The sequence below is a fragment of the Acartia tonsa genome, chromosome 5 (genome assembly GCF_053477335.1).
Source record: "Acartia tonsa isolate MP-2025a chromosome 5, ASM5347733v1, whole genome shotgun sequence".
Lineage (NCBI taxonomy): Eukaryota > Metazoa > Arthropoda > Copepoda > Calanoida > Acartiidae > Acartia > Acartia tonsa.
Window position 1 is genome coordinate 7,250,528 of NC_137264.1, and position 72,089 is coordinate 7,322,616.

General features: G+C 31.7%; 1 protein-coding gene across 1 annotated transcript; it reads left to right on the forward strand.

The window, feature by feature from the left end:
• The first annotated feature begins 4,499 nt into the window (after window positions 1–4,499).
• LOC145318653 (sex peptide receptor-like) lies at window positions 4,500–60,480 on the forward strand. The gene is made up of 17 exons (XM_080160066.1): window positions 4,500–4,559; window positions 5,178–5,247; window positions 7,665–7,744; window positions 19,930–19,999; window positions 35,400–35,483; window positions 36,296–36,426; window positions 39,543–39,612; window positions 44,529–44,620; window positions 47,077–47,182; window positions 47,841–47,911; window positions 51,294–51,372; window positions 51,807–51,883; window positions 53,888–53,960; window positions 55,006–55,116; window positions 55,885–55,932; window positions 59,510–59,575; window positions 60,134–60,480. Exons 1-17 carry the CDS (start codon window positions 4,505–4,507, stop codon window positions 60,243–60,245), a joined length of 1,395 nt encoding a protein of 464 aa, XP_080016192.1. The 5' UTR covers window positions 4,500–4,504; the 3' UTR covers window positions 60,246–60,480.
• Window positions 60,481–72,089: the final 11,609 nt, after the last annotated feature.

Below are 72,089 nucleotides of genomic sequence, written 5' to 3' on the forward strand. Positions count from 1 at the left end.
TAGGGTCGGTCCGTCCGTCCGTAACGTATAGCTTTTTCGTTAATTTAGGCATGTTAGAATTGTCCTATCGATTTAAACTTTGCATGGTGATTCCTGTAGTAGTTAGGTACGATTTAGAAAGCGTAGCAACTCTATAATCATTACCAGAATGTCCGTACGTCCATTTTAAACATGATGATTTTTTTACTTTTTTAACAACAATTTTTTTTTGTGATCTAATAATCCAAATGATGTGATTTTTGGTATACAGATTCCTGAGACAACAAAGTACAATATTATAAGCGAAGCAACTCTATTATCAAGTCCTAAAAATGTAAGTAAATCCATAAACATTATTCTGTATCATGCTTTTTTTTCAACAAAATTACTTACAATTTTGCTTCTACTCTTATTCTGATTATTCAGTTCTGACGCTATACAAGTGTTTGTTTGTCCTACCGTTTCAGTGCTTCGCTTTCATGGATGTTGTCATCCTTGTTCTTTACGTAAGTAAATGCTTAAACAACTTAGATACATACACTTTTTCTACTAGTTAGCTAAGCAATATGTGTCATCAGTGTCGGAAGCTTGTAGGTTGTAGAAAAACAAATGTTATCATATTTAAAAGATCTTCTATATATTTGTTTTTAAAGAAACTTTTCTTTTTCCCATGACATAATATATATGTGGTCTCTTTAAATCCCTAGGATCAGGAGAAAAGTATGCACCCCAAAAATAAAAGGAGAAATAAATCAGTACCACTAATAAAGGTTGTTCTAAACGGACTATAGAATGGTTTAGAACAATGTTTCAATACAGAAAAAAAGTATTTTCTTGTCTTGTAGAAGCAAATAATAGCCATAAGAGCCTGGTCGTTTCAGATCAAATTGAGAAATACATTGGAGTTTAAATAAAAAAGGTTAAAGTTAACCTATATTATTCAAATAGTAAAAATCTATTTACTTTTCATTTTCTACATGGATACCTCTTAAAATCCTGATGGTGCTGCAATTTATATGGGGGACACACACACATGCATGAATTTTCTGTGTAAGAGCTTGTGTATGTATGTGTGTGTGTGTAAGTAGTGAAGAACTGATGCAAATGAGCACACAGGACAAATCTACAGGAAACATTACTGAGAAGAAAAGAGGGGAAGATGGCAAAAAGGCAACCAGTTTGTCAAAAAAGCAACCAGTTTGTCAAAAACCCAGTAAATAAGCAACCAGTTTGTCAAAAACCCAGTAAAATTTGTAGGCAATAATATACAAAAACCCAGTAAAATTTGTAGGAAATGATATATAAAAAAATAAAAAAAAAAATTAGAGAAATTTAAAAATTCATAAGCTGTTTATAGTGCCTATTAAAAATGATGTTTACAATACAAATGACTCCTGAGAGGCCGATACATATACAATATTACCAATGGCAGGCCAGTATACATTTAATTGGCCAATAGTAGGCCAGTAAGACGTCATTTTTTATAGGTACCCCATAAAAGCTTCAAATTACATCATGTTTTCTTTCAGAATAAGAATTCAAACCATTCAAAATTAGAACCAAGCCCTGTGGCCTTGCAGGAGCCTAGCAACTTTACAGGAATAACCTAAACTAATTTAGAAATGGCAGAATTAATTAAATCTTATAATACTATTTAATTTTTTAAAAGATTTAGTAAACCAAAAGAATTAATTATAGTATATATATATTCTGTTTTTAATTAAAAGCATATCTATAATTAGCTTCATCATTTAATAAATTTTAAGTTTTAATTAATATGCAAATTTAAACCTAATTATACTAGGAAAGTATCCTGTTTGTTTGATAAACAAGCTTGTCCTATAATCAAGTTCTGTAAGGAAAACCCAATATTCAAATTAGCTCATAGTATAAACAACAATGGAATTTGCGCATATTCATAAAATAATGAAATTTTGCAGGGATCTAAAGGGATGAGACAATGGCAGATAAATTGATGTACATCCCCAATAATGATACACAAAATTAATCATTTCTTTAGATTACAATTATTGGTTGAACATTCAGACACTCTACTAAACAAACCAACCAATTACAATTCAATGAAAGTTCTTAAGGTTATTAAGTCAACGAATAAGAAAACTTTATTATAAAACTTTAGGGACTAGTGTAATAAACAGCCCAATGTCCCCTCCCTCCCTGCATATTTATATAATAATGAAATTTAGTGTGAAAGTAAAAGCAAGAGAGACAATGAATGAAATAAATTACATAGCTCCCCATTAGCATTATCCTCCCACAACATTTACACACATTTTCACCCTCATTGTTTACTCACACATAATTTATTAAGACGGCTAAAATCTTATGGCCAATAAACAAGCAGTAAATTGACCTTCTTTGAAGCAGCTTATAGTGCCTATAAAATAAAAAAAACAAATTATCAATGATAGGCCAATATACAGATGTATTTACCAATGGTTGGCCAATATACATTTAATTGACCAATAATAGGCCAGTATGACTTCATTTTTGTATTATAAAAAGGTAAAAAGGTACTATAAAAGCTTCCCTTCTTTAATTTAGAAATGAAATTTAGAGGTTCATAAATGATTTTCTCAAGTGCTAAAGAATTTATACAATGGCAAAAACCCTGTGACAGATAAAACATTGGTTGGTTGTTCACTTGTCTGCAACCATGAATATAACAAAATATAGGTCAAGCTCACCGTATCACAACTATCAAAACTTGGCCGCTTAAAAAACTCTGGGAAACTCACGTTCATTATTGGCGGTATTTTGACTGATCAGTCAGACATGTGGTAATCATTGCTTTAATAGAGATTATGTTGCTAGAGGCATATTTAATATCTTATTTACATTTTGAAAGTTTCCTCATAATAAAATTTTCTGATAAAGAAGTAGATTGTCGTTTTTCTATTATTTGGGAAAAGAAAGAAAATAATCTAAAAACAGAGAAAATAAATTGTATTGACAAGGAAAAAATTGAAGTTTAATAAAATATTATATTTTACATCAAAATTTGAATTATTTTATTATTTTTGCAAACACAAAATGCATCTTCACCAAATTGAAGAATGAATAAGCAAATAACTTTCTTTGAAAAATACTTTTTTTCTTCAAATTTGTGAACAAAATTTTTTCTATATCATAATCAATCATAATATGTTAAGATTTTGTGTATCAAGTTTGAAACGAACACAAAATGAATGAATTTCAAAAGATAAATTTATTTTGTTGAAAATGCAAAATATATTGAGATTAATGTTTCAAGGTTCAAGAACTATTTTGTAAAACATCATCCTTTCATCCAATTTTACTTTACATTATGTTCATTTTCAAAAGAGAATTTTACATTAAATGTTTTAACTAATCTTTTATGAATTGGAAATTTAGAAATGGTTAATTTAAATTCTTCATCTTAACCCCAAAATGGGATTGTTAAAAAGTTAATTATAATATTAACAAGTTATATCACAATAGTTTTGTTTAGTTGGAACTTAGATAGGTTATATATATTTAATTAGAGATAAAAACTTAGGTCAAGAAAAAATTTGATTAACTTAATCAAAACTTTCTGACCAGGCCCCAGAAAATAGAACAAGTTTTTTTCTTTCTTTCTGCAAAACTAACTATGTAAGTGGTTGCAATCAAGGGAATCTTCAATTGTGTCAGCTCTGATTTAGAATAGAAGAGTTACATTTACTTTTCATTTTTTTTGCAATTTGAAAAAAAGAGAAATTCTTGAGAACTATTACAGCTTTGATCTACTATGATCAATATCTAAATTTGAAAGTATATTTTACGTTATTAAACTTGAATATCGGAATATCAAAGTAAATTCATGTAATCTTAATTTCCTTCCTGATTTTCCTTCATTATGTCATACATGTTAGATAATATGATTAGGAAATCATTATAGTTTTGGTTTCATTTTCTATAGACAAATATATAATTTATGCTATAATCAATTTTTAATAGATGCTTTCAAAACCATTTTAGCTTTAACCATGAATGAGCAAAAAGAGGAGATACTTTATATGGAGGTATGGTATAAAAGACAAACATAATAACTTTCTTGGATGAAGGTGTGATCTTTTTGAACACACTCCACACTTTGACCAAGATATTCTTTTTTTTTAAACTTTAAAAAGAAATAAAGTAAAAGTTAGAAGATGTTCATTTTAAATGTCCCAGCTGCAAATAATAAGCTGAAACTCTTGAAACTGTTGGCAAACAGTTTGAAAAGTTTGTAAAATATTACTTCACACAACTTTGTTTCTGTCACTTTATCCAACTAGCTACAGGTGGCAGATATATATGTTTACAAGTTTGATATTTTTAAACAAAAATAGAATAAAACTCAGATTTTTTTTTGTGATGAATTTAAAGATTATTTTTATCAAATTTTATACATATACCAAATATAATGCTATACTATTATCTTTATAAAAATATGCTAAGGTAATGCTCACTTACTTTCTTGTTTTTAATCTAAATATATGATAAATTCCAGAACTATAAAATGAGTCCAGTCACGGATGGCCCAGATTTGAATTATAATCATCTGAATGAAACAGGTATGTAGAGAAAGTGAGATATTTCTACTCAATATCAAAGTCAAAATTCCTCACATGTTTGAAATACGCTAGGAATACAAAATTTTGCTCTGTGTAGGAATTTTTAGTTAGGAATTTAATCAAAGTGAATTAATTCCATTTTTGAAACATATTTGTTTTTGACAGTCTGAAATTTTTTCCCTTTTAACATAACAAAGATTTTCAAACTCTATAAAAAAATGTGTATTTGATATGTAAATTATGTTATCTTTATTGTGATGTATGTGAATAACTTGTATTTATGCCTTTCTTAGTACCGTCAGACAGCTCAATGCTCTTGTTCTGGAAGCTCTTTATAGTGCCTTTTAAAAAATGACGTCATACAACACAAATTGACAGAAAATACACAGACTAAAATATCAAAGGCAGACCAGCAAACATTTTAATTGACCAATGGTAGGCCAGTATGACGTCATTTTTATTGGCACTATAAAAAAGCTCTTTATTTTGCAACTAAGAATACTTATTTCTAGAAAATATTGTAAAAATATTTTAACACACTTCTATTATTATAACTCTATTGTATAATTTAATATTAAAAAAACAAAAAACAAATTGAATTCGTCCAATTTTTTTTAGGAATTATAGATCCTGGCGATTTGAACATTTCATTGATGGACAATGTTTCTGAAGGATCCAACTACACAAGGTTTTTAGCTTCTTCTTAGCAATTCTTTAACTAGTGTATGTCAGTACGCAAATATCTGGAAATATCTAAATCGTAAATTAGTTAATTCGTTTAAATTTAGAATTTTCTTTATGTATTGACAGGATCAGACATCTAGCTGAATTTAAAACTTATAAAATGACGATTTGACCGAGGCTGACGCGTGGCTGCCGAGCCCTGATTAATTGCCAAGTAAAATATTTTGATTTGTTCTGTCTGAACCACAATGTTTATAACATGTTTGAAGAAAAAAGTTCTGCTCAGTTGTCTTTAAACGTCAGAAAGAAATATTAGAACAAAATATTGTACTTTAAGGGTTTAATTATTAGTCAGGTAACTTGATCCTTGATATTTATTTTTTTAATTCAGCAAAGCCACCCCCAAAACTATTTTAATTACTTTTGTTATAACTTCCATATACCTTATTGAAATTCAAATGTATGACAGTTAATTGGTAAAAATAGTTCAAATAAATTTTCCGCGTTTTCTTTTAAGAAGAAGCATGTGGATTTTTTTTTGGAAGTTTTGGTTCTAGTTAATAATTGCGTGACTGTAGACATAATGTTATTCATTTTACAAGAGAAATGAAAAGAGCATACTTGGCTCAATAAAGATATTATAGCGGTATACTCTCTAAATTAGCCAATAGGAGAACAGTGGAAAAACATTCCAGACAAGTCATTGGTTGAAGTTGTGTACTGATTTTGATAAGGAACGGCATATTTTTTTCATTTCGTTCGAATAATGAGTCAGATATAAAAAAGGGTTTCTTTGGTAAATTATATGGTGTAAAAATTTATTTCCTAGTATAGCGTAAAGCACATGACAAAACCTATAAAAATTTGGCCATTAATACTGAACAGTTTAATTTCTTAGGTTAACGTTAGCCTTAACCCGCGACCGTGGCTCAACACACAGCGCATCCACTCGTCGTCGGGAAAGTGAGAGGTTCAAATCTCGGTCAGACACCGCGTCATAACAAAAAACATTAAATATGGTTCCTTCTGCTGCTACGTCAGTTTTGCGACATAAATAGTTAGAGTAAAATGAATGCCTTAACCCAAAACAGGCGCAACTCATTACCATGGACATCTAGGACTACTCAGACAAAGGTCGTTTAATTAAGGATTGGTTGTCTGATGGGTGTTGATACCCTAGGCGATTGAACGCGTTACATTGCAATTCAAGATGCAGAGTATGTTCACCCCGAAACGTCACCGAGCCCCTAGAGTCAATGTTAACCTTCTAGAAATAATATCCTCCAAAAGTGACGTCCCTTGTACAACTTGCATGCCAAAAATAAACAAAGGGTTTTTGTCTGCTATATAATTCATCATTTAATTTGACAAATTTTGGAGTCAGATGGACCATCTAGATATATATTATGTCTATTCTTTTCGTACAAACAAAACAGTTTTGATATTTAGACATTTGATATTTTCCTAGTATAACTTCTAACAAGTAGATATGTATAAAAGGGGCGTCGTAGCTCAGTGGTAACGCACTGAGTTACGGTGATGAGGGCTCGAGTTCAAGTCCCTATGTGGCAACTCGAATTTCTCAGTCGCAATTCATTCACGCAACTTCCCCTTGGTTGTGTAAGAAGGGTGATAATTGGGTAGTTTGGATACTCAATGGTCAAGTACATAATATCAATGCAACTCTTACCCAAGCTCCTCTGTGGAGAGCGTCATTCATTACGGTGACTTAATTTGGGACACCTTCCATACTCGGCGAAGGTGAGGTAATAAAAAGTAGGTCCCTTGAGACAGCGGGTAAAGTACTTGTACTTGAGCGTGGACCTTGAGCTTGCCCTGGTGCTAGCATACAAAAGTATCTCGTCCTACTCCATGACTACTTAGGTTCAAACACTAAGAAACTATGGCTACACACACACATATAGACATGAATAGAATCGCAAAGATTTTAATAACTCTAATTCTATGAAGTGTATTAAATGAGTATAGATACTTGTTGATTCCTTAAATATTCTTTTAACTTTACATAGTTTTCGCTTTAGATTTTTTAACATTTCATAATTTTATTTTATAAATACAAGAAAATGTATTTTTTTATATCCTTTGACTCTATTTGATCTATTCCTTTTTTCAACCAGGGAGGGGGGGGGGGGCATTGGGGTGTTTAATACATAGGTTCCCGAAAGTTTAATGATAACGTTTTATTTGTTGGCTCAACAATTTTGGGGACTATATTGAACTTAGATTGGTTGTAACATTAAGTTGAGTGTTTAAACATTTCAACCACTTATTGCAATCTACAGAAGGGGTAATTACGAGAATCATCTTTAGGAATGTTCATCAATTTATCGGCCATTGTCTTATCCCTTTAGATCCCTGATTTTACCAATTATAAAATTCACATGCTAATTTACATTTAAGGTGTGAGCCAGAAGGAACCTGTTACTTTTTCACAGCAGATACTAGATATGGAAACATTCAGCTTGTCACACCATTACTTGGTAAGTTTAAACTTTATTTTTAAAAGCGAAGCTTTTCTATAATTAGGGTCGGTCCGTCCGTACGTCCGTAACGGATAGCTTTTTTCGTTAATTTAGGCATGTTAGAATTGTCCTATCGCTTTTAAATTTTGCATGGTGATTCCTTTAATAGTTAGGTACGATTTAGAAAGCGCAGCAACTCTATAATCATCACCAAAATGTCCGTACGTCCATTTTAAACATGTTGATTTTTTTTACTTTTTTAACAACAAATTTTTATGTGATCTAATCATCTGATTGATCTGATTTTTGGTATATTGATTCCTGGGACAACAAAGTATAATGTAATAAGCGAAGCAACTCTATAATGAAGTTCTAAAAATGTAAGTATGTCTATAAAAATTATCCTGTATCAAGCAGTTTTACAACAAATTTACTTACAATTTTGCTTTGACTCTTATAAATTTATATTATGATGATTAAGTTCTAACACTATACGCGTTAATGTCAATTTGTCCTACCGTTTCAGTGCTTCGCTTTTATGGATGTTGTCATCCTTGTTTACTATAGGATACGCCCATAGAGGCCTCTAGAGGCACTTGAGGAGGGGGAAATCATTTTTTTTTATTTTAGATTTAAAAAGTAAAAGTAGATGGAGGGTTATTGTATTCTTTTAGGAGGATAGAGGTACCCTTCCCCAGAATAGTTATAAACCTTTCTAGGACCTATGAGAAGCAACCCTATCAGGGAGAACAATATCGGTTCACCGGTTAGTAAGATACTTCAATAAACAGACAGATAGCCATCCTGTTACATTATTATTAGGATTGCGCGACTTTTGTAGTTGAATCCAAGTGAACAATTGGCTAGAGGATAAATCAACATGTATGACAACATCCATAAAAGCGAATCTCTAAGAAACGGTGTGACAGACGAACATTAATTCTTGTAGAGTGTAAGAACTGAATATACAAAATATAAATATATAAGTTTTGACAAAATTATACGTAAATTTGTTGCAAAACTTCTTAAATTCAGACTACTGTTTAAGGACATACTGAAATTTTTAGGACTTGATTATAGAGTTGCTTAGGTTATAGTAATGTACCTTATTGTAATAGGAATCAGTACTCAAAAAAATCAGATAAATCGGATGATTATATCTCATAAAAAATTGCTGTTAAAAAAGTTAAAATGGACGTTCTGGTAACGATTATAGAGTGCTTCGCTTTCTAAATCGTACCTAACTACTACAGGGACCATCATGCAAAGTTTGAAATCGATAGAACAATTATAACATGCCTAAATTAACGAAAAAAAGCTTTCCGTTACGTACGGACGTACGGAAGGCCCTACCCCAATTATAGAAAAGCGTCGCTTTTAAAAAGAAAATTTAATAATTTGAATGAAGTTTATATAATCAATTAAAGAAATTCAATAGTCTGATATTGAAATAAATAATTAATAAAAGAAATATATGTCGAATGTTACGTTAAAGTCTAACATACATTAATTCACAGTATATCCTTATGATAAAGTAATACGATGGTTGTGTGTCTGTCTATACCGAAGGATCTTGCTAACTGCAGAACCGATATTGTTCTCATTTACAGGATAGCTTCTTATAGATCCGGGAAGGTTCATAACTATTTTGGGGGAGAGTACCAACATCCTTACAAGAGAAATCGCCCATAGAATTAAAAATTACCCCCCCCCCCCAAAAAAAAAAAACTAAAATACCAAATGAAGGAGGTGGGTGATTAACCGCCCCTCTTAAACAAAAAAATTATTTTTACTTTTTCTTTTTAAAACGAAAATAAAAAAATTGGGTTATCGAAGTCAACTGCCCCTCCTCAACTGCCCCTAGAGGTAATGGTAATCACTAATTTTTGTGACGTCACATGGCTGAATTTTCACTTTCTTTGTCCCTCTATATAAAACATTTAAAAAAAGTACAAATTAAAAAAATCCAACAACCTGACTAAGCTACACTTTAAGTCTGGTCTGTCCGTACGTTAATATATGTCCCTAATTCTTACTCCTTGACCTTGTTACTCTTACATCTTACTCTCAGAAAATGACTTTATCTGACTTTTTATATTTTTCAAAATAATATTTTGAAAAGTTTTGAGGCAAACATATGTAAAACTGTTTAGTTTCTTTCATAAACTATATTCTCAGAGTGGGAAGGGAAAAGTGAAGAAAAAAAATATTTCCACAGAACTTTATACAATAGTTGGATCATGGAAAGAAAACGAAGTAGCGGTTTTCGTCGTATTTCACAGTAGCTTTTCTTCTATTTCTAACCTGCGAGAGGGGGGGGGGCAATGTTCTAACCCAGCAATCATCAACATTTACCTAGCCTAACCTAACCTGAAATAAGCCATCAAAAGCTACTGTGAAAATACGAAATACCCACTACTTCGTTTTCTTTCCATCATCCCAATTGTTATGGTGAAAAGATTTTTACCAACAATTTTGATTTACCAAAAATAAAATTAAAAATTTGGCAAAACGTTTATTATGAATCCCTATATCTATGTACATTTAACATATTTTTGCAAAAACAGCAAGAACGTTTTTTTTTCAAAGTTAATAAATTTAAATACAATTTTTTTTCTCAACATTCAATGTTCAACAGTTAGTCAGTAAAAATGTATTTATTAAAAATCTTTTTTAGTGCCTTAAAAAATGACGTTTTTTTACTGGCCTAAATGAAAGTGTATACTGGCCTGCCATTTGCAAATTAGTCTGTGTATTGGCCTTTAATTGTTTATTTGTATTATAAGACGTCATTTTTTATAGGCACTATAAACTGCTTCAATTACTAATATTTTTAATTAATAAAATCAATAAACTGTAGTATAGTAAGATACTTAAAATTATTACATAGAGTAATGTTTACAATTTATGCATAAAAAAATAAATGTAAGCAAGAAGGTAGACTGGTCGTACGGACATGCTCTACTCTAATTATAAAGTTGTTGCTCTTCTAAAAATGCAAACAAGCAAAAAAATAGAGAAATATTATTTATCTCTGGTCAAAAAAAGATGTAAACTTCTGTCAAAAACCTGAAAGATTTTATAGAAAAATGAAATGACAGCTTTTCCAAAGTTGATGTAAAAATATCAAAATTAAAGTCAGCCAAGAAAACGTAATGGTAAAAATCTTAAAAACTTTTTGGGAAGCAAAGTTTCACTACAATTTTGTTTTAGGACTTTTTTTATTCTAGAAAGTTATGATCTACTTATGTGTAAAATAAATGTCTCACTTCCGTAAGTCGCTAAAACAATTTTTTGTAAAAAAAATCAAAGAGAGAGGAGACAATGGGCTGTTTAATCCACTAGTTCCCAAAGTTTAAATAAAACGTTTTCTGATTAGTTGTCTAAACAACCTTGGAAGGGATGTGTTTGTGTATCATCATTTGGAAATTATCGGCTTTTGCATTGTGTCTTGGGAGGGTGGTGGTACCCTCCCAAAAAATAGTTATAAACCTTCCCAGGACCTATGAGAAGCTACCCTGTAAAGGAGAACCCGATCGGTTCAGCGGTTAGTGAGATTGTTCGATACAGACAAACAGACAGACATCCTGTTACTTTGTATTATAGATATCTTTTTTTTACAAACAGGCTTTATGGTTATGAACTTACATGTTCTTGTTCTATAGATAAATCCAGTTGTATAAAACATTCATGGAAAACTCTTCATCTCATAACTTCAAATAGAAATTTTTTAGCAGCGAAGCTTTTCTATAATTAGGGTCGGTCCGTACGTCCGAAACGGTTGGATATTTTCGTCTATTTAGACATGTTAGAATTGCTCTATAGATTTCAAATTTTGCATCATGATTCCTATGACAGTTAGGTACGATTAAGAAATCGTAGCAATTTTTTATGTGATTTAATTATCCTATTTATTTGATTTTTGGAATAGTGATTTCTATTACGACAAGGTACAATGTTATAAGAGAAGCATCTCTATAATCAAGTTCTAAAAATGTAAGTATGTATGTTCTTAAATAGAATCTTGTATTTTTGCAGTTTTCCTAAAAAATTACTTATAATTTTGTTTCTCGTATTCATTCGAATCCGGTGGATAGGAACCGGTTCTCATCCATACGACAAAAACTATGTCTAGCATCGTATTATATCCAGCTTTCTACGGATATAAAAATGTACAATTAAAGGGTGTTTTAAAAAAAACCAATCGCTTCACTCTTTTCAATATAAACCCTACAGTTTTAGTAAAAAACTAACAAAAAATGACACAAATCATGTCCAAGCAATGACAATTAGAAAGGACTATTGAATTTTGATTTCTACTCTCCTTTCCTGAGCACTACAGCTCGAGTCCTAGCCCTTGTGTAGAATTTTTCCTTACATGGAGATTAAAAATCAACAAATCGTTTTAAGTACTTAAAATCTTGTAAATAGACCCCATAATGTTTAAAATTATTGATGGAGCATGTAAAGACCTTTCTATAGACATCTTAACCAGGTTTCTAACTCAATCCTAGCCAATTTGGCATTAAAAAGAACACCCATCAAACATTGAGACATGACAGGTCTCTCCAGTTCTTGATGTGTGACAGATCTTTCTTTTTGATGCCAAAATGGCTAATATTGTGTTAGAAACCTGATTAATGTGTCTATAGAAAGATATTAACATGCCCCATCAAAAATTCTAAACATTATGGGGTCTATCTACAAGATTTTAAGTACTTAAGACGGTTTGTTCTTTTTTTTTAAATGACAGAGCAGTCATGTCTCAATGCTTGATGGGTCTGTCTTTTGGATGCCAAATTGGCTAGGATTGGGTCAGAAGTCTGATTAAGGCGTCTATAGAAAGGTCTTTATAAGCCCAATCAAAAACTCTAAACATTATGGCGTCTATCTACAAGATTTCAAGTACTTTAAACAGTTTATTCTTTTTAAAAAAAGACAAAACTGTCTTAATTTGTAATAAAATATGCACTCTCCACGTAGATAAAAATTTTCCACAAGGGCTAGGACTCGAGCTGTAGTGCTCCGGAGAGATGAGTAGAAATCAAAATTCAATAGTGTTATCTCATTGTCATTGCTTGGACATGATTTTAGTAATTTTTTGTTAGTTTTTGACCAAAACTGTAGGGTTTATATTGAAAAGAGTGAAGCGATTGGTTTTTTTTAAACACCCTTTATAAGATTAAAACCAGTTTTTTTTAGCCCGTGCCTTCGGCACCACGGGGCTAAAAAACTGGTTTTAATCTTATAATTGTACATTCTATATCCGCGGAAAGCCGTTTATAATACGATGAAAGAAATAACTATTAATACATTTATATTTTGATTATTCAGATTTGACACCCTACAATTGTTCGTTTGTCTTACCATTTCTGAGCTTCGTTTTTATGAATGTTGTCATCCTTGTTTTTTTTGGTAATTATTCAGAGAAATATCACTTTGTATATTATAATGCTGTTTGAAGTCTACTTCCTGAAATTTAACAAGGATCAAAATGATAATGAAATGTACTTTCTGAAAAATTCTTTCAATTTTACTTGTAAAATCATTTTTATAACGCATTATGGACGTTTTAAATTTTATCATAATATTTTTTTTACTTGTCCTTTGTTGTAAGAAAAGAGTAGCTCCGCGCTTAGAAAGAGTATATATGTAATAGTCTAAATGTATGTATGATCTGTATATGAGAGGGGTTAAGTAGTCTAGAAAATTAATTACAGAATTTAGAAGAAAATTTTTGTTTTTATTTTAAATTCAATTTTAAGCATTAGCTTTAAAGAAAATAGAAAAAAAGTTTTGGGGGGTGTAATTTTTTTTACAAGGGTGACTTATCTCGGGAGGTTGGCGGTACCCTCACCCTAAATACTAATAGTTATAACCTTAACTGCACCAATTAAAAAGTTCACTGTGAAGAAGAACCAAATCGGTCCAGCGGTTAGCGAGAACCCTTAAAGTAAACACGAAAATAGATAAACATCCTGTTATCTTTACAGGGTAGCTTTACATAAGTCATGGGAAGGTTTATAACTATTTTGGGGGAGCAACCTTCAAAGAAAAATCGCCCCAAGAAAAAAACTAACCCTCTGGTTATTATAAAAAGGATTAAAACAAAATTGCACTTTATGTATTGTCCTTGTTTTCCAAACTGTTATTTTCCTTCATTTTTGTTTGATAATACCTGTCCATAATCTATGTTAATTTGAGTTTGAGCAAAAATATAGAAACTTTTTTGTTTGCTGACAGCAGAATTTTCAATTATGAATAAAGTTTTATACTCAATTATTCTCCTTCACCTCTCTCTTTCTTTCTTTTTTTCTCTTTCTTTCTTTCTCTCTCTCTCTCCCTCTCTCTCTCTCCATATATCTCTCTCTATCTTTTCTCCTATTCTTACTTTCTAGTTAAAACTTTTTTTCCCAGCGGAAAGAATTTTGTTGTTGTTGTTGAGATATCCCTCAAAGTGTCTAATCGAGCACAAAACCCCCCTCAACCTTATTTTGAAATAAATTAGAATAAAGTGGGAGTATTATTTCATTTGTTTGTTTTTTTTACTTTGTGGATTGTTAGGTTATTTTAAATTGGGTAACGGATAACCCCGCAGGGTTAGACAAAAAAATACATTTTGAATGAAAACAGTAAAAGTGTCTAACTATGACGTCAGAAAAAATTAACAATTAACCAATAAGAAGCCAGTACTCACTGTGGTAAAATATATAGCGGCCTCTCATTGGTTAATTGTTAATTTTTTCTGACGTCATAGTTCGACGCTTTTACTGTTTTCATTTTGAATCATCAAAAAATAAGAGGTGATATTCAGTGCTCGATAAGCACTTTGAGAGTGAGAGCAACAAGTTTTTCATAAATTTTTTATATTATTAATATTTATAAATATATATTTTTTTTCATATCTGATTTTCACTTCTTTACCCTTACACTTAAAAAATTCTGAGTAAATAAATGAATTATAAAATGGAGAGTTACATATGACCATAGTGGTCCACTTGGCTGTGTTTTGATTCCATTATCTTATGAATTTTTATTTCTGTACGAAGTCTCACATAGATTTTCTCACATTAGTGCGGAAATTAAAAATTGTAGAGAATTATAGTTTAGCCCCAGAATGATTTTGAGAATTGCATAAAAAGTGATCTATAAGTTGATAATTGTAATAGCGCATCCGACTGCGAATTAATAAATATTTTGGTGGCTGATAAACATGTAATGACGACCAGCTATTAGATTCCTCGATAAAAATGTCTATAAACGATACAAAAGCTTTTTTTGTTAGCTTTATATGTTTGTCACTTAACAACCATTTATTTATATGATTAAGTTCTCCATTTTTGGGAAGCTACACCGGGATGGTTTTAGACTATTTGATTTCTAAACTGAAGTCTTCAGTTGGTTTAAGGCTATTTTTCTACTACACCCTTTCCCTGCGAATTTAAGGCCTTTAGTGGCGGAGCTACTTATTGTATATTATCTATCACTTGATTCCCAAACAAGGAAGGGACATTAGGCTGTTTATTAAACTAGTCCCCAAAGTTTTAATAATAACGTTTTCTTATTCGTTGTCTCAACATTTTTAAGGACTTTTATTGAATTTCCATTGGTTTGTTTATAAGGTTGAGGTTCCAAATCTACAAAAGGAGTAATTTTGTGTATCATCATTGGAAATATACATCAATTTATCGGCCATTGTCTTTTCCCTGCATGATTACTATATTATGCATGTTGAGGTGAAAGATTGTTTATATTCAATTTACCTACGGAAATTAGATACTTTATTATTATACGCATAACATTACTACATTTAGTTTTGTCCGTATGTAAGCAGGGATCTAAAGGGATAAGACAATGGCAGATAAATTGATGTTCATCCCCAAAGATGATAAACAAAATTACCCCTTCCGTAGATTTGGATTAGTGGTAGAAACGTTTGGACACTCAACCTAATTATATAATCAACCAATCAAATTTCACAAAATTCCGCAAAGTTGTTAAGTCAACAAATAAGAAAACGTTATTATAAAACTTTGGAGACTAGCGTAATAAACAGCCCATTGCCCCCCCCCTCTCTCTCTGGTCTGTAAAGCATAACATATACCTATAATTTTATTACAATAAGACATAATCTTGAGTGCATTTCCTATAAATATTTTAATTTCGTAATATTGTTTATTGTTACTTTGTAAATGTGTTAAATTCGCCGCCATTTATAAAGTTATCCTTGTTTTTATTAATCATTTTTATAAATATATCATTAAAAATATCCCACTAGCTCATATGCATATAATCTAAGCAGTACCCACCCATTTAAAAACATTGGTTGCTGCAACTCATTAAAAATATTTTAGTAGAACAAATTGCAATTTTTAGTACATTAAACTAGCTTTTTTTCAAGTTCCTTATTTTGAGCTAGAATCGTCTCTAGAATGTTAATTTGACACAGAAAATTCTTTATTATAAAAATCTTCTGGTAAAATCCCAAGCAAGGCTGTAGGTAATTTTGTAAATACAAAGACGTTTTTTATAGTGCCTATAAAAAACGGTGTCATACAATACAAATGGCCTATGATAGGCCAATACACAGACTAAATTACCAACGGCAGGCCAGTAAACATGTTAGTTCACCAATTGTAGGCCAATATGACGTCATTTTCATAGGCACTACAAAAAAGTTTCAAATACAAACTGTAGGGCAAACTGAAGAAAGTATTATTATGAGTGAATTCTATATATCTAATCCATATAGACAATTAGATAGACATAGTACGTAAAATATCTACACTGCATTGATCATAAAATAATTTTATTTCTACAAGTTTATGGGTCATCCCTTTGCAGGAATCTTAAGGGATAAGACAATGGCCGATAAATTGATGTACATCCCAATTTATGACACACAAAATTACCCCCATTGTAATATTAAAATTAGTGGTTGAAAAAAAGCAACCAATCAAAATTCAATAAAAGTTCCCTAGGTAGTTGAGCCAACTAATAAGAAAACTATACTATAAAACCTAGGAGACTAGAATATTTGCTTTAAGCTATAAAAATTGGAAAGAATTTTAATGAATATAATAGATTTGAAATCTGCATAAAATTTTAAGGATTTTTTTATAAAATTCGTTTTTTATATAATTCATTATTTAAAAGCGCAAATCCAATTTAAGTTCATAAATTTTGACCAATAGGATAGGTGGATTGGAAACTGCCTGCGCTCTAATTGGTTGAATGATGTACGTCACTTAAGCTTCTCCAATCAGGGCGCAGATAGTTTTCAATCCACCAATCACAGATGTCAAAATTATTTAACTTAATTTGTATTTGCGCTTATAGATAAAGAATTATACAAAAAACGAATTTTATAAAAGTTCCTTAAAATTTTATGCAGATTTCAAATCTATTATATTCATTAAAATCCTTTCCAATTTTTATATCTTAATTTGCATATCTTATTATACGTCTACAGAATATATAACCAGAGAGAGAGAGAGAAGACAATGGGCTGTTTATTACACTAGACCCCAAAGTTTTATAATAATGTTTTCTTATTCTTTTGGGGTGTTCAAACGTTTCAACCACTAATTTCAATCCACAGAAGGGGTAATTTTGTGTATCATCATTCAAGATGTACATTTATTTATGTGTCATTGTCTTATCCTGATATATAGCAGAAATAAATAACCGGATTTATTTCTAAGAAGATTATCACTTATCAAAATATGTTTATTGTGCAAATACTAAATAAATACCTTACGCTTTTACACAAAGTACTCTGTAGAGCGCTGATTACCCCCCCCCCCCCCAATCCTTAAAAATTAAATTAATGAAAGGCTTAGTTTTTAGTTTGTTTGTTTATTACTTTAAGTCAGAGGTGGATTCTTGGTTTTGTGGAAAATCCTCCAAAATCACATAAATAATCTACAAAAATTAAATAAAATCTTATGTTAATAACCCTTCCATGATTTTATTTGATTTTTTTTACATTTTTTTTTATGTTATTTTGGAGGATTTTTCCACATAACCAATTTTGGTGGGGCAGCGATCCTATTTTTTTTTTAAGAATCCACCTCAGTTTACTTTAAGTTGGCCCCGCAGGTATATATCTCATAGGGTTAGCTCACCTGCAAGATTAGGTAATGAGCATAGGAAATAACTTTAAATATTTAGAGGGGGGGGGGGGGGGGTATTTGTGCTCAGCTGGCAAGTTATGTGAAAGCATTAAATACTTTATCCAGCTGAACCTAGATGCTTGTATTGACATTTATTTTCAGTCGTATTTGCCAATGATCTGAAGCGAAGACAATGGCCGATACATTGATGTGTATCTTAAATAAAAATTAACCCTTCTGTAGACTAAAATTGTGGTTGACACTAAACTTAGTGAACCAACCAATCAAAATTTATTAAAAGTTCACAAAGTTGTTAAGCCAACGAATAAGAAAACGTTATCATAAAATCTTGGGGACCAATGTGAAAAACAGCCCATTGTCCCCTCTTTCTTGCGTATTTACAAGAACTTTACTCATAATACACTTTTTATAGCTTATTTTACTGATGTTAATGTCGCAGTTGTGTTGATATATTACCCACTACAAAGTCTTACAGTGCCAATTATTAATTAGAGAAGGGAAATTATAAATATTTATTAAAAATTCTTGCGGCAATAGTACAAAAAAAGGATTACTATTATCAAAAATAAAAGCTTTCTTAACGATTAGATCTGTTGTTAATTTATCGACATATTACAATAGTCATACTGGTCATGGGCCAAATCTAGGGAGCCGTGCCTCAGCCGCGCCTCAGCCGCACATGAGCCTAAAATTTAAATCTGCTATTGTAAAAAAAACTATTTTTTGAAAAGATGAATTGTCTGTTTAGCTGAATTTTAAAGTTATAATGTGACGATTTCACTGAGACTTACGCGCGGTTGCCGACCCCAGGCTTAATCCTTAAAAAAATCTTAGTTCAGCCTAAAAGTAGGGGTTCAATATCCTTCGCTTTCATAGATATAAATGACTTCTGAATGAAACCCCAACTAAATTTTTATTTGGCGATTTTTATTTATTGGCGATAGGTTATTGATTAAATAGGTTATTAAATCGACAAAGTCAAACATAGAAACTCAGCTTATACCAACAAAGAAACTAATTTGGGGGAAAAATCACGAAACCTATACGTTATTTTCAGCTGTTGTTGGGGGGGGGGGGGCACACTTAGTAGAAATGACGACCTTTGTATCTGCCCCTCAAATATAATGTTGTACTTGAATTACTGATATTACAGATAACCTTAATCAAAGAAAAGCTTCACTTTACAAAAGAGAAAATATTTTGCAAATTTTATTATTGAAATCATTAAAAATTTATTTGTTTAAGAAAAAAACTTTAAGGATGTGGGATAATCGTATTACATAAAGTAGTAAAGTTTTTTTTGTCTGAAACTTAAGATCTCAATATCTACTGATACTCTAATTAGCCAAGCTTCAAATAGGTCATTTGATGGGCTATTTTGTTTTCAGATTTAGTCTTTGGATAGTTTAAAGTTTTTTTCTAGTCCCTCTCTGAACTTTCGAATTCAGAGCCACTAAATGCTAGAAACGTAGCCGTTAGTAATACATAAAACAAAATAGCCAGGAATAATGTATAACCAATAAGGGAAATAAATCTAAAATAATATTTGGGGGGCAAATGGAGAGGTCGTCAATTTTATGATGTGTTGCCCCCCAATGACAGCTGGAAAATACGTATAGGTTTCGTGATTTTTACAACTCAATCAAGATTTAATACTACCATCTATAATTATGAAGCTATTGAATTGAAGAACTAATTAAGTCATGTACAGTCCTAATTTCCTTCCCTTCCTTTCCTCTAAGAGAAATACTGAAATTACTTAATTTGTTTTTCACTATTTTCTACAAATATATGAAAAATTTAATAATTTAGAAGTCCAAAATTTAATTTGATATATTTGGCGGCGGATCTTCTTATCAATAAGTTCTGTTTGTATGTTCGATTGTACTTCCGTCAATAAACTATCTTTGAATGTTTTAATTTTTACATATTCAAACAGCAACTCAAACAATTCCTTATAAATTCACAAAGATTTTCTGAATAAAGCTACTGTACAACAGTACTGTAACATTGTCTACTATTCTTGCTACAGCTGCGATGATAATAAACATAATTATCCTTGTTTAGGAATTGTTTGGCCGCTGCTCACTTTGGTTACCCTGACATCCAACACACTTATCATCTTGGTCTTAACAAGGTAAGGACATTTCCAGTATGGCTTCGAAACCAATTAATATCCGCAGGCTTAGAACCAGTTCTCAGCCGTACGGTATAATCATGTATAGTAGCCTATTTTGGACAATTTTTCACGAATATAAAAATAAGATCATAAAATTAAACCAGTTTTTTATCCCAGATCTTTGGCCCTCGAGGCTGAGATGCCGAAGGCACGGGCTAAAAAATAGTTTTAATCTTATGATTGTACATTTTTATATTCGTGGATTTAATACGAAGCTAGACATAGTTTTGTCGTATGGATGAGAACCAGTACTAATCCACCGGATATTAATCGGTTTCGAATTAATACGAGAAATAATTATTATCATTTTTATTTTATCTTGTACTTTCTCGTTTAATCTAGATTTTTATTGAAAAACAAGAACGATTACGTTAGTAGTGCTAGAAATTATTCAAATTAATGTTTTAGACAATTGACTATGGGTATGAAAATTTTCAAATTAATTCAATCACATTTGTCACGAAGAGCCGAAGGCCCTGGCAACAAAAGAAAAATTAATCTTGTGATTTATATTTTCATTCTTACGGGTACTTTCAACAAAAATATACTTAATGTTTGTTTTTTCTTCTATGGTTTAGAAAGAACCAGTTTGTAAACGGCGGAATTATTCAAATTCTGAGTAGCTTCGCTACTAAAAGCTAAAAAGTTGAAACCTAGTTTTATATAATTTAACATTCCAAAGCGAATCCGCCAAAATATTCCAAAGATTCCTTTTGTAGGTGTTCCATTATTTACCACACAATATTAAATGCGCAACTCAATATCTTAATATATTATTCTTAATACTAGCGGCTACGCCCCTAGAAGCCTCTAGGTGACTGGTGGGATGAGGAATGTCGACCTCATCCCATTTTAAATTTGAGTTAAAAAATATTTTTTTTTTAGGGGGGCGCGGAGGGGGGTGAAGACACCCTCTCTAAAAATAGTTTAAAACCTTCCCAGGACCTATAAGAAGCTTCACTGTAAAGGAGAACAATATTGGTTCAGCGGTTAGCGAGATCCTTCGGGACAAACAAAAAACACTTACTTTATTCTTAAAATACATACACGTATCATTTCCAGGGTTCCTAGGGACATCTAAAGGACAAAAAAGGACTATTTATGTTAATCAAATTTCCCCTTCAATTAAACTCCTTATTTGTACAGCCCAATTAAAGACCCCAAATTTTTTTCCCAATAAATAAGAGAACGGTTTTTTTAACAGAATAATATATGCAGTTCAATGCTTCGTTTATCCCCAGTAATATAAAAATTTTAAAGTGATATTGGGCTATGAAAATCATTTTTGTTGAGATAATAATTAATTTTAATATTAACGCTCTTATGATAATGATAGTAGGATGTTTATCTTTTTGTTTTCATGTCAAGAATTTAAGGGGATAAGACAATGGCCTATAAAATGTTATACATCCCCAATTATATCACACAAAATTACCCCCTCTGTGATTAAAACATTTAAACACTCAACTAAATACAGCAACCGATCAAAATTCAAAAAGTCTCCAAGGTTAAAAACACAGCAAATAAGAAAACGTTATTATGAAGCTTTGGGGACTAATTTAATAAACAGCTCAATGTCCCCTCCCTCCCTAGCTATTTTGAGTTCGGCTCCTTTAAGTACAAGTGATTTTAAATTTTTTGAAGTTTTTTTTTGTGAGGTTGTGATAACACATCAATTATATTCTATCTTTGATCTATTCAATATGTCTGTAAAGTATTTATCTATTTATCTTTAAATATTTCTATTAATGGTTGTTCACCTTTCATTGTAAATTTTTCAAATGGTTGTTAGTTTTAAAGCATCTCCGCGGATATTGAAATAAAAAAAATATAATATAATATAATATAATATAAAATTTAATAAATTAAACTAGAATTAATTTTATGATTTTTATTTTTATTTTCGTGGAAAAATGTCTGTAATTCGATGCTGTTCTTGATTTTGTAGTATAACTAAGAACTGGTATTAATCCTACGGATATTAATCGGTTTCATATCTATACTGGAAATAAACTTATCTACCTATCAAAGCGAGACTTTCATGTGTAGCTTAAAAAAAAGTTAGGGGGGGGGGGGGGGGCGATAACTATAGAAAGATAATATTACTTCTCTTTTCTTATTTGTTCAAACCAATTTCTAGACAAAATTTGTTTTAAGAAATAATTAAAATAAGAAAAATAACATTCCAAAAAACAAAACAAAAAACCGCTATCTTGTAACATACATCTATTCATACAAAAGCTTTGCGTTTTAAAAGTAGACTCAAAATAAATTTAAATTTTATGAAATATTTATACCTAATGGTGATCTGACAAGATAGTTAAAACCCATAGTTATCAATATTATTAATAAAATGTATTAAATAAATTAAGCTAAATTGATGACTAATGATATAAAAAAAAATATTACCTCTGAAGACGCCTAATAACAATGTAGGGCAAGACCTGTTTAGAAATTACATCCCTACCATTACAGACAACCAAGCCTTTGAGTGCACCACCTTTAATGGAAGTCCTATCTGTGCATGGTAATGAGTTGCACCCGTTTAGGATCACGGCATTCCCCATAATATTACTATTTATAAATGTCGCGCATCTGACATAGTAGCAGTAGCTTTATCTTTGTCTAGCAGTAAATTATTAGCTACTCAAACAAAAAGTAACGGAATCATGATTTCAGCTATCTATCTTAAATCTTAAAATTCACATTTATGGACGGCCAATAAAGGTACTAAGAAAGAGAGGGAATGTCTCATTGAGCCAATAGGAGAATCGCATCGGTACATACATTTAATTTCATTGGTTGAAATCTTGTTACGAATGCATGTTTTTTTTTCATTTCATACATAGATAAAAGTCAGCTGTAAACAGTATATTTTCTTAGTAGAAAGCTTTGCGGAATCAGAATTAATTGCCCAAAAATTTCGTTTAAATTTAAAAGCTTCGAAACGAGGTGGATTCTTAAAAAAAAAAGTTAGGCTGGCTACTCGCTGGTGAGGCAAAATTATTTTTGTGAAAATCCTCCAAAATCGAATAAAAAATTTTACAAAAATTAAATAAAATCTTAAAAGGGTTATTAACATATGATTTTGTTTAATTTTTGTAGATTTTTAATGTGCTTTTGGATGATTTTTCACAAAAATAATTTTGCCTCACTATCGAGTAGCGAGTCTATAATTTTTTAAGAATCCACATCAGCTTGAGTCGAAAGTAAACAATACTTTTGTCTGCTAGAAATGTTCCTTCTTAGATTTGACGATAAAAGGGTTCATAATATGCTTCTATTCTACTATTTCTATTGGACGGCCGGACGGACAAACAAAACAGATGAGTAGCTACTGAAATATAAAGTAAAAATATTAAATTAGTGCCTGTCATCGCCACACATTTTAAAAAAGAAATATTAAAGTCACAGGATTGTATACTCAAACTCTAGAAATTTATTAAGGTATATTCCAGGGACTAAGATTATTGGTTGAAAAGTTTAGACAACTGATTAAAGTGGTTATAAAATGTTGCAGCAGTGTAATTTTTAGTCCAATGTCCCCTACCACCCTTGCACCTTTTCTATTTATGTAAGTTGTTTTTTAATAGTTATTTCTCGCTTCGTATTTACAACTATAAGATTAAAACCAGTTTTTTTCGCCCCGAGATACCGAAGGCACGGGCTAAATAACTGGATTTAATCTTATGATTGTACATTTTCCTATTCGCAGAAAACTGGATATAATACGATGCTAGACATAGTTTTTTCATATGTATGAGAACCGGTTCTAATCCAACGGATATTAATCGGTTTAGAATGAGTACGAGAAAAAATTTACCTTTTGACTGCAGGACTTTTGTTAAAAATTCCCAATAAAATTATGGTAATATGTTGAGACTAATATTATTGCCATTCCAATTCTTTTTAGTGGCATAACTACTCTTTTATTATGATATGCGTTTGTATGTCAGTTATAACGTCATAGGGTATAAATATCTTTGTTTCAATAAAAATAGAGAGGGGACAATGGGTTGTTTATTACAATAGTTACCAAAATTTTATGTTACAGTTTTCTTATTCGTTGACTTAAAAACTTTGGGGTCTATAGTGAATTTTGAATGGTTGGTTGAGTGTTCAAACGTTTTAACAACTGATCTTACAGTAATTTTCTGAATCGCCAACTTATATTACATTGATTTATCGGTCATTGTCTTATCCTTTTAGATCTCTGGTTTAAATCATATTTCTCTACCTTTGAAAGTTTAATCATGAAAATATTTTGAAGGAAATTTAAATTATAAATTTCTACTTTGACATACAAATTAATATACTTTAGTAGTTCAATAAATTTAAACTAAAATTGTAAAAGATTTTTTTTAAAACAAGGATAATTTTGTCTTTAAGCATCGCAGCTTTTGTCATAGAACAGTTAACTAATATACAGTAAATGTAATGTTTAAATTATAATAAGTTAACCATTTAGCACATGAAAATAGGTAACTTTATCAATTAAAAACATATCTTTTATACAGGGACGTCATTTTTTATAGGGGGGGGGGGGGGGATAAAATGAGGGGTTTCAAAGGGTTAAGGGGGGTAATCTAATGTATTTTTTAAAATTTTGATAGGGGTAAAATAAGGGATTTCAAAGTTTTTGGGGGGATAAACAATAAACATTAAACATCCCTCTGCCCCTTCCCATTAATGTAAAACTTTGGGGACTAGTGTAATAGATATCCTATTGGCCCATTCCTTCCTGGAATCAAACGCATGTTATTTGGAGCAGCGAAAAGACTGTGCTGCACTTTTACAAATCATAAAAAGAATACTTTTACAGAAAAATATATCTTTTTTTAATTGACTTGTTTTTTGAAGAAAAAAAAGTTAGAAATGTTATTTTTTCTAAATCTGTGCGAGATACACAAAAATATGCATTAACATTTTTTTTGACAAATTGCCACAATTTAAAAATTTACAATTCAAATTAGTTAATGTCAAGCCTTTTTACGTAAATCTTTTCTTTTTTTCTTTTAAAATGAGGATAAATGTACCTAATATCTGATTTTTACATTTAAAAAGTTTAGAGCATGATTTGGTTAAATGGAATCTACATAAAAAAATTAGACAATCTTGGAGAACATAGAGAATATTATCTCTGAAAAAAAAAAAAAAATCGGCTAAAAAGCCGTTAAAGATAATGCCCATTGGTGGGGGGGGGGGGGGGACGAGACTAAACTTTTTAGGAAGTGTCCTTGTAGACCTAACGAACGGACATATTTTGGAAAGTAGATTCGCTACTGAAAATATTTTTTTTAAAAAACCAATCTGATGTATTTATTTGTTATAAAATCAAATTGTTTATATTTCCAAATAACATTTCTATAAATTTCTACCCATAAAAAAATTGGTGTACATGATTTTTTTGTGTCTATCAATACAAATTTTGATGTTACCTAATATATTTATGTGCAAGGAGAAGTGTTTAGTCAGCGTATTACACAAAATTATTCCATGTCACTCTCGTTTCTAATGCAATTAAGACATTTTGTTGTGTCACCAATAATGTCAAGTTGTGTTCCAGGAGTCCCAAACATCGGAGTGGACAAACACAAGAGTGTTAAAATATTAATTTAATTAAGTATTTTTATACAGATTAGGTTAGGTTAAGATATGAATGTACAAATAAGCCCCCCGTAGGGGTTAGGCATTAAAAAACCTACAAGGTGGTCTAAAATAGGTTAGGTTAGGTAAGTGTCCACTCCGACGTTTGGGACTCCTGCGTTTGTCCTAGGCCCTTTTGGAGAAATTGATACAAAAGTACAATATTATAGTTGTCCCTTTTAAAATTTCTCAATATAATTTCATTCCATTTTAAAATTTTTACTTCAAAGCACCTATGTTGTAAATCAATAATGTCTGAAAGTTGGAGATTTTAGATTCGTACAATTATCGATGTTAACAAAGCATTTGACTTAAATTTAATAACTTTTATGAAACAAAATTCTTTTATATCTCCTGGTCGGCACTATTTGTAATCAGAAAGGGGTAATTTTGTGTATAATCATTGGGGATGTACATCAATTTATCGAGCATTGTCTTATTCCTTTAATTCCCTTCCTAGTCGGATATTATTAATTTGAAATAACACTGAAAGGTAATAACATTTGTTTACAATTTTTGGGAGGTGGTCAAAATTATAAAAATTTGTCTTTGATTTGAATTAATAAAATGGGTACACCGACAAACGTCCTACCGCGACAAACGTCCTAATGCGACAAACCTCCTAAACGACAAACCTCCTAAACGACAAACGTCCTAAAGGGACAAACGTCCTAATGCGACATCTCTTTAGTAAAACGTCCTAAAAAATTTCAAAAATTATGAAATGAAAAAAATCTTCCAAATTTAAGGACAAAATCCTCTAATGATAAAAATATTTAACAATATCAAATTCAAAATGGCGATAAAACACAGGAAAAAAAATATTTTTTAAATCGAATAACTTTAACCATAGGCTAAATTTTACAAATCTGTCCGTCAGTTTTCCCAAAGTCTGTGTTGGCTGTCACAAACAGAATGGTTTCAAACCCAATACAACCGTGCATTACAAAAATAAACCTTTAATTTTCTAAATTAAAAAAATATATATCTATTTTCTTTTATTTTAGAACATTTTTAAATTAAATTTGGAAGATTTAATTTTTTTAAAAAAATTAGGACGTTTTACTTAAGAGATGTCGCATTAGGACGTTTGTCGTTTAGGATGTTTGTCGTTTAGGAGGTTTGTCGCATTAGGACGTTTGTCGTATTAGGACGTTTGTCGGTGTACCATAAAATGTCTTGTTGCATTGAGGGTGAGTGTGTTGTTTATATTTGTGTTTACAAGAGAGGGTGATAAAGATCTGAGAAAAAAATCATAGATATGCTTTCATATTAGCGAAGCTACTCTATAATTTACTTTGTCGGTCCGTTAGTCCGTAACACTATAGGAAAATGGGATTTTCTCGGCTGCTTTTAAGATAAAAGGTATAATTTTTAATGCAGAACCAAATAAAGTTGTTTCAGAGCATTTCCTTATTTCTAAACATTCACAATTGAAACTAAATTACTACTTATTCTACTAATAACATAATAATTATTGATATTAATCTGTGTCCTTGTATATATACATGACCTTGTTCTTTGTATGACCCAGTAGTTAGCTATATACATAAGTTTGTCCTACAATTAATAGAGCTACATTAGACTATCATTTATCATAATATAAGAGTAAAACAATAGAGGGGGAAGGGGTAAAATTAATGTATGTCCCCACTCCGTGGACCCTGTACCAATTTTCAATTGGTTCTTTGAATATCAGCCAATAACGTTGTAATTATTAACACAGCCAAGTCGCTACAAAAGAGGAGTAAGCAATTTGCTAGCAGACGAAAAAGGTCCCCAAGACCGGAACTAGGCAGTTGTCTGGGTTATACGTCTATACTTATCACATTTGTTATTATGTAATTTTTTTGGATTTATGTAAAAACAAATTTACAGCTTATTTTCTATACTTTGCTGGTCTATCATTTGTCCCAAACTAGTGCAGTGCATGTAGTGCTTAGGGTGTGAAATAATTTTCACCAAGATTCTCAAATAAGATACATTAGTTTATCAATTTGAGTTTATGTTTAATGATGTGTAAGCGAAGGAGAAGGAGCAGTATGTGCTGTAGTAATAATTCTAATTTATAATTATATTATGACGTATAACAACTTGCGGAAGTGATGTCACTCTGTAGTTTGTATATATTGAATATAATATTAATGACCCATAACAGATTACTCAATTCTTACGCTAAGGTACAAATATTCTAAAAACAAACAGCCTCTAAAGGATGGGTAAAACACATCAGAGAGGAAGGGGACATTTGGTTGTTTATTATATTAGTCCCCAAAGTTTTGTAATAATGTTTTCTTATTCGTTGTCACAACAACTATGGGGATTTTTCTTGAATTTTTATTTTTTGGTTCATTAAGTTGAGTGTCCAAATGTTCAATCACTAATTGTAATCTACAGAGTTAGTTTTAAGTATCATCATTGGGGATATGCATCAATTTATCATCCACAGTCTTATCCCTTTAAATCCCTGAAACAACACGGCCTCATTACATCATGAGTCATTTGGGATAAGACAATAAACGAATAATGATAAAATTATCCTTCTTTAAAATTATTGGTTGAAAAGTGAAAACATTGCTACATTTAACCAACCTTTTGAGTATTAATAAAAGCACCATTAAATTTCAATCTACGAATTTGATAAATCACATTGTATGAAAAACATCTTTCCAGGTTTGTTAGACCTGGCCTTTCTGGTTTCAATTTTATGATTTTTATTTTAATATTCGTGAAATATTGTCTGTAATACGATGCTATACATGATTTTCCAGTATGGCTAAGAATCGGTTGAAATCCAGCGGATATTTATCGGTTTTGCAGCCATACTGGAAAAAATAGTTTAATCTTACTTATGAACAAGAACGAATAAGTTGCTAAACAGCAAAGATGAGCGGACAAAAAGTGATATCCAATTTATATAAAAAAACAGCAGAATTTTAGTGCACAATAATACAATTTGTTAATAAATCATTAAATATGCTATTGTTTCTCGTGTCTTATGCTCATATTTTTTTTTAAGCGAAGCTTTTCTGTGGTCAGTCCGTCCGTCCGTCCGTAACGAATAGCTTTTTTCGTTAATTTAGGCCTGTTAGAATTGTCCTATCGATTTTAAACTTTGCATGGTGATTCCTTTAGTAGTTAGGTACAATTTAGAAAGCATATCAACTCTATAATCATTACCAGAATGTCCATACGTCCATTTTAAACATGATGATTTTTTTACTTTTTTAACAACAAATTTTTATGTTATCTAATAAACGACCGATTGGTTTGATTTTTGGTATACAGATTCCTAAGACAACAAAGTACAATATTACAAGCGAAGCAACTCTATAATCAAGTCCTAAAAATGTAAGTATGTCCATAAACATTATTCTGTATCAACAAATGTACTTACAATTTTGCTTTGACTCTTATTCTGATTATTCAGTTGTGACACTATACAAGTGTTAATGTCCGTTTGTCCTACCGTTTCAGTGCTTCGCTTTTATGGATGTTGTCATCCTTGTTAAGATAATGAATGTTATAGAAATTTTAAAATTTTACTTAACTTTCTCTTACATAGTATGGACATAATCTGATAATTTTGTTTGTCATAATTAGGAATATTTATTAATCATCGCCTAACAACTTATATCTTAATATACCTGGGGAAAACATATCTCGTTGTGCTTTATAGATGAGAGAGAGGGGACATTGGGCTGTTTATTACAATAGTCCTCAAAGTTGTATAATAACGTTTTCTTTTTCGTTGACTTAACAACTTTAGGGACTTTAAATTAAATTTTGATTGGTTGGTTCATTTAGCATGTTTCAACCACTTATTGTATTTAAAAAAAAGGGTTATTATTTTTGCGTATCATCATTGAGGATGTACAATTTAATGGCATTTGTCTTATCCCTTTCGATCTCTGTTTATAGATACTCATAAAAAAGTTAAACAAACAAGAAACCCATAAATAAAGCCATGAATAAAGGCGGGACAAAAAATAAAGTTTTAGTTTAATTCATATGCTAATCTAGTTAACAAACATTAACCTACTTCTTGCACGAGTAAAAGAATCGGTATAAAGCTAAAAAAAATCAACTATTTTTGAGTGTCTACTTTTTACACTAGTGGTTCTATTCCCCCTTTGACACTTTTATGTTTGTTTTAATGTTTTTGGGAGGGTGTCACACCCCCCCCCCCCTACTTACAAATTAGCCTCAAACCATTACAGAAAATGATGGAACAATCAATCAAAACTTTTATGAAATTTTAGCGGACACACACATTTGGCATTTTAAAACATACCCATGAACTCAATGTAACTTCCCTTAAATTTTGACATTTATAATATCATACAATTATTAACTATTTTTAAAGCGTCCGTCAGTTTTGGCTGTTTTCAACCGCCAATATAAGAGATATGAAGCTTTTTCAGCAGTTTTGCCTAAAACTGCACCTATATAGCCGTCAGATTCATAACTAATTGACGAATTTAAAAGCGAATCTTTATATAAAATATGGGTCGGTCCGTCCGTAACGATTAGCTGTTTTCGTTAATTTAGGCATGTTAGAATTGTCCTATCGATTTCAAACTTTGCATGATGATTCCTGTAGTAGTTAGGTACGATTTAAAAAGCGTAACAACTCTATAATCGTTACAAGAATCGTCCATTTTAAACATGTTGATTTTAACTTTTAAACAACAAATTTTTATGTGATATAATATCCGATTTATCTGATTTTTTGAGTACTGATTCTCTATAATCAAGTTTAAACAAATTAAGTATGTCCTTAAACAGTATTCTGTATTTAAGAAGTTTTACAATAGAATTACATATAATTTTGTCAAAACCTTAATATTTATATCTTGCTTTTCAGTTCTGACACTCTTCAAGAGTTTATGTTCGCCTGTCCTACCATTTTAGAGCTTTGCTTTTGTGGATGTTGTCATCATTGCATTGTTTTAAAAAATCATTACATATTTTTACTCTTAAGATTTAAAATTGTCCCCAAATTCTTGAATTTAGGATAATGTTAGTTTAATGCATCTGTAATGTGAATTTTATACATTTACTCAACAAAAATTACATCAAGATAATTTAAAACTTCTTAAAAACCATTTTGCATTCTTGTCTGCTGTAAGATTCATTTACAATTTGTTTAAAAGAAAAGGTTTTGCAGTTGAATTTTCATATATCTTCCAGCATGGCTTCAAAACCGATTAATATCCGCTGGATTAAAACCGAGTCTCAGGCATACTGAAAAATCATGTATAGCATCGTATTACAGACAATTTTCTACGAATATTAAAATAAAAATCATAATATTAAAACCAGCTTTCTTAGTATGGGCTTTCGGCCCTCGGGTATAGCAAAACTAGTTTTAATCTTATAATCTTTTATTTCAATATCCGCGGAAATCTGTCTATAATATTATGATGATCGCAAATAACTAATCTAACAAAGACAGTTTATAATATAAATTATTTAGACCATAACAAATATTCTAAACAAAATAATTTTACTCTAATTTTACTAATTATTAAAATCAGATAATTATATTGTGTATTGTGTGTGCCTCTGTTGAGAGATGTACTTTGTAAACCATGACATTTATAGTCATTTTTCCATTTCTGGGTTTTCAAGATGTACCTACAGCCATGTCCTAGTTCAAGAGAGGTTGCGCACAAAGATCTAATGGGATAAGACAATATCAGATAAATTGATGTACATTCTCAATGTTGATACACAAAACTACCGACGAAGCCCAATCTGTCCCACTTTTGAGCAAGACGATTCCCTTTTCTCTCATCTCTTTTGAAGATATTTTCTTCCTCCCCTTCCCTTTTTCTTTTCCCTTTATATGACGTCATATAGGAATCGTCTTGCTCAAAAGTGGGACAGATTGGGCTTCGTCAAACTACCCCTTCTGGAGATTAAAATTAGTGGATGGAACGTTTGAACACTCAAGTTAATGAATCAAGCAATCAAAATTCACTAAAGTCCCTAAAATTGCTAATCCAAGAAAACGTTATTATAAAACTTTGGGGACAAGTGTATTAAACAGCCCAACATTGTTCCCTCTCATTCTGGATCTCGCAACAAAAGTTGGTGTAACATCACTTCTAAATATATAAAATGATGATAAACAAAATTACCCCCTTTTGTAGATAACCGTTTGCACCAATTAACCAACCAATAAAAAATCATTAAAAGTCCCCAAAAGTTGTTGAGCCAACGAAAAATAAAACGGTATTAAAAAACTTTGAGGACTTGTGCATAAAACAGCCCAACGTCCCCTCCCTTCCGGGCAATTTGTATTAGTTTGCGGTGCGGATGACTTGATAATGTGATATATTTTAAGTTATGTAAATTAAAACGGTACCCAAAGTGTTATAACCGCGTTATTCTATTCGTTGGTTCAAGAACTTTGGGCACTTTTATGGCATTAGTTGTTTTCAATACCAATATTGTCTTAACTCATATACCAATAATTTTAACAGTAGAAGTAATATTGCTTATAATCATTGTGGATATATATACATCAATTTATTGTCCATTGTGTTATCCCTTAAGATCCCTGATTTGATGATTTAGTTAGTGTTGTTGTATAATTAATCCATATTGGCAGCCAACCTTCATTAACATTCAACAGAACTCAGGGAGGATGTGGACGCTAATCTACAACCCCTTCCTTCCCCCCCCCCCAAAAAAAAATCACGTCACCAAAAACACTAATTTATAATAATGGGTATAGTACCTTTCGTGACAATGACTCTTAAGCGGCGTTTCTTCGTATTTTCAGCATAGCTTTTCTTCTATTTCTAGCCCCTGGGGGGCTATAATCATTCGGGGCAATCACTCAACCTAACTTAATCTAACCTTACCTAAATAACTTATAAAAAACTACTGTGAAAATACGATGAAACGCCCCTTAAGAGGCGTTGCCACGAAAGGGACTATACCAAAAAAATTAAGTGGTGTACGGTATTTTATCGTTCATAAACCTATCCCTTAATTTAGAACCTAGATTATTATCAGATTTAATTACTGGTGAATAATTGTATAATATTACCTTTAGATCTCATAAGACAGAGGTGGATTCTTAAACAACTTTTTGGCTCACAGGATCACTAAAATCAGAGAGGCTCGCTAAAAATTTTTGTAAAAAAGCCTCCAAATCGCATAAAAAATCTACAAAAATTTAATGAAATCATAAAAGGGTTATTATCATAAGATTTTTGAGCCAGTGAGCCAAAAATTTTTTAAGAATCCACCTCAGGTTGACACAATTTGATTAGTCCAACTGTAGGAAAATCCAGAGACGTCCAAGCTTTTTTTAATCAAGGGGATAATCTATGAAAAAGGGGTAAATAGTGGATGCTCTTTATAGTGCCTAGAAAAAATGACCAATGATAGGCCAATACTTAGACTAAATTACCAATGGCAGGCCATGTCAATATACATTTTAATTGACCAATGGCAGGCCAGTATGAGGTCACTTAAAAGCTTATACACAGTGTAATAGTTTAAGCCAATCACCAAAATTTTTTTTAAAGGGGTTTAATTATTATTGTACTTAGGTAAATATCACCTAATATTTACCTAATTTGTAAGATCAAGGACTAAAATCCCTGAGAGGGAGGGGCAATGGGCTGTTTATTACACTAGTCCCCAAAGTTTTATAATAACGTTTCCTAATTTGTTGGCTTCACAACTTTCGGGACATTAGAGAATTTTGATTAATTGGATTATTAAGTTGAGTGTTCAAATATTTCAAACACTATGCTTACGTTACCGAAGGGTTTATTAAGTGTTTCATCAATTTATCCGCCATTGTCTTATCCCTTCAGATGCCTGCTTAAAACCATGTATCCATTAGTTCCTAAATCAAATGTATAATTTAAACATCTCAAATTTGCATAAATTTGAATATTATTTGTTGGAGAATATAGACAAACAATTGTTAATGGATAGATTTAGATTTGGATGGACAAATAGACAAACTTTGTATTTACAATATCTTTTCTCAAGAGATTCAGTTTACCCAGGGGAGGGAGCGGATTGTTTATTACACTAGTCCCCAAAGTTTTATAATGACGTTTTCTTATTCATTAACTTATTGACAACTTTTAAGATTTATTGAATTTTGATTGTTAGGTTTATTAAGTTGAATGACCAAATGTTTTAACTACTATTTGTAATCATCATTGGGGATTTAGATCGATTTATCGGCCATTGTCTTTTCCCTTTTGATTCCTGATTTACAATATCTTATCTCAAGAGATTGAGTTTACCCAGAGAGGGAGTGGACATTGGTCTATAAATTATACTGTTACCTAAAGTTTTACAAAGACAAACCCCAAACTGTCCCAGTTTTGAGCAAGACGATTCCAGTTACGTCATATACGTTTCGGGAAAGAAAAAGGGAAGGGGGAAGAAAATCTCTTCTCTTTTAGGAGATTTTCTTCTCCCCTTCCCTTTTTATATGACGTCACAGGAATCGTCTTGCTCAAAACTGGGACAGTTTGGGGTTTGTCTTTATAAACACTTTTTCTCATTTGCTGAAAATATTTGAGACTATTAAATCTTGATTAGTTTATAATAACGTTTTCTTATTCGTTGGCTTCACAACTTTAGGGACTATTATTTGAATTTTATTGGTTGGTGTCGACAAGTTTCAACCCCTAATTGTAATCTTAATAGGGAATAATTATCATCATTGGAAATACACATCAATTTATCGGCCATTATCTTATCACTTTAGACCCCTGCAGGTCCTATGCAGGTCTTATGCAGCATATGAATATTGTAGTGAAAAAAAGAGGTGTGAATATGTGATTTGATTGGCATTTCTCCCTTATTTTCATATTTAAGAAAATTGGAAATAAAGTTCATAAGAGGTTTGTCAGAATCATTTAAATCATCACTAGGCAATCCACAGCCGACGTTATTCTTATTACAATATGCAGTCGCAAAAAAACACCGCCGCTGAATCTGTAGATGAAATTTTTCGATAATCAGCAGCCACAGTTGAGCCTAAATAAATTTTTCTTCAAATCATAATCCCTCCTAATAAAATAAACAATAAAGTTAATTAACAATGAGGAAAACTATTATTTATACAAAAAATGTAATTACAAATAGTGATTCTTGTAAAAAAGTGTCAAGTATGGCTTCGAATCCGATTAATATCCGCCGTATCAGTATTGGCTCTCTGCTATAATGAATAGCATCGTATTACAGACAATTTTCTACGAATATTAAAATAAAAATAATAAAATTAATGCCAGTTTTGTTAGCCCGGGCCTTCGGCCCCTGCCATGGTGCTAAAAAAACTGGTTTTAATCTTAAAATGTTTCATTTCATTATCTGCAAAATGCTGTTTTAAAACTGATAAATAACTATTCTACTCTTAAATTATAGCTTCAATGTTTTGTGTGTTTTGCGTATTATATGTAAATCACTTGACGAGTGCAAATATTGCAATATCTAGCGATAACAAAATATGTTATATAGTTTAGATTTTAAGATAGAAATTAAATTTAGCCTCCAAAGAGTTGACATCAGCACGTTCAAACTAAAAGTAATTACCTTTTGAAAATATAGGATGACTCTTATATGCTGTAAAAGACCATTTAAACTTATATCCATGACGTACAGACAGTTGAACACCCCCTCAACCTATCGCTTTAGTAAATGACTATAAAAATTTTGTTTTTAGGCCTCTAATGAGAACCCCGACTAACTTGGTCCTCTTGGCTATGGCAGTGTGTGACCTCCTTACCATCACTTCACCTGCCCCTTGGTAAGCATCTATCTATCTATCTATCTAATGAGAACCCCCACTAACTTGGTCCTCTTGGCTATGGCAGTGTGTGACCTCCTTACTATTACTTCACCTGCCCCTTGGTAAGCATCTATCTATCTATCTAATGAGAACCCCCACTAACTTGGTCCTCTTGGATATGACAGGGTGTGACCTTCTTACCATCACTTCACCTGCACCTTGGTAAGGATCTATCTATCTATCTATCTATCTAATGAGAACCCCCACTAACTTGGTCCTCTTGGATATGACAGGGTGTGACCTTCTTACCATCACTTCACCTGCCCCTTGGTAAGCATCTATCTATCTATCTAATGAGAACCCCCACTAACTTGGTCCTCTTGGATATGACAGGGTGTGACCTTCTTACCATCACTTCACCTGCCCCTTGGTAAGCATCTATCTATCTATCTATCTAATGAGAACCCCCACTAACTTGGTCCTCTTGGCTATGGCAGTGTGTGACCTCCTTACCATCACTTCACCTGCCCCTTGGTAAGCATCTATCTATCTATCTATCTATCTATCTATCTATCTATCTATCTATCTATCTATCTATCTATCTATCTATCTATCTATCTATCTATCTATCTATCTATCTATCTATCTATCTATCTATCTATCTATCTATCTATCTATCTATCTATCTATCTATCTATCTATCTATCTATCTATCTATCTATCTATCTATCTATCTATCTATCTATCTATCTATCTATCTATCTATCTATCTATCTATCTATCTATCTATCTATCTATCTATCTATCTATCTATCTATCTATCTATCTAGGTATGTGTATCTGTTTACTATTGGTAACCACCTGAGCATGGAGTGGACAGGAAGCCTGTGCTATATATTTGACTTCATGGTGGAGACCACCCCCCAAATGTTCCACAGCTCCTCCAACCTTCTCACCCTTGGTAAGTAGCGAGGGAGGGAGGGAGGGGACATTGGAATGTAAGATATGCTGTCCCCCAAAAGTTCATATTATCTTATTCGTTGTCTTGATCGCTTTGGGGACTTTTATTGAATCTTGATTTGATGGTACATTTAATCAATTTTTAAACTTTATACCAATAACTGTATGGATGAAAAAAATACTGTTATACAATAATCTAATTTATTAAAAGTTATTGTATTGACTTAATTTGGAATTTTAAAAATAAATCACTAAATTTGACATATTGCTTTAAAAGTGTAGTACAAGCATCGAACTCGGACTATAAACATCCAGAACAGAAGGAGTCCTTGAAAGAGAGTTTTAGGGTAGCTGCGCCACTGATAAGTAACAAACAAGGTGTGTTCTAGTCAAAGATACTTTTCTTACTAAATTTATATACAAGTTTTTTTAACAAATCTTATGATAAGAATGTAAACTAAGAAAATTTATAAAGTTTTTATAACAAAATTTTAAATTCTTGAATGTTCCAAAGTTTAAAATCTGATTTCCTTTTTTGTGCTCTCCTGGTAAAATATCGTTACAATTTAACTAAAGTGTAAATAGATATTTATAGCATAGTATTATGAACACCTTTCCGCGGATAATGAAATAAAAGATAATCAGATTAAACCAGTTTTTATAGCCCTGAGGGTCTGTAACTGTAATTAATTTTATATGCAAGGAAAATTGTATTTTATACAATGCTATATATGATTTTTCAGTATTACAAGTTCTAATCATCCAGTGGATATTGCTCGATTTCGGAGCCAAACTGGAAAAAATGCATTCCATTATAAAGTACTTACAGTGACGTGCACAGGGTTTTGAGAAGTCTACATAATTGCAATTTAAAGTCATTTCATTCCAAAATTGCTAGATAGAAAGATGGGGGGGGGGGGGGGGTTATTTGATTTTTACTTGGGCCAAGTTAGGTTATATTGGCAAGTTTAGGGCACCGCAGGTATAAGCCACATAGGATAAGGGCCCCTTCCTTCCCCATAGTGCATAGACAAAAAAACAAACTGACTCCCCCCCTCCAATCTTTATTTTCAAATGGTTTCCAAAAGAACGTGAGGGGGTGGGGTTAATGTATTTGTTTTTGACGTTTGCTAATCATGATATTAGAAAGTATTAATACGTTGTGTTGGATTCACACTGAACGCAACTTCATTCCATAGAATGTTTGAAGTAAAAAACTTGAAACCAACATGCTGGAATATTAACAAGCTAGTAAAATATATATCCATAGTTTTCTCACAAATAACTAACAGCCTTTTATATATATAATTTTTTATTTAACAAATATTTCAGCAATTTATTTTACATTAGTACCTAATTCGGCTGTTATGCTAGTTTTTGCACTATAATAAACATCCATTTAACCGCAAAAAAGTCATCAAGTGTATTATTTTTTCAGCTAAACTTTACATATCACTAACAAACAACGTAGTGAATAGATATCAATAACTTTTAATAATCGTATTATAGACAGCTTTCCACGGCTAGTAAAATGAAAAATATAAGATTAATTTCAGTTTTGTTGGTCCTTAGATGAACCGAAGGCTCGAGCCAAAAAAAACTAATTTCATGATTTTTATTTTGTTTATTTGTAGAAAATTGTCTCTAATACCATACGATACATGATTTTTCATTATGAACCGGTTGTAATCCATCAGCTACAAATTTTTATTGGAATATTGATTCTTCAGAATTAAAAGATTCCGCTAAAATCCGGGATGAACTGAACCTCCAAGTCTTGAACACGTACTCCATGGTTGAATTTACGTGCACGTAGTTTCGAACTTGCAACCCAACTACTAAGTACCGCACTGGATGTCAGAGCAGCTGCTAGTCTTTTTATCTAAAAAACATATTGATTCATTGATTTTATTTCCAAACAAAAAATATTATAGTTATTTATCGTATTATAGACAACATTCCGAGGATATCAAAATGAAAATTATAAGATTAAAACCAGTTTTGTTAGGCCCGACGGACCGAAGTCCGGGGTAACAAAACTGGTATTTATTCAATGATTTATTTTTTTAATACATAATTTTTCAGTATAGACGATATTTCTCGGTTTCAAAGCCATTCTGGAAATTTTATCATAATTAATATATGATTTTCACAAAAAAATATATCTGTAATACACTAAGTAACCTAAAATTTAAACGTCGGACATACATTATTACTGGTAAAAAGTAGAATTCATTTTTCTCGTATTCATTCGAATCCGGTGGATAGGAACCGGTTCTCATCCATACGAAAAAACTATGTCTAGCATCGTATTATATCCAGCTTTCTACGAATATAAAAATGTACAATCAAAAGATTAAAACCAGTTTTTTTAGCACCTCGAGGCTAAACAAACTAGTTTTAATCTATGTACATTCTATATCCGCGGAAAGCCGTTTGTAATACGATGCGAGAAATAACTATTATAAAGCTTACTTTAAATGTTGTAAAGCTCATGATGTTTTATTATTACTAATTAAATTTGTGAAATAATTTTGTTCACCTGCCCAAAATTACTCCACCTCTATTCTATGTCAGGGATCTTAAGGGATAAGACAATGGCCGATAAATTGATGTACATCCTTTTTGATGATATACAAAATCACCCCTTTTGTAGATTAGAATTTGGGGTTGAAATGTTTAATGATCCAACCTATTAAAATTCAAAGTCCCCAAAGTAGTTGAGTCAACGAATTAGAAAATGTTACTGTAAAGTTTTGGGGACTTGTGTAATAAACAGCCAAATGTTCCCTCCCTGACCCTCCCTGATTCTAAGTGCTGAAAATTATTTTAAAACAAAAAAATATGCACCCCTCCCCAAACCATTTCCCCATTCTGTAGCACCCCTCCCCTCCTTTGATCCCGAAGCAACCCAAATCTTTTCAGGTGCATCTGAAATTTTAACCTGTTTCTATACACAAAATCTGAAGACTCCGCCTCTTGAAATTTTATTTTCTTTCTTATACAATAAGAAAGATCTCCGCCTACTTTTCTTCTAAATAGTTAGATTTGTAAACATTTTTAGGAAAAATTTTCCTTCATAGTGAAAATTTGTAATTTAAGTTTTTTTTATTTCAGCCCTTGCCGTGCAGAGATATATCTACGTGTGTCACGCGACAACTGCGAAACAATGGTGTACTTTGGCCAGGTTAGATTTAGAAATTTGTCTGCCTGTTTGTCTTTTTATTCTTGTATGTTCGTTTGTCTATGTACGTCAGTCACGCGGTGACAAGTGCAAACAACGGATAAATTAATTTGTCTGTTTATCCGTTTGACCGCAGAGTGAGATAGAGAGAGAGAGAGGCTACAATGGCTGTTTAATACACTAGTCCCCAAATATTTATGATAACGTTTTCTTATTCGTTGGCTCAACAACTTTGGGGACCTTAGTAAATTTTGATTGGTTAGTTCATTCAGTTGAGTATTTCAATGTTTTAATACTAATTCTGTAATTTGTGTATCATCATTGGGAATGCACATCAATTTATCAGACATTGTCTTATTCCTTTAGATCACTGATTTGACCAGTAATTTTTGTTATCCTGGTAGCGTGTCTGTTCGTTTGTCTCGCAAAGTTAGTTTACTTTTTAGGGAAGCTTTGTTTTAGCTTTAGTAAGGTTTTACTTTAGTGTAATCAGGGTAGATTTACCTCCTTAGAGGCTACTGCCAAAGCCGCCCGTGAAGTTATATATAATTATTTCCATAAGCTATTGAGAATCAGAGATCTGAAGGGATAAGACATTGGACGATAAGTTGATGTACACATCCCTAATGATGATACACAAAGTTACCCCCTTCTGTCTATTAAAGTTAGTGGTTGAAACGTTTGGACACTCAACCTATTGAATTAACCAATCAAAATCTATTAATAGTCTCCAAAGTTTTTAAGCGAACGAATAAGAAAACGTTATTATACAACTTTGGGGCCTAGTATAATAAACAGCCCATTGTCCCCTCTCTCTCTCTAATTGATAATATTAAATATCAATTTATATTAAGTAATCTAATATGCAATAGTAATCAAAACTGGAACTTTGTCCAAATAATAATATTCCTATTTTGTTTGTTTGTCTGTTTGTTTGTAGTAGCGAAGATATTCTATAATTTACTTTGTCTGTCTGTCTGTCAGTCCGCAACTCTATGGGGGAGATGTGATTTTTTTAGCTGCTATAATTGTTGATAAACAGCTACAATTTTCAGTAAGAATTCAAATCACATCTGCTAATCCAAAGAAATGGATAAAAAGAACATAATTCTTGGTGCAAAAATCCACTAATACTAACAAAAAAAATCCGCCAAAATTTCCAAAATCACATAAAAATTTGGTTATTAAGACATTAAAAACTCTTTAATGGACCTTTTACTGACGAGCAAGAAACCCAAATTATCCTAGAATATGAAAAAAACTCTAGAAAATGAAAATGTTCACTAACAATTTTTAAATAAAAACGCCATGTAAAAGTAAACTCGTTACCTCCGTTTGAAATTGGCTCCTCTTTCTCCGTAAATCTAACTAAAAGCAATGCTTTTATATCTTGTGTAACACTTAATGCAATTAAAAGAATCTGTTCCATGGAAGCTTTTATTTAATTTGCTTATAAAACATTCAGTACAAAAAATATTTTTAAATAAAGTACATTTTTAAAGAAGGATAGCTATTCTATAGATTAAGACCGTGGGTCTGTCACTATACATGTTCACAAAGGAATTTAAGATTCCTTGCTTTCTCATGAGGTATCATTTCTACTACTTACATTTTTCTAAGCAATAGAAAGATATAGCGATTACCATAAATATTAGGTATACAATGTTTTTATCTCAATTGCCATTAAGATTATGCTTTCAATGTTTTTTTTCTTCAAATTTCAAAGTTTCTTTATGTTTTTTAAATGTTTCACCAAGTTTTTATTTATTCAATGCTTCAAAGAAGTAATGAAAAAATCTTCGAACTGAAAAATATTGAGAAAAAAATCCTCCGATGAAAACTTCCAATACTGTTTACGACAATCTTTATAGTGCCCCCCCCCCCCCCCACATATGAATATGACCCCCCCCCCCACACACACACATCCACTTCATAGGATTTCAATATTCTTGTACTTTTTGTCTTACTTTATTAACACTAATTGTAAGATTACAAAACTCCAGAACATTAAATACATAAAATTTCATAATTAACATGAAACAAGTACGACTATGTACAAAGTAAAGCCTTTGAAAAATATTTTTTGTTTGTTGAAATAACAAGTTACTCCAGCTTGCTTTGCTAGTACTAAAGTGTTAATATGTCTTTTTGCGTCCAAAAAGATCTTTGTAAATTATATGTAGTTACAAAGTGTGTAAAAAATCAGCTATGTGACGTCATAAAGATAAGCGATTATCCATCTCATTTTTAGGGTTTTTCTTTCCTCCTTCTCCACTCATCTCCCTCATTTTTATGACGTCACATGGCAGATTTTTTATTTACTTACCTTTTTCTAAACAAACCAAAGCCTTTAATTAGCCAGCTAATTCTAAAAATAATATAAAAAAACTGTTAGTAATGGTTATAAAATTAAATAATTATGCATAATAAGGTTCTTAATTAGTAATTACTGCAAATTATAATGTATAAAACGACATTCTTACAAACGTACAATTTTATAATTTCAAAAAAAGTAATTTTATCTAATTTTTAAAATCACATTCACCTACTTTTAGCTTTAGTTAAGTTTTTTGATGATTCAATTTTTTAAGAATGATCATACGAAATAAGTTAATAAGTTAACACTATTGGTATCCTATGAAATAAAGTAGTACAGTTTTTTTTTGTCAGAAGCTGAAGATCTCGGAAATTTCTGGTCAGAATTGATTATACTTTTAAAGTATGCTTTATAACCGTCTTTAAGTGGTTTTACTCACCTTCCTCGCGACAACTAATCGTCGCTCGGCAATATGCCCCCCCAAATAATTTTAAAAAAAAATTCTTTTAAATCTAAAACACAACAAATTTGGTTGATTACACCTCTCGGGGCAGAGCTCCTAGAGGCTAGGGGCGAAGCCGCTAGTGGTTAAAAATAGTATCTATTATTTTCGAAACTGCAGGGGTCTCAACGTTTATTACGAATATATTACAATTTATTTACATATTATATTTCTTTAATTTTTGTTATCACAGCACCGGGGGGATCGGCTATTTATTTTTTCTCTTTTTGTTGATTTGATATGGTGTAGTTCACGGTAAAATGTTTCTGGTTTCGACGACCTCATAAGATCCATGAACTTTGAAAGCTGCTAATAGCCTAACAATGGAATGTAAATACTCAGCTTGCACAAAAATTCAACCAACAAATGAGGCCCTACAAATAATCTGGTCATTACCCAATAATGAACAGTGCACATTAATGCGCGAAAAAATACCTTTTTTACGAATTTTTTCTATAGGGAAAAGTGCATCATTGGATTATTTATAGGCCTTCTTATGCCGCATAACACGCTCTGCTGCATGCATGATATGTACCTTTGACAATTAGAAGTTTGCACTAGATCATGTTATTTTACAATACACAAATTCCACTCAAATATCTATTCTATGGGCGCCCTCGTAGTTGCTTTACAGAATATCATGTATAAAACTATTAAAAATGAATATAAATTTATTTATTTTGAAAATTATATCAGTGTTTTCATTTTGGAGGTCCTAAAATATAAAATTAATCAAGTTTAATTTTTGTTGAAAAAAGGCTACCTACATTCTGAAGGGGACTTTTAATGAATTTTGATTCATTAAGTTGAATGCCAAACGTTTCAACCATTAAATGTAATTTAACAAAGAGGGAATTTATGAATCATCGATGGGGATGTACCTCAATTTATCGTCCTTTGTCTTATCCCTTTAGATCCATGGGTGCGGTCCTGACAGGTATAATATAAATGTAAAGATTATTTTTTTTTTCAGTTTTTGAGTAATTACAATTTATTGTCGGCAGTAAACAATCTTTATGGAGAGATTTGCCTACTCGATGACTAAATATTTCTGCCAGAAAAAAGTTATTTAGCCAATGGCTTACGGAAGATTCTTAAAAGTTACAAATCCCCCCCCCCCCTCCCTTAATTTAATATTATTGATATGAACCCCTCCCCTTCCATCTTAAAATTAGCTTAAGGGTCGGGGGTTTTGGAGAGGGAAATTTAAATTTAAATTTTTTACAGCAAAAACTTTTTTTTCTGAAATAACCTTTTCAACCTCCCCCCTCCCCCCCATTAAGCTTGTGAAGTTTCATTTTCTATGATTAAATTTGTTCTTGTGAAAGTTGCATTTGGTTTGGTAATGAAATTACAAAATTTGTCATAAGATCATAAACTTTTATAAACAAATACCACCAAAAAATCAATAAAAATAGGTAATTATAATAAAATATTTATATTATAAAAAAAATTATGCTGATTTAAATACCAAGTTACATGGATATAAAGGGATAAGACAATGGCCAACAAATTGTTGTATATTCCCAATGATCATACACAAGATTACTCCTTCTGTAAATTAAAATTAGTGGTTTAAAGGTTTGAATATTTAACTTAAGTAACCAATCCATCAAAATTCTCTAAGGTCCCAAAAGTTGTTAAGCCAACGAATAAGAAAACTGTCTCTCTCTCTGTCTCTCTCTCTCTGTCTCTCTCTCTGTCCCTCTCTCTGTCTCTCTATCTGTCTCTCTCTCTGTCTATCTTTCTCTCTCTCTCTCTCTCTCTCTCTCTCTCTCTCTCTCTCTCTCTCTCTCTCTCTCTCTCTCTTTCCTCTTTCTCTCTCTCTTTCTCTCTCTCTCTCTCTCTGACCTAAATAACACCAGCCAATAATTTGCTTTCTGAACCTTTGAAAAAAGTTGTTTTAAAGTCAAACCAACAAAAACTTCATTTTATTTGTTTGGTCTTTTTTTATTGACTGCAGTAAATCTATAATGTATGAGCTTTGCCTATGGACATAGATCAAATACAAGGATAATCATATAAAATAGTAGTGCAGCAATAACAATAACATAAAAAATACTTAATCACAAACAGTGGTCATATTATTCCATTATTTAGGAGCAAGATGGTGATTATATTGATCCTCATCTTATCCATTGGTCATATTATCCCAAGAACATTTGATAGAACCTACTCAACAATTTTAAATGGTAAGTTTTTTTTTTCTTGTATAGTGTCAGGACTGAATAATCAGAATATAAATATATTTGTTGAACTTTTTAAACAAACTGCTTGATATAGGATAATGTTTATGGACATACTTACATTTTTAGGACTTGATTATAGAGTTGCTTTGCTTATAATATAATACTTTGTTGTCCCAGGAATCAGTATACCAAAAATTAGATCAATCGGATAATTAGATCACATAAAAGTTTGGTGTTAAAAAAGTAAAACTTGATTAAAATGAAAGTCCGGACATTCTGTTAATGATTATAGAGTTGCTATGCTTTCTAAATAGTACCTAACTACGACAGGAATTACCATGCAAAGTTTGAAATCGATATGACAATTCTAACATGCCTAAATTAACGAAAAAAGCTAACAGTTACGGACGGACATACGGACCGACCCTAATTATAGAAAAGCTTCGCTTTTAAAAAGCGATTGACGCGTCAGTTTCCGTAACATAATCTCTAATCGTTTAGGCGTGTTAGATTCGTCCTCATGACATTGAAGATTCTTTTAGCAATAAAGAATAATTTTGAAATGGTACTAACTTTTTAAATTATCCACAGAAATCAGGTCGTCATCTTTGAATGTGTCTTATTTCAAATATCGAAACCTAGATGTAAAGTAAATACCCTATACATACTGATTTATAAGACAATATAGTTCAATGTTATAAGCGAAGCATCTCTATAATCAAGTCCTAAAAATGTAAGTGTGTCCTTAAACAGTATCCTATATGTTTAAGCATGAAATTTACTTAAATTTTGGTTAGTCTAATACATTTATGCTTATACAGTTTTTTTTTGACAATCTACAAGTGGTAATGTTCGTTTGTCCTACCATTTCAGAGCTTTGCTTTTATTTATGTAGTTATCCTTGTTTAATTCTTTTTATTTTATCAAGTAGCTGATGTAGTCGAATGGAATTAATGGAAATATTTCTTAAATTGCAAAATAAGTTTTCAATTTTCATTTCAACCTTGGTTGATTTAGAAGATTTTTTTCTGAGAAATTTGTCTGGTCCAAATCTATTTCCAAGTACATTTCAATATAAATGGTACAATAGTGATTTTAAAATGTAGTGTAAAAGAGATAGGCTAATACAATAAAAATAATTAGTGTTCATTTAAAAAAAGTTTCCCTTGAACATTGTTAAACTTTTAAAATACCCATTGATGGGCAATGATAATAATATATTGTCAATTAAGCTAAAGTTATACATAAAAAATTTTCTCTTTGAAAAATATACGCATTAAAATGATTAACGCAGAATTAAGGCCATTACAAAAAAAGAAAAAGTTTTCTAAAAAATCTATTACTTTACTCGTGTAAAATAAGTTAGGGCATAAGATAATGCCTGATATATTGATGTACATCCCAAATGATGATACAGAAACTTACCCCTACCATATATCTATTTGTGGTATAAACGTCTGGATACTCAACTTAATAAACGAACCAATCACAAATTAAATAAAAGTCCCCATAGTTGTTGAGCCAACGTTTAAGAAAATATTATTATAAAACTTTGGGGACTAGTGTAATAAACATCCCAAATGTCCCCTTTCTCCGTGAAAAATGAAGCTAATATTCAGCATAACTTGTTATTGGACATTTCGACATTTCTAACTAGAGGGGTTACAGTTTTGGGAAAATATCGACAATTCCAGTTAATTAATCTAGAATTGTTTATTTCAATCTGTTATTTGATTTTTAGACTCCTCTTATATTAATAACTAGTGGATGCGCCACTAACATCTTGGGGCTCCGTATTCGAATGGGAATCTTTAGCATAAAAATAGCCTAAAACTTCGAAATCGATTAGCATTTGCCAGTTCTCAACCATACTGAAAAATCATAATCATAGCTAATTTCCCACGAATCTTAAAATAAATATCATAAAATTAATACAAGGTTTGGGAGCTCGGGCTCTTATATTTATATTATTATAGAAGATGTGAATAGTAGCTCTGTACAGACACTTTGTAAAGTTCAATTTTCTTATATTTATATTATTATAGAAGATGTGAATAGTAGCTCTGTACAGACACTTTGTAAAGTTCAGTTTTCTTATATTTATATTATTATAGAAGATGTGAATAGTAGCTCTGTACAGACACTTTGTAAAGTTCAGTTTTCTTATATTTATATTATTATAGAAGATGTGAATAGTAGCTCTGTGCAGACAGTTTGTAAAGTTCAGTTTTCTTATATTTATATTATTATAGAAGATGTGAATAGTAGCTCTGTACAGACAGTTTGTAAAGTTCAGTTTTCTTATATTTATATTATTTTAGAAGATGTGAATAGTAGCTCTGTGCAGACAGTTTGTAAAGTTCAGTTTTCTTATATTTATATTATTATAGAAGATGTGAATAGTAGCTCTGTACAGACAGTTTGTAAAGTTTAGTTTTCTTATATTTATATTATTATAGAAGATGTGAATAGTAGCTCTGTACAGACAGTTTGTAAAGTTCAGTTTTCTCCCTGGCTTATCTCAGATCCTAATACTCTCAACATCTATTTTAACACTTTCTTCTGGTAAGTTTGATTTGAGAATAGTTATTGCTCGCCTCGTATTATAAACAGCTGTCCGCGGATGTAAAATGTTCAATTATAAGATTAAAACCATTTTTTAGCCCCGAGATGCCGAAAGCACGGGCATGATTTTACATTTTTATATTTGTAGAAAACTGGATATATGTAATACGATGCTAGCTAGATATAGTATTTTCGTATGAATGAGAACTGGTTCTAATCCACTGGATATTTATCTTTTTCAAATGAATACAATAAAAAAAATTAACACTAATTAAGGATGATAATATTCATAAGTAGTTAAGCCCTTAAAAAAGACACTTTAACGGTTCGGAACAAAATATTGGAACTCTTAACAGACGGAGAAACTAATTGAGTAAAAGAGTAGATGCTCATCAGTTATAAATTGATTTTGAATAGAATATCAAAAAGAGTAAGATATTTTAGTTTTACATTGACATTTGAAGAGAGCAATTTGTAATAACAGAATAAATATGTATGTATGGGCTACCATTGGTCAATTAAAATGTATACTGGCCTGCCATTGGTTATTTAGTCTGAATATTTGCCTATCATTAGTCATTTGTATTGTGTCTGATTTTTTTTTAAAAAGCTTCATTTTGTTTGTGATTTAACCTCTCATACAAATAATTATGTTTAGGTTCCGAGTATTATTTGTACAGCTTATCCCCTGCATATCTCTGGTCATTCTAAATATCTTATTGTTTGCAGGTAAGCTTTACCTACATTTTTATAATAAGTAACGCTACTCATAGAGGATGGGGACATTGGACTGACACTTGTCCCCAAAGTTTTATAATAACTCTTTTTTATGCGTTGGTTTAACAACTTTGGAGACTCTTAATAAATTTTAATTGGATGCTTCCTTAAAGTGATCGCGAATTTAATTTTTCAAAATGCATTTTCGTTTACCTTTTTTTATATTTTAAGTAATTTTCAAAGAATTATGCCTTAAAAGTTCAATTAATGTAGAAAAAAATCAGTTTAAAATGCCGAGAGTATTTCCACATGAAAATAATGTTAAAATCTGAGCAAGAATTAAACTAAGAGAAAATAAGCCATTTCTTTGCTTGCAGATAAAAACAAAAAAATTGATACTTAGAAAATATTTTTGTAATATATCTCTATTAATATTTATCTTTGAACTTTCTCTAAAATGTAATGAAAAAGTTTGGTTTATTTTATAAAATCATTAACCAAATACCGCTTTGTTTATGCAGGTATAGTGACAAAAGAAAAATTGTTTAAATCTGTAGAAAGAATGATATTTAAGAATTGAAATGTTTAAATAGAATAAACAAATATAGTTTGCTGCACATATTCAGCATAAAATATAGCAGTCTTTATATAATATTTACATAAAATTAAGCATTTTATCATCGTAAAATAATCTCGTAATGTGTCGAATTTAATTAAATACCTGTATTATACACACACACACACACACACACACACACTCAATCACTTACATTGGCCATTCATGTTTCCCTCTTCCATTCTCCATCCCCCCTCCTTATCTATAGTTGTCGATAGCACCCTCATCCTATCTCAATATTTACTACTTGCTAAAAAAGCTTCATCATACTGCAGAGCTAAAAATACGATTAGGCCCCCACATAATTGGGGGATTTTAAAGTTTTTACTATAGATTGAGAAAGTTTTTAGATATTATGGTTTTTTTATTTTGGGGTAAAATTCTTGCTTAGATTATATTTGATTAATTAACTAAAATCTATAAAAGATATTTAAAAGAAACAATCTTTAAAACATGAATTAATTTTGCTATAAGCGTTTTCTGAGTACAGCCAGGTTAAATCAAATACACACACACACACACACAAACATACATAAGGACTCCACAGAACTTGATTGTTTAATACTTCAAAACATGAAATAAGATAAAGAGCACACAAATTATATTCTTTTAATATTAATCTGTTATTTATGGATGTACATTAATTAAAGCAAGGCTTTTATCTTAATCCTAAACACAATGTAAAGACGGTTCCTGAGGTAATAAATCAAGTCAGTAAGCAATAAACCTATACATAAATTGAAATAAAATAACAGGTTTTTTCAGTTATGGGAATAAAATTATTTACTTTTTATAGCTACTAGCGGCTTCGCCCCTAGCCTCTATGGGCTTTGCCCAAGAGGTGATAAAAAAAAATTATTGCGAGAGACCATAAAGGACCATGGAAACTCCTTCAAAAAAAAAAAAAAAAAAAAAAAAAAAATGGGGGGGGATTTTTTGGTTTTTGGGGGGGTTGGGGGTGTCCCACCCCCTGAGAAAATAGCTTAAAACCACCACAGGACCAATAGGTAGATACCCTGAAGAGTAGAATCCGATCGGTTCAGTGGTTACCGAGATCTTAAGGGACAGACAGACAGACGGACGGACAGACGGACAGACAGACATCGTTCTACTTTGTATTATAGATTGAAATTTTCCTGTACTGGTCCAAACTTACAACTTAAAATACACTGAAGGGACTGCGACTTTTACAATATTCAGTAATGTTTGGTTTCTATACTTCAACTTAACAAAATCCGTTGGTACCATTTATACCAACGAAAAATCAGCTGACCTTATACCCATATATGGTAATATATTTTCGATTATCGGTAGAAATTGTTTAATCTCCCTGTAAAAAGAAATTACAAACTTTTTTGGTTAGTTTTATATGTATGTAACAAAAGAATTTATTCTACTCTAAATTTGAAAGTAAACTTCAACAAAAAGATTGTTATTTGTCGATTTTGATAGGTTATAAGATATGTACAATAAAACTCAAAATACAACAATGTTTTCAAGGGAATAAATTCGTTTTTTTAAAGTTTGATTTATTTTTAAATGGGAAGTATTTAAGACTTAATTCTCAAAATAGTACTCTTGAAAAACATTAATCAGTGACATATATCAACTTTTTCCCAGCTTCGTGAACACTTTAAGTTGATTGTCTTAACGCTTCAACCATTAATTGTAATCTAAAGAAGGGATAATTTTGTGTATCCTCATTGGGGATCTACATCAATTTATATACCATTGTCTTATCCCTTTATTTCTCTGAGCGCTACTGCTCTATAATTTGGGTACACATGATAATGTACTATACATCATGGATCAAAAGGAATGAGACAATAGCCGATAAATTAATATAATACATCCCCAAAGATGATACACAAAATTACCAGATTACAATCAAAGGTTGAAACATTTGGACAATCAATTTTATTAATCAACCCATGAAAATAATCCTAAAAGTCGTTAAGCTAACCAATAAGAAAACGTTACTATAATCTTTGGGGATGAGTGTGATAAACAGCCCAATGTCTCCTTCCTACATTACTATACAAACATACTTTGCATGTACTGTTTAAAAATCTTCGGATATAGTCCCTTCCGTAACATCGTACCTTATGGGGCGATTCTTCGTATTTTTCACAGTAGCTTTTCTCCTATTTCTAGCCCCTGCTGGGGGCTCTAACCCTACGGGGCCAATTACCTACCCCTGTGGGGCAATCACCTAACCCAATATAACCTAACCTAACCTAAAATAACCTATAAAAAGCCATTTTAAAAATACAATGAATCGCCCCTTTTGGGACGATTTTACGAAAGGGACTATTCCTAAATCTTCTATTTCATTCAATATTTAGCCAAAGATCTTAAAGGATAGGATAATGGACGATAAAATGATGTACACCAGCTCCCCAATAACGATAAATAAAATTACCCTTCGTGTAGATTGTACTACACAATCAAGATTTAATTACAATCCCTGCATTTTAAAATTACATATTATATGGGATCATATTTATAAACATTGGCTGCAAATAAAATTTAAAATATGAAATAATAATCATTCATCGCGTCGTACTATAAACAGTTTTTCGTGGATATAAAAATGTACAATCATAAGAATAAAACCAGTTTTTATCAGCACGGTCTAAAAAAAAACTGGTTTTAATCTTATGATTGTACATTTTTATATTCGTAGAAAGCTGGATATAATACGATGCAATTTTTTCGTATGGATGAGAACCGGTTCTTATCCACCGAATTTGAATGAATATAAATATTTTATTTTAGCGATGAGAAAAGCTGAAAGTAGGCGAAGACGTTTAACTGTTAATAGGACAGTCACTCAAGTTAAACCTAGTAACGGAAGGTAATATAGATAGATAGATTAATATCCAATTATATAAAGCAATGAGTTTATTGATTTTTTTGATTGATTGAGTTCTCCTTTTAAGGAAAGGTTTTAATAGGTCCCGGGATAGTTTAAGGCAATTACATTTCCATATTTAAGTTTAGGGTGGTTTAAGCTATTTTTCTGGCCACTATCTGCCTCTTTGAAGAAAGAGCCCATAGATGTTAGGGGCACAGGCAGTTGCTACGCTCTAAATTGTACCTAACCAAGTTTAAAATCGATAGGACAATCATAACATGAATAGATCAACTTTACTGACGGACCAATCCTGATTTTATAAAAAGGTATGCTTATAAAAATAGATAAAAATATGTAAAAAAAAAGGAGATGTGAATATATAAAGAAATAATATACCTATATAAACTAAATAAATATTTTTTTTATTATTTTAGGAGATCCTCTATCTTTGGTTTAAGTAAGGAGAACAGGAGACAGAGAGACGCTAATAGCACAACTATGATGTTAATAGGTACAATAAACAATGGATAGACAACTATCAGGGAGTAAGGGAGGGGTCAATGGGTCAAATATTCAATTATTAGGGGTCTCATACCATGGGTACCAGTCCAATGTGTTTGTGAAGGATTTAGTAAGATTTTGGTGACTTTAAGTACTAGTGCGCATTTGCCGCTGAATTTGTTATGAGCCTACCAGACAAAAATTAATAAAAGCAATTAACACAATTTCTAGGAAAAATGTCATTTCATGCATAGAAACTCTACTGTGATATTTATGTAATAAACAATCTAAGAACCCAAATGTGTTATCTTAAATTTTGGTGGAAGTTAATAATATAGGAGAAGGGATGGCAAAGTTCTAAGGGAAATTTTTCAAGTAATTAATCACACAATATTAACTACATTGTGATAGTCTAATTTTCAAGTAAATGCTTTTTTTTCAAAGAACTAATTTTTAAAATTAAATTACCATGAACATTTTACAATGTTCTTCAAATTTTCTGGACAAATATGGTTTTCATTACCTTTCAGCGAAAACTCTTAAATTGAATTTATTGCCCATTGTCCCCTCCTTTACTCCCGGGACAAATATACAGACAGACAGATAGAAAGGCAGATAGACAGACATACAGACAGAAAGACAGACAGAAAGACAGACAGAAAGACAGACAGAAAGACAGACAGAAGGCCAGACAGAAGGACAGACAGAAAGACAGACAGAAAGACAGACAGAAAGACAGACAGAAAGACAGACAGAAAGACAGACAGAAAGACAGACAGAAAGACAGACAGAAAGACAGACAGAAAGACAGACAGAAAGACAGACAGAAAGACAGACAGAAAGACAGACAGAAAGACAGACAGAAAGACAGACAGAAAGACAGACAAACAGACAGTTATACATTAATTCAAGAGAATAGAAGATAGAGATATTCTAAAAGCACAACTGTTTATAAATAGTTACAATAAACTTTTGACAAATAAAACATTTGCGCTACTAATAATAAATGAATGTAATTTTGACAGGTTTAGGTTTATTTATCATAATTTCCCACACGAAATCTTAATTATACTTCAACTGCATAATGTAAATTTTGTACTTTATAGGTATAGAAATAATTCAGGAGTAAAAAGGAACTTTCCCATTCGATCCGAATGTACCATGCTTAATTTGAAGCTTTTTATAGTGACTAAAAATGACGTCATACTGGCCTACCATTGGTAATTTAGTCTGTGTATTGGCCTATCATCGATAATTTGTATTGTATTGTATGACGTCATTTTTTTTATATTATCTTCGTTAAGTTAGAACAAAAACTAGTATTTCCAACAACAAAATTCATTAGCAAGCTATTAGCAGAGAATTATGTATTCATATTTCCGTTTAATATGTAATTAATAGTTTTATTTATGATAAGGAATACGTATTCTATAGTAAAAGGGTGAACAATGGGAAAGCTATTAGAATGAGACAATAGAGGGTGAAGGGGTTAAATAACTGCATGTCCCCACCCCGTGAACCCTTGTATCCTTTTGATTGGGTCTTTGAATTTCAACCAATAGCGTCGTAAATTTTAACACAGCCAAGTCGCTACAAAAGACCAAAAAGCAGTTTGCTAGAAGACGAAAAAGGTCTCAAAAACTTGGGCCATGTAGTTGTCTGGGTTATTGTTTAGCGTGTTCTAGATGTTTTATGTTGATGTAACAAAAATTTGGCCTGACACCAGTTGCCATATTTTTCCGGTTGTCTGCAATTATTTAACTTGGGTTGCCAAGCCCTAATTTTGAGAATTTGTAAAATATTTCTGTGTCTTTGAATAAATATTAATATTATGTACTAATTATTCTAATATTTAGTAGAAATGTAATAAACAATTATTAATTACGGAATTACATTACATTACATTAGTTAATAATTATTGTATATTATAGTTTTAAAATTGTATATTTATATGTATTATATAGAAATTTTATAAAGAATTAGGAGCTTTTATATATAATATTTTATTTTTCAGTTGTAATTGCCGTGTTTCTGGTCGTGGAGGTTCCACTAGCTGTCATGAGCGCTCTACACACTATCTCTTCCAGGTATAATATAGTTCTATCATGATTACTCTAGACACTATCTCTAGTAGGTATAATATAGTTCATCTAGCTGTCATGATTACTCTACACACTATCTCTAGTAGGTATAATATAGTTCCTCTAGCTGTCATGATTACTCTACACACTATCTCTAGTAGGTATAATATAGTTCCTCTAGCTGTCATGATTACTCTACACACTATCTCTAGTAGGTATAATATAGTTCCTCTAGCTGTCATGATTACTCTACACACTATCTCTAGTAGGTATAATATAGTTCCTCTAGCTGTCATGATTACTCTACACACTATCTCTGTAGGTATTATATAGTTCCTCTAGCTGTCATGATTACTCTACACACTATCTCTAGTAGGTATAATATAGTTCCTCTAGCTGTCATGATTACTCTACACACTATCTCTGTAGGTATTATATAGTTCCTCTAGCTGTCATGATTACTCTACACACTATCTCTAGTAGGTATAATATAGTTCATCTAGCTGTCATGATTAATCTACATACTATCTCTAGTAGGTATAATATAGTTCCTCTAGCTGTCATGATTACTCTACATACTATCTCTAGTAGGTATATTATAGTTCCTCTAGCTGTCATGATTACTCTACACACTATCTCTAATAGGTATAATATAGTTCCTCTAGCTATCATGATTACTCTACACACTATCTCTATTAGGTATAATATAGTTCCTCTAGCTGTCATGATTACTCTACACACCATCTCTAGTAGGTATAATATAGTTCCTCTAGCTATCATGATTACTCTACACACTATCTCTAGTATGTATAATATAGTCCCTCTAGCTGTCATGATTACTCTACACAATATCCCTAGTAGGTATAATATAGATCATCTGGCTGTCATGATTACTCTACACACTATCTCTAATAGGGATGATATAGTTCTGTCATGAGAACTCTACAAGCTATCTATGACATAATATAAAGTTTATTGTCTTATATATGATTATTGATTATATATCTATCCAATTGCTTATATTATTTCAATCTTCATTTTTATTTTTTAGTGTGTATGAGTTTATGAACTATGTGCTGGCTAAAGACATAGTTATGTTTATTGATATGATGATCTGTATGAGTTATCCGGTCAATTTTGCCATCTACTGTGGAATGTCAAGGTAAAACAATCACCAGAAGCACCTCATAGTGCCTATTAAAAAAAGACGTCATGCAATACAAATGATCAATGATAGGCCAGTATAAGTATACATTTGAAATATATACTGGCCTATCATTGGTCTCTGTATTTCATGACGTCATTTGTTAAAGGCACTGTTAGCTACTTCAATCATAATTTTAATTAGCAAAGCATCTTTATAACTAATAAATGTATGTTACTTTTTTATTATTAAACTAGCGGCTACGCCCCTAGAGGCCTCTAGTGGCACTTTAAATGTTTTTATTTGTTAAAGTCTACGATAGTTCTTTATATTACGGATACCTCTTAATGTTACGTTGAAGTCTCCCAGATTTTAAGAAAATTTTCAATTTTTTTGTAATTTCTTTTGGGGAGGGTGGTAGTACCCTCCCCCAAAATAGTTAAAAACCTTCCCAGGACATATGAGAATCTACCCTGTTAAGGAGAACCCGATCGGTTCAGCGGTTAGCGAGATCCTTCGGTACACACAGACAGACACACAGACATACATCGTTCTACTTTGTATTATAGATTAAATAGCTATTTACAATCGGATTTTTCTAAACTGTTATTTATTTTAGTGGGTTGAATTAGATAATTAATAAGTTGCGCTTTCAATAAAGTGCTTAGCAATAAACTCTTAACCCTATTTTTAAGTAAAAAAATAGTTTTAAAAAATATTTATTTAAAACATTAATTTATTTATGTTTTTTGTCGTAATAATGAAATAATATTCTACCTATTTTAGGCAATTCCGAAGTACATTCAACTCTCTGATTTTGGCTCCATGTGTAAAGTAAGTTTTATTTATTTATGTCTTCTTGCTCATATGTTTCGTCAAAGTGCAAAAGGTTTTTTGCAACAATTTGACTTATCATCAACTTTACCTGCGACCGTGGCTCCAAACGTTAAATGGTTCCTACTGCTGCTATGTCAGATGCGCAACATAAATAGTTAGAGTATGGGGAATGCCTTGGCCCAAAACAGACGCAACCATTGTGTTACTTTTGTTCAAAATATTTCCTTCTTTTGTACATTATCATCCTTGTTTTATGCTAATATATGAGGTGAATTCTTAAAAAACTTTTACCCCACTAAAATCAGTTTGCCCCACTAAAATCAATTTGACCAACTAAAATCAGTAAGGCAAACTAAAAATTTAGAGGGGATAATTTTGCCTCACTAAAATTTTAGGAGGGCATACTGATTTTAGTGGGGCAAAAGTTTTTTTTTAAGAATTCACCTCAGGGTTCGGCAGACACGCCTCAGCAGCGTGTAAGCTTCAAATTTAAACCTGCTTGTGCATGCAAAAAAATCCGAAAAGATTGGTTGTCTGTTTTAGAACAGGTGTAGACGATTTCACTGGACTACCATGCGGCTGACGTACGGCTGTCGAACCCGGATAAATATCAAAGATATTGTAAATACATTTTGATATAAAATATCTATTTTTACTTTTTTTATATGAGAAGATTCATAAAAAAATATTATCGTCATAATTTCTTTTACCCAAAGATTCATTTCCCTAAAGATCTAAATTGTCAAGGGAGTTTTACCTCAGTCACGAATAAAAGAGATCTATCATAGAGCATTTTTTCTTCATTTTTTTATTAAATTGTGTCTTATCATTATCATATAGTTACAGGATCTTTGTATACCTGTCTGTCTGTACCAAAGGATCTCGCTTACCGCTGAACCAATATGCTTCTCATAGCTCCTTGGAAGATTTATAACTATTTTAGGTTAGGGTATCACCCCCCCACCCAAGAGAAATCGTCCCTAGAAATACCCCCCCCCCCCTGAAAAAAAATGGTGAGGTTGTCTACCTTCTCATAAACCATTATTCGATAGTTTTAAATTTTTAGAGAACCTTCCTGTTGCTCAAGACAGGTTTGATTGCTTCCTTAAGTGTTTTTTTTCGTCTGACAATAAATATGGAGAAAAAAAAAATTTCAGACACACACTCTCTTAAAACCATGACATCTTTCCTCTTGGGATTTTGTCCTTTTCATTGGCTAATAAAAAGAAAATCAGTCTCCAGTCTTCCTAACAAGGCCAATCATAAATAATATCTTTAGGCTAACGACAGTTACTTGCTATGATATAAATAATATTTTATTATTATTACTTTTTATTAGACTAGCGGATACGTCCCCAGAGGGGGGGGGGGGGATTTTTATTAGAAGGGTGGAGATAAACTTCCAAAATAGTGTAAAGCTTTCCCTGGACCTATAACTATATCGGTTGTGCGGTTAGTGAGATTCTTCTCTACAGACAAAAAAGCTTAAAAAAGAGTTAAAGACTCTAGGGGGCTAGGTGTCGCTTCGGGTACTAGACCTCTCTCCACGCACCTTGGAACATACATACAATACTTATGATTGCGGTGTAAAGCGTCCAATCACCCATCAGACAACCAACTCTCTGAGATGCACGACCTTTGTCTGAGAAGTCCCAACTGTGCATGGTAGCGAGTTGCGCCTGTTTTGGGCCAAGGCATTCCCCCCACTCTAACTCTTTACGTCGCGCATCTGACATAGTAGCAGTGGGAACCATTTTTAACGTCTTTAGTTATGACGCGGTGTCGGACCGAGATTCGAACCTATCACCTTTCCGACGACGAGCGGATGCACTACGTGTTGAGCCACGGTCGCGGGTAGACAAAAAAGCTTACTACTTTATATAATAGAACAAGCTGCGGCCCTAGCTCCTAGGGGCTCTGTATTCGTTAGGGAATGTGTAGAAATATATCAAAAATCCTATCCAAGAATTAAATCTAAAAATAAATTATTCTAAAACCATCCCGGGGCGTTCGTGAAACTTCTCTAAAATCGGAAATCGATTTTGTTCAGTTTTTTGTCGAAATCATAAGCTGCAGACAAAACAAAAAATTACTTCTTTATATAATAGGACTAGAGACATCCCCCAAAGAGGTATTAGAAATTCCCCTTTCCAAATTTAAAAGGAAAAAGTTTGGGGGTAGGGGGGTTAGTCGACCACCTCCCTATTTTAAATTTAAAAAGTAACATTTTTTTGGGGAGGAGGGAGTTTGGGTTGTCCCACCCCTCAAGAAATTATCTTAAACCAACACAGAACCAGGTGGTATATTCTATGAAGAGTAGAGCCCATTCGGTTCAGTGGTTACTGAGATCTTAAGCTTCATACAGACGGACAACATCGTTCTACTTTGTATTATAGATTTAGGAAATAGGTCTTATATATATTTGAGATGGGCGAACATGATATTTTTCTAGAATAGCTTTGCTTCTAAAAAATATTTATATCTAATTAATTTAAAATTTTGACACAGTAAAATATAAAATATAAAAAATGTATAAGAGTCAACGCAAAATTGTAAGTAAATTTGTTGAAAAACAGCTTGATTCAGGATAATGTTTATGGACATACTTACATTTTTAGGACTTGATTATAGAGTTGCTTCGCTTATTACATTATACTTTGTTGTCCCAGGAATCAATACACCAAAAATCAGATCAATCGGATGATCAGATCACATAAAAATTTGTTGTTAAAAAAGTAAAAAAATCAACATGTTTAAAATGGACGTACGGACATTTTGGTGATGATTATAGAGATGCTACGCTTTCTAAATCGTACCTAACTATTAAAGGAATCACCATGCAAAATTTGAAATCGATAGGACAATTCGGATCATGGAAAGAAAACGAAGTTTCCGGTTTCGTCGTTTTTTCACAGTAGACTTTCTCATACTTCTAGCCCCTGCGGGGGGCTCTAGCCCTGCGGGGCATATTTTCTAACCCTGCGGGGCAATCATTAACATTTACTTAACCTAACCTAACCTAAAATAACCCTTCAAAAGCTACTGTGAAAATACGATGGAACCGGAAACTTCGTTTTCTTTCCATGATCCGACAATTCTAACATGCCTAAATTAACGAAAAAAGCTATCCGTTACGGACGTACGGACGTTCGGACGTACGGACCGACCCTAATTATAGAAAAGCTTCGCTTTTAATTACGACCTAATTTGATTTAAAATTCATACTATCAAATTTAAATCAATTCATTTAAATTAGTTTCGTAATTTTAATTTGGTACACGTTTAATCATTTAACTTCAGGAAAAGGGTTAATCAATATTTATCAGGAGGGGAGTGGACATTGGGCTGTTTATTACTCTAGTCCCCAAAGTTTTATAATAATGTTTACTTATTAGTTGGCCTTATAACTTTGGAGACTTTTATTGACTTGATTTGTTGATTAAACGAGTAGAGTGTCCAAACGTTTCAACCACTAATTGTAATCTACAGAAGGGGTAAATTTGGCGTATAATCATTACATTTTTATTTTCTTTACTATTAATTTGACATTCATAATAATTTGAATTGTTTTTAGGTTCTTTAACTTGAAGCCCAAACAGAACGGAAGTACAGATATCTTGCACCAACCTGTAAAGAAAAGGTAAAGGGTGATTTCTCCAGGAAAAAGTTTTGGACACCTTTAACACAACCATCAAGATTTAAAAAAAATAAAAATTGAGGAATGGGTTCCTTACGGATAGAGGAATGTTAAGTGCTTTTTTTTGTCTTACTCAAAGGTGGATCAAATTACTACCAATAATACTCCGTGGGGGGGGGGGGGGGATTTATATTTCTTCCAATTATTGATGTTAAAAATTTTGTCTTCAATTCATGTTATTTTACAGACAAAAAAATGCTAGATAATTAAAGTATACAACGCAAATTAGTGTTAAAAAACCATCAATAACTTTTTTTCACAAATTACTTAGAAGCATTATTGAGACAATATTTCACAATATTGCGTAAAGTTGTGAGTAAGATTCCAGTCAAAGGCGCTTATTAGGTCAAACTGCTTTTAGATATGCGTTAAATTACACTATGCGTTTTTTCAACATTAAGAATAGTTAGACTTAACAAGCGCATTTGACTGGAAGCTTACTCACAATTTTACGGAATATTGCGTAAATTATATACTAATCTCCTATTCATAATTTTTCAGAGGCAGTACCGAGGTTGTGGAGCGACAACCCAACCTTAAGAATGGAAATGGCGTCACCACAGACCAGTGCTGTACGTCAGAACAAAACGGACTACTGACCACAGAATTCTAAAAACTAACTATAGAGTAGCATGCCTCGCTGCTACAAAGTGATTTAAAAATGGACTACTTAATGTATTTAGATTAATTGTATTTTTGTAGTAAAATGTTAAAATATAAAAAGGAACACTATTATATCTGTACAAATTTAGATTTATTCATCTATTAAGTAAGTTAATCTTTTGTAAAGAAAAATATTTTTATATAGTGTTCTTATATAATTTTCCGCTGGGAAAAAAATATAAAAATATTGCTTTAAAAGCAATAAATAAAAGAAGATAAAAATGCAATATTTTATGAAAATAGATCTCAGTTGCATTTTATAAATGAAATTTATGTTGCTCTATGTAAAATATAATAATTATTAAATCTTGCTCAGTGCGACCCTTTGATTTGAATTTGTATTTCCAATTTTATAACATAAGTTTATTTTTCTAGAATTTATAGAATATTTGATATCATTTTCAACAGACAGAGAGACAAATAGAATTATAGAGAAGGCTTTGCTCAGTCAACAGAATCAAATTTATGCCCCCCAAACGCTTTTGATGGACGGACATTCGGACATTGATGTTTTTTTTTATTTTAACAACAATATCAGTAGTAGATAAAAAGGTATTTTTTTGCAGGGGGGAAGGGATCATTGGGCTGTTTATTTCACTACTCCCCAAAGTTTTATAACAACTATTTCTTATTTGTAGACTTAACAACTTTGAGGGCTTTTGATTGGTCGCTTCATTGAGTTGAGTTCGACCAAACAATTGTAATCTTCAGAAGGGATAATTTTGTGTATCATCATTGGGTATGTACATCAATTTATCTACCATTGTCTTATCCCTTTAGATCCATGATTTTTTTAGGGTCGCACTGTTATATAAACTGTTTGTGTACTAGTATTGATTCACAATTAATATGGTGATGTGTAACTTTATTTATTGGTGGAATAATTATTGATAATAGGCATACATGTACAATTACATATTCATTTGGTGCATTATTTGTCAAGTGAGCCAGTTTTCTGCACTACCTCTCCGATTTTTGTAAAACCACTTAATTTTTTTTTTGTAAATTGAGCTATATTAAAAGTACTTCAGATTCATCTTGATAAAACAACTCCTTCCTATCCTAAGTGTCTATCAACGGCAAAACGTCAAAAGTCACGCTTTTGGCGGTGAAAAATCAGAGAGGTAGTGCAGAAAACTGGTCCACTTGACAAATAATGCACCATGTATATTATAATGATATATTATCATCTATGAATATTTATGAGTAGCAATACAGAATATAGGAATTAACAATAGTTTAATTTATCACATCGTATTATAGACAGCGTTCCGCCTTTCAAAATTTAAAAATCATGTTAGGGCAACAAAACTGGTTTTAATATTATGATTTTATTTTGATATTCGTGGAAAATTGTCTGTAATCTATGTTTTTAAAGAAGCATAAAAATAATTATTTATGCCTTTATTCTGTTGAAAGAGGGGTAAATATAGTTTTACCATATCTATGAATATAATTATAATATTTTTGTCAAATAATCATAAATAGGTCAAAATTTTTTGTAAAGAATTTAAAGTATATTTGTATAAGATTAAAAATACTAAAAATGCTCAAAAAAACAAAATGTAGGAGGAGAATGTCACTCAAAAATCAGCCACGTGACGTCATAAAAATGAGGGAGATGAGACGAGAAGTGGGAAAAGACCCTTGAAAAAGAGATGAATAATATCTCATTTTTATGACGTCACGTGGATGATTTTTTAGTGACTTTCCACCCTACAATTAAATGTTATATTATGTTGTACCTGTTTTTGTCGTCTATCAAACACTTTGTTAAGTTCAAACTGACACAAACTGAACTAATTTGACTTGGCTAATCTTCTAATTAAGGAAAAGTATGAAAAAATAGATTTGAAAAGAAATTTTGGAAATAGTCCCTTTCGTGGCAACGCCCCTTAAGGGGCGATTCATCGTATTTTTAAAATGGCTTTTGATAAGTTATTTTAGGTTAGGTTAGGTTGTATTGGGTTAGGTGATTGCTCTACAGGGTTAGGCAGGGGATAGAATTAGAAGGAAAGCTACTGTGGAAAAAACGAAGAATCGCCCCTTAAGGAGCGTTGCCAAGAAAGGGACTATACCCAAAATTTCTATTTTTAGGTCGGATTTATAAAAAAAATTGGTTTATTAAGTACAAGTAAACATAGGATGATTCAAATTGATAAAATTGCCAAATATGTATTCCTTACTTTATGCTACACTGTTTAAAATTGTTTTTTTCCCTCCGGTTTCTCATTGTTTCAAATAGAATATAAAGGTATGAATATTTAAATAAATTCTAAATCTTCCTCGTTTTTTTTTTGCAAAGTGTTCACTCATTTACGCATTTTTTGCATTAACATTATTTTCAAATTTTAGAAAAATCACTGTTTTATTTATGTGAAGCAACGATTGGAGTTTTCACACAAAATACCTTGTTAAGCATTGAACCCCCCTCCCTTATTTTTTTATTGAAGTTTAAAATAACAGGGAGGGGTTAGATTTTCGGTTGTTTGTTTATTACTTTAGATAAACCCAAAGATTATTGCAGTTGTACTTGCTATTTAAATATTAGCGGATTTGATAAATATATAATATGACACATTTACGTAATTGAATAAATACCATTTTCAAAACTATGTACCATAAACTGGCATTCAGATTTTAGTATTTTTGTTAACCTAAATATTTAAAGAATACCTTTTAAAAAATTATATTTAATAATAAAAATGTCTTGTCAAATTTAGAAAGAAAATAGATAAAATTATAGTTGTCAGATTCTAATAAAGATTGATAAATCTATTTATAAAGAGAAAAAATATTTTTATTTTATTTTTACAAAATTTTAGTTTTTGTTGCATCAAAAAAAATTTATTTGTTACTATTAATAGTTTTATATTTGTTAATAGTTTTATTCGACAGTTTGTTTTAAAAAATTTATTTAAAAATTAATAAATTGCTTAGGGACCAAATTGACAAAGTGTTTTTTTTCCGGGCTCGGCAGCTACTCGTGAGCCGCGTGTAAGCCTTATTGAAATCTTCTTATTTTAACTTTAAAATTCAGCTGGATGGCAAACCTGTTCCTAAACAGACAATACATTTTTTGCACACAAGCAGGTTTAAATTTGAGGCTTATGTGCGGCTAAGGTGCGGCTACTGAGCCCTGGTTTTCATTATTCTGAAAATCAGATCAATCGGATTATTATATCACATAATTTTTTTTGTTAAAAATCAACATGTTTAAATGGACGTACGGACATTCTGGTAACGATTATAGAGTTGCTACGCTTTCTAAATCGTACCTAACTACTACAGGAATTACCATGCAAATCGATAAGATTCTAACATGCCTAGTTAACGAAAAAAGCTATCCGTTACAGACGAACGGACGAACCGACGATTATAGAAAAACCTTCGCTTTAAAAAAAGTAAAATACAGTAACACACAAAAGTTTTAAATGACAAATGGCATCTCTGATTAATGATAAAAAAATATTATTTATATAATCTTGGTTTTAAAAGAATATTTAAAATACTTATTTAAGTAGCATTTATATTAAGATATCTTTTACCAGTTTTCAGAATAAAAACTTTTAGCAAACTTTATTAATAGAATCTAATAGTAACTTATTTGTTATATAAATTATTTGTGATGTATCATTTGATGAAATTATACAAAAATGTATTAATATATGTATATTTCTACAGTTAACCTAATATAATAGGTATTCTAGATTTATTAGATTTTATTTGTCTTTATAATGAAACCAGTAAAGTTTACAATAAATATTGCTTAATTAGATCATTATCTTTATTGACGGTTATTAAAATTCGCAAAGAATTCCTATTTTAAATTATTTTTAGGCCCTTTTTATGCCCGTTCACATGAAAAGCGAACCAAACATCTATGTATTGTACAGCAATTTGGCTGCTAGTAGCATATGAAGAAAAGGTTCGATCCCAGCAAGTAGCTGTATTTAGTGCCCTAGCAAAATGGAGATAGATGTCACTGCTTTTGGCCTACCTATTCTATTGACGTCAGGAAATACCCTATACCCAGGGGCGTCCAAGCTTTTTCATTTGGGGGGGGGGGGATAAAAATTTGAAAATAAAAATTTTGGACGTCTTTGCCTATACCCCATCTCTTTTCTAGGAAGTTTCTTTACCCTCTTCCTTCTCTTTTCATCTACTATGGCGTCAATAGAATAGGTGGGCCAAAAGCGGTGACACCTATCCCCATTTTTTCTAGGACACTAAACACAGCTATTCCTATAATAATACTTGTAAAACTAGATTATGTATGTATAATATGTATAAAAGTTGTTGTATAATTGTAATGTATAAAAATTGTGGTATAATCCTCTGCTGCTGTGCTCTCCTTACCAAGTAAATAAATATTGTTTGCACAAATTTTTCTTTATTATCTGCTGGACCAAGGGATAATTTATCCCAAGAATAACAATTTTACCTTTCGCAAGTCTGTTTAACAGTTTTGTTATCTTATTTATATTTAATATTTATACCTTTTGAGATGGTTGATAAAAACTTAGAGCTAGCCCTCTGTAGTAGGTCAAAAGAAACTAATTTGTCAACAATTTTAACATTTCAACCTTTTGATTTCACGGCCATTGTCTTAAAGTTGTGACTATGCTAATTGGTTATGACATGGTTTGGGTCTTAATTTGAACCCATAACATCCTCTATGACGAGCGTCTGCGCTAAGGATCTTTAGAGGGAACCGATAATCCTTATAATTAAGTAACATAATATCTGTTTGTCTGTGTGTATGTTTGTACGGAAGGATCTCTCTAACCACTGAACCGATCAGGTTCTCTTTTACAGGGTAGCTTCTAATAGATCCTGGAAAGGTTTATAACTATTTTAGGAGATATTACCACCACTCTCTCAAGAGAAATCGCCCCTAGAAAAAAAATTGGGATTCAACTCCTCCCTCCTCAAGTGTCCCTAGAGGCCTCTAGGGGCTTAGCCGCTAGTAATATATTATTGTACAATAAGATTCTAAATAAGTGTGAATGAACACCGCTTCCTCCCTCCCCCTTGAACGTCTTGTGTTTTGTTTTGTTTCCTCCGAGTGAATTTTCCCTTGTTCCTGAATTATGTTTATTTACATGTTGTTATACAATATACATCCATGTAAATATGTTTTTTTTTATGGTTACTATACTCAAAACAGCATAGCTACTCTCATTATTTGGTATAAATATTAGCAGACTGTATTACCCAAAGAACGTGTCCTAACTTTTGTAATTTGAAAAAAAAATAGATATTCTGTGCTTTTAGTAGGTAGTAGATGTAAAATAATCCATAGAATTTAGATATACAATCGTTTTTTTTAGACCTCTTTTTTTTAAAGTAATTTAGGTTTTTTTTTATTTAAATATTAAGTTTGTTTTAAAGTACTAAAACGAAACAAAAAAGAAGAAAACTGCCATTATTGACAAAAATGTTAAGATCTTTAATTTGACACCTTACTTTTTGAATTCTGTTGAGTAATTATTGAAAAAATCTATTTTGTTGAACCCCTGTGAATGGACTTTGAGCTGTAGGAGCTCGTCACAAATGGGTTAAAGAAAAATCAAAAAGTTAGGACATGTTCTTTGAATAAAAAAATTAGGGTAATCTGTTTAAATGTTGCTACTGCGGTTAGTGAGATTTTACGCTATATGCACAAAAACAGGCATCATTTTTAAATGGTTGTCTCTTCTCTTCCAAAAACTAATATATCTATGTAATAAAATCCTTCTTAACTTTGCAGTGTGTAATTGTTTTGGATAAGGCATCTAAATTCGGACAGACTAAAATGGTCAACGTAAGATTGCATCATCTAAGTTATTTTTTTTATGCGCGCCGTTTTAGCTGTTAGACGTATGTGGCTACATAAAAAATATTTTCCTTTTAACTCGCTTACCGTATCAAAAATGAAAGTCATGTTTTTAAATTACCCATTGGAGTTTTCCCACAAAGTATATCATCAACACTGAACCCCCCATCCCTATTTATTTCTTAGGTTAGGTTAGGTTAAATAAGATTGGGTACTGGTAATACACAATGATTTAAAGGGATAAGACAATGCCTGATAAATGATAAACAAATTAACCCTTCTTTAGATTACAATTAGTGGTTGAAACGTCAACTTATTAAACCAATCAAAATTCAATAAAAAGTCAATTATTATAAAACTTTGGGGACTTGTGTAATATACAGCCCATAAACATGTTTACACCCCCCCCCCCCCCCGGATATTTTCAATTTATTTAAAAAATAATGGGGTGAGTTGGTGGCTATTAGTGCTAAACTGTCATTTTGTGTGTAAGTACCTACCCATTTGAATATAATTATTGATGAGATGAATTTTCTTTTTTAACATCATAAATTTATTTTATGATGTTAAAATTATCCACAGTTTCTCAAGAAAAATATAATTAATATTTTTAAAGGAATATTTGTATTGTTAGTTTTAATACAAATCCATTTTTAAATATCATGATTTGGAGCAGTTTCTGGACGAAGTCCAATCTGTCCTACTTTTGATTCCTGTGACGTCATAAAAATGAGGGATTATCCATCTCTTTTTTAGGGGTTTTCTTTCCCTCTTCTCCTCTCATCTCCCTCATTTTTATGACGTCACTGGAATCAAAAGTAGAACAGATTGGGCTTCGTCCAGTTTCTGTGACTGGCTTTTAGACTAATATCAAGCTTACTTAATTGTAGACTAATCAGTTCAACAATACTTATCCTAATTGACATACGGACATTTCCAGTAGCTTTAAGTATTAGGAATTTTCGAAAGTTTAAAAGGATAGTTATTTCTCGCATCGTATTATAAACAGCTTTCCACGGATATAAAATGTACAATTATAAAATTAAAACCTTTTTTTAGCCCCGAGGTGCCGAAAGCATAATAGTACATTTTTTTAATTCGTAGAAAACTGGATATAATACGATGCAAGACATAGTTTTTTTCGTATGGACGAGAACTGGTTCTAATCCCCCGGATTAGAATCGGTTTTGAATGAATACGAGAAAATTATTTCTCGTTTCTCTTTCTTTAAGTAGCAAGCTACTTAATTATTTCATTTGAAAATTTTAGGGGAAACGTGATTTTCTCAGTTAATATTTATGGTAAGTATGGTGCATATTCCTGGCGGTCTGACTGCTCTAAAAATTATTTGGGGTTACATTAAAATCAATTTCTAGTTGTTCTAAGATTTGTACGTCTGTAGACAAATGGACGGGTAGCTCTATTGCTGAATTAAATATGACTTTTAATTCTTTTAAGAGTAAGGCAATTTCTCTCATTGATAGCTTTACGTTTTTTTATTACTTCGCTACTTATGGATATTGTCATCCTTGTTTGTATAGATTTCTCTATCTCTTAACCCCCCTTTGTAATATATTTTGTCTTTCATTATTGAGATTTATGATAGATATGTAGTAGCAATCACATGAGGGATCAAAGGGATAAGACAATGGCCGATAAATTGATGTACATCCCAAATGACGATACAACATTATCATTTCAATAGATTAAAATTAATGGTTGAAACGTTTAAACACTCAACTTTACAAACCAACCAATAAAATTTCACTTAAGTTGTTAAGCTAACGAATAAGAAAACGTTATTATAGAACTTAGGGGACATGTGTAATAATAAATAGCCTATTGTTCCCTCCCTACCTGTGTAGTAGCAATAACATGTATAAGCTAGATGTAGGTCGTAGCTTTTTACATTTTACAAGAAAGAGTTGTAAATTTGTTAACAAAAAGACACTAAATCATTTTCTGTAGCGCGTATACTCTACTATTATTTCCAAGGTTTATACTTTATGGTTAAAAGCGAAGTTTTTCTATAATTAGGGTCGGTCCGTCCGTCCGTCTTGTAACGGATAGCTTTTTACGTTAATTTAGGCATCCTAGAATTGTCCTATCGATTTCAAACTTTGCATGCTGATTCCTATAACAGTTAGGTACGAATTAGAAAGTGCAGCAACTCTATAATCGTTACCAGAAGGTCTTTACGTCCATTTAAAACAAGCAGATTTTTTACTTTTTTGACAACAAATTTTTGTATGTTGAAATTATCCTATTCATCTGATTCTTTGAAGACGGATTCCTAACAAGCTACAATGTTATAAGCGAAGCATCTCTACAATCTTGTCCTAAAAATGTCAGTATGTCCTTAAACAGTAATACGTATTTAATCAGTTTTGCAATAAATTTACTTACAATTTTGTATAAACTTATGCATTAATATTCAGTTTATCCAGTTCTGACACTCTACAAGTGTTAATGTACGTTTGTTCTTCCATTTCAGAGCTTCGCTTTTATGGATGTTGTCATCTTTGTTAATATATAGAGAAGTAAGAATCTTTCATCTGTAGGGAAGGATCTCGCAAATCCAAGATATATAGGTCTCCTTTACACCAAAGTTGCTTATAGAGAAGGTTTTCCTCTAGAAAAATTATCCTCCCCCCTTAATTTTTTCCCTTTTTTTACTTAAATTTGAAAATGGGGGACGGTGTCCAATAAATTCCTCCCCCGCACCTTAAATTCACCTTATGGTCTCAAATTTTATATTTCATATTGTATTGGCTGACCTTCTTTTTGTTACTCCAACTTTTCTAAAAAAAAAAGACTTCATTTATTTTTTCATCTTAATTAGATGTCCTTGCAGAGAGAGAGAGTAGTACAATGGACTGTTTATTACACTAGTCCCCAAAATTTTATATTGACGTTTTCTTATTTGTTGGCTTAATAACTTTGGGGCCTTTAGTGAATTTTTATTGGTTGAGTGTTCAAACGTTTTAACCAGTAAATTTAATCTAGAGAAGAGGTAATTTTGTGTATCATCATTTGGGATGTACATAAATGTATCGGCCATTGCCTTATCCCTTTAGATCCCTGTTTTCTTCAGTTTTTTAAACAAGGATAACACCCAAAGCAGCGAGGTAACAAAGAACCAGTGATAGACAAACGGACAAAGTAAATTTAAAACAAATGTTTAGTGTTCATAAACTATGAGGATGAGTGAGAAAAAGAGAGTGAGAAAGATAAGACAAATAATAGAAAATTACGAAAATCTTTATATGTACAAATATCCTTACAAAATAAATCAGCAGTCTGTCCTAAATAGAAGCCAAGAAAATCTTATTTGCCCCAGGATAAGCTTTATAAATTTTACCTAACAGTTATCATGCAAAGTTTGAAATTGATAGGATAATTTTAACATGTCTATCTTAATAATAATATCATACAAAAAATATTGAAATAGAAGCTAAGAAAATCTTATTTGCCCCAGAATGGACAAACAGAAAACCCCAATAATAAGAGTAGCCTTGCTACAAAAAAAATAAGTACAATATTTGAGTACACAAAAAATATCCATTAATCTAGGTTTAAATGACAGCAAATATATTTAACAAATTTTTCAGCCACGAAAATTTGTCATTTAACACACACAACATAAAAAATACCCAAGGATGACAATAAACATGAGTAGTAAGGCAAAACAAAAAACAAACAAATTAAAAAAAACAGACGGTCAGTAAAGAGAGTCCTAGATCAGCTAAGTAAATTATATTATAATAATCACTATTTGATGGAAAGCCAAAAATATTTGTTAAAGAGAATAAATGTATAGTATAGATGTATAATCTTGACAACTACCTGTCTCAATGATAGACACCCTTTTTGTCTGCTTGCAAGTTGCTTCTTCTTCTTTATTAGGGACCCTGTTGTGATTATATATCTTAAGCTATCAGCTGATTTAAATGAGCTAATACAAAATCGGGACAGGGTCCCTGTCTTGAGGGAGAGTTACATATTAGTCATGCCCCCTCTATTCTATTACTTCAATTAAAAAAGAGGCTTCTCTCCAAAAAAGTTTTAAAAACAAAGTTTTTTGAGTTATTACCTTTTTGAATTCAGCCCTAATTTCCATAAAGTTTCTAGAGTAAAGCTCAAATGTATCTGAGCTTTAAATAGACATACCAACTGATAGCATAGTGTGGTATTCACCATCCAAGTTTATGTATCTCCATCCCTGTCCACATTCCTATACTTCTCTGGCTGAGTCAGACCTCCACTTGTAACCGCCACTATACTCCATCCTGCTGTGTTGAGGGCTAGTTGATTTTATGCAGGCCTTGTGAGAACATCTCTCCCTCAGCTTGCACTTGGTAGACTGTATACCTATATGCTAGGTTGTCGACAGTCTTAGTCCCATATTCCCGTGCACGTGGTTTTCTGTCCTGTACAGAAAACGAGACGTCCAAGCCTTTAATTGATATCATATTAAATATATCCTACAATAATAATCCCATTAATCTGCCTATTCTAACCAGTTTAATTGTTTAATAAATGTTGTATTTTTTAGAAATACCTTTGTTATATTATTGATATTTAATTGTATCGAAGCTACTCTATACTCGTATTCCAGTCTGTCTGTACATCCCCTCATACGTCATTTTGGCGCAGTCTTGTCTACCACTCAATTTTTGAGGGGGGAAGGTATAGATAATTATTAACGTACAGACAAAATTAAATTGTAAAGTAGCTTCGATTGCAAAGTGAAATTAATATTTTCCTGATAACTAAGTTTATTCACGGAAGCAGTTTATAGTAACAATTTGTTACAGAATATTTCTAATAATTATTTCGTGGCAAACTGCCAAATAAAGATAAAAAGGAACCCGCCTTTTATTTTCACACTAGTATTTAATTTCACACATTTCCATATTTTCTCCCTAAAACAGGAAGAAAGGGATATTTCCAAGTTCTTAAAAAAGTTCGTGGTAGACAAAGCAGTGTTAACGAACACTACACTCCAGCACCATGACCGATAATGCCAAGAAAGGGGATAATGATAAAACCAAAAATCCGCCGCCTCCGCCGGCTCCGGCCGTCCCTGGTACCTCGCAGCAGCAGTCTGACCCGCTTTCCCCTGAAAAAATCAAAGAACTCATAACGGAAGCGTTAAATGTTAAGTTAAACGAATACTCGTCACATTATAGAGATATAATAAAACAAGAATCCGAGATTATGAAGCTCGAAATAGAAACAAAATGGGCAGGGTTTAAGGACACGGAATCACATCGCAGATTATTAGCCGACACCGACATCTTAGATCTAAAACGTAGAGTATCAAAACTCCCAGCGGACGGAAATCTTGGCCCATTGTTTGCGGAAAAAACGTTAAACGAAAGTCTTAACACGACTCATTTTAACACCATAGGTGATGATTCAATTAATGCCACTTTTTATGACCGGCTATCGGTCCAGCAAAAGATAAACGTGATCGAATGGGTCGCCAAGGATAGAATTACAGCCCCAGGTTGTATGGCCTATTCAATTGTAGGCTTTATAGGTCCGGCGGATAATGACAATTGGATGAATGTAAGAGAAACTTCTCTAACGGAATATGAAAAAACCTTATTAGAAAGGTTTCCCTTTATCCCTGATAGGATTAAGTCGTTAGAGCCCCTCCGTAGACCTACACGGTCTGCACCCAATGTAGCGACAAGACCCTCTACAAGAAACACACCAAACACAGGCACATCCGCGACGGCAACAACTAGCGCCGCCGACGATGATTTTATTAAAGAATGCTTTATTAAAGGACAAAAATGGGATTCCGATTTTGCGAGGGATGCCCCTAGGTGGGACGGCAGGGCCGACTTTGATAATTTCTTTTCTAATTTGTGGAGGGTTGCAAAGACATACAGAATCTGTGACCCAATCCTTTTTAAGGATATTTTATACCAGCGAATTTATGACTCTAGAGGGGAACGATTAGGA

Bases quoted from the DNA above. Each gene is read 5' to 3' on its own strand.
- LOC145318653 (XM_080160066.1), top strand. From the start codon at position 4,505: ATGAGTCCAGTCACGGATGGCCCAGATTTGAATTATAATCATCTGAAT. The intron at 20,000-35,399 runs GTAAGGACATTT...TTTTGTTTTTAG, and splicing joins ATCATCTTGGTCTTAACAAG to GCCTCTAATGAGAACCCCGA. The intron at 51,373-51,806 runs GTAATATAGATA...TTATTATTTTAG, and splicing joins GTTAAACCTAGTAACGGAAG to GAGATCCTCTATCTTTGGTT.